The sequence below is a fragment of the Melanerpes formicivorus genome, unplaced genomic scaffold (assembly GCF_026170545.1).
Source record: "Melanerpes formicivorus ecotype bairdi unplaced genomic scaffold, bMelFor1.0.p_v2 SCAF_6, whole genome shotgun sequence".
Lineage (NCBI taxonomy): Eukaryota > Metazoa > Chordata > Aves > Piciformes > Picidae > Melanerpes > Melanerpes formicivorus.
The window spans coordinates 35,721,301-35,788,993 of NW_027142358.1; the positions used below are offsets into that span (position 1 = coordinate 35,721,301).

At 57.2% G+C, this 67,693-nt stretch overlaps 1 protein-coding gene and 4 long non-coding RNA genes across 6 annotated transcripts; all 5 read left to right on the plus strand.

The window, feature by feature from the left end:
- The first annotated feature begins 387 nt into the window (after nucleotides 1-387).
- LOC137442133 (uncharacterized) lies at nucleotides 388-9,782 on the plus strand. The gene is made up of 6 exons (XR_010987584.1): nucleotides 388-756; nucleotides 1,770-1,878; nucleotides 2,508-3,786; nucleotides 3,960-5,786; nucleotides 5,960-7,787; nucleotides 7,961-9,782. It is a non-coding gene; the product is annotated as an uncharacterized lncRNA (long non-coding RNA).
- A 3,024-nt stretch (nucleotides 9,783-12,806) lies between these two features.
- On the plus strand, nucleotides 12,807-19,089 carry LOC137441641 (uncharacterized). The gene is made up of 4 exons (XR_010987462.1): nucleotides 12,807-12,965; nucleotides 14,199-14,277; nucleotides 16,152-16,254; nucleotides 18,474-19,089. It is a non-coding gene; the product is annotated as an uncharacterized lncRNA (long non-coding RNA).
- Nucleotides 19,090-20,277: 1,188 nt separating this feature from the next.
- LOC137441642 (uncharacterized) lies at nucleotides 20,278-22,941 on the plus strand. 2 transcript variants are annotated; one of them, XR_010987463.1, is made up of 3 exons: nucleotides 20,278-20,400; nucleotides 21,005-21,090; nucleotides 21,595-22,345. It is a non-coding gene; the product is annotated as an uncharacterized lncRNA (long non-coding RNA). The 2 variants fall into 2 exon arrangements; XR_010987464.1 differs by lacking the exon at nucleotides 20,278-20,400 and adding an exon at nucleotides 22,354-22,941 and having other exon boundaries at nucleotides 20,845-21,090; nucleotides 21,595-21,907.
- A 4,874-nt stretch (nucleotides 22,942-27,815) lies between these two features.
- On the plus strand, nucleotides 27,816-35,231 carry LOC137441643 (uncharacterized). Its single transcript, XR_010987465.1, has 7 exons — nucleotides 27,816-28,001; nucleotides 29,743-29,904; nucleotides 29,998-30,076; nucleotides 31,082-31,586; nucleotides 32,131-32,304; nucleotides 32,549-32,708; nucleotides 34,168-35,231. It is a non-coding gene; the product is annotated as an uncharacterized lncRNA (long non-coding RNA).
- An 18,188-nt stretch (nucleotides 35,232-53,419) lies between these two features.
- On the plus strand, nucleotides 53,420-57,692 carry LOC137442138 (uncharacterized). The gene is made up of 4 exons (XM_068140486.1): nucleotides 53,420-53,494; nucleotides 53,672-54,627; nucleotides 55,416-56,344; nucleotides 57,354-57,692. The coding sequence occupies exons 1-3, from the start codon at nucleotides 53,420-53,422 to the stop codon at nucleotides 55,432-55,434; spliced, it is 1,050 nt and encodes a 349-aa protein (XP_067996587.1). The 3' UTR covers nucleotides 55,435-56,344; nucleotides 57,354-57,692.
- Nucleotides 57,693-67,693: the final 10,001 nt, after the last annotated feature.

The window sequence follows — 67,693 nt, forward strand, 5'->3', positions numbered from 1 at the left end:
GGGACGGGGAAGAGCGCTGGGGGGGGCGGCTCGGAGCCGGGGCCGCTGTGAGCACCGCGGCGGGGGCGGGGCCGGGGCCGGCGTCTGTGCGCCCCGGGGCTCCCCGCCCCAGCGCTCTGCCGCACCGCAGCGCTCGGCGCCGGCCGCTGCCCCTCCGGCCCGGGCTCGGTGCGAGACCTGCAAGGGGCAGAGGCGCTCGGCTCTGCCGCCAGAGCTCAACCCCAGCCTGCGGCCGCGGAGTGCGGAGGCGGCGCTGGGGCAGAGCTCCGGCGCTGAGCTCTGGCAAGCACCGCGGAGCGCCCTGAGGCAGGGCCCGGGCAGGTGCGGGAGAGGGAGCGGGGGGGGCTCGAGCAGGGGGGGCCTGGGGCGGCCGAGAGGGACGTTTTAAATTCACTTCTGTAACTGTGAGGTCTCTCCTGGGCCGCTCAGAACACTACAGATGTAGATACAGTTCATAGAAGGAGCAGCAGGGGTGCCCGAAGGCTCTCTGGGGGGCGCGCCAGCGCCGGCGGAGGAGACTGAGCGCCCTGGGGCGCGGGGCGGGGCCGGGGGCGGGGCCTGGGCTCCTCCCAGGGCTTCAGCGCGAGAATTCGAGCGGCCAGAGGCGCCCGGCCCGGGCGGGACCGGCCCCGGCCAGAGGCGCCGCTGGACTTGGGAGTCGCGCTTGGAGGGCAGCTGTGGCAGCGCTCCGGCGGATGGAGACCTGGCAGGCGCCTCAGGGGGGCTCTGGCGGATCCGCGAGGGACAGGAGCCCAGGTGCGAGCGGGGACAGGGAGGGCTGGCCCGGGGAGACCTGCGGGAGCTTAGAGCCTGAGGCGCTCGCCGTGCAGCTTCAACCACCCGTCGGTGCAGATGTCCTCAGTGCAATGAACACGAGGGGGGGCTGCCAGGGCGGCCCGGAGGGCATTCCAGCGGCTGGGGGAGTTCCGGCTCTGCGGGGAAGGCTGAGCCGAGGCGCCGCTAGACGGGCTGGGTGCGAGGACGGCTCCCGAAGCGCAGGGGCAGCGCTGGGGCAGCGCGGGGGGTGGCGGAGCCCTGAAGGCAGCGCTGAGGTGCGTGAGAGGGAACGGGGCTGGGCTGGGGCAGAGCTGCAGCAGCTGAAGGGAGGAGTTTGTGTAGGCAGTGTCTGAGGTGCTGTCATCTCCAGCCCGGAACATACACGTGTTTGTATTGGTTTTAATAAAAGGACATTAAGGGTGGCCGGTCTGGGGGGGGCTGTGTCTGTGAGCGCCACAGAAGGCGCCGCGGCGGGGGGGGGGCTGTGGGGTGTTGGGGGCTGTGAGCGCCCTGAGGGTTCCCGCGCGGCGGCTTTCCCGCCCTGCCCGCGCCACAGGCACCAGCGCGCGCTGTTCCCGCGCGGCCGCCGCCTGAGGCAAGGGGAGGCGCCTGGCTGTGGGGACTGTGAGCGCCTGGAGGGTCCCGGCCTCACCTGTGCGCCCTTCCCGCCAGAGGGGCCGGCGCGCGCCGCGCGCCTCAGGAGCTGCCGGGGCGGGAACGGGAAGCGGCCCGGGGCAGGGCCGGGCCGGGCCGCAGCCCGCAGCTGCGCTGGGGTTGGGGTCTGGGAGGATCCGCTCCTGGGGCAGAGCTGCGGATGCCGGAGGGCAGGGCAGGCAGCGCAGGGGCTTGGGCAGGTTCGTGAGGGCGCAGGGTGAGACCGGCCGGGGGCAGGGGAATCAGCTCGGGGACAATTTCTGTTTCGTTAAAACCTGAGGCACTTCCCTCTGTAGCTCAGCACCTCCTGAGTGTGCCTCTGCTGTTTGCTCCTTCAGGCAGAACGAAGCTCTGCAGGGAGCAGACTCAGGGACAGAGCAGTGACATTTGGGCAAAGAGACTGAGAGGATCTGTGGGGCAGAAAATGCAAACAGAGAAAACCCTGAGGTAAGCAAGAGCAGAGGTGACATCCTGGAGGGAAAACATGGAGGCAGTTTATACAGGATAAAAGCCAAAGCTTTCGGAGGGAAAAGCTGAGGCAATGTGCTGGGGGCAGAGCGGGCATGGAGGGAACCTGAGGCAACCCACAGGGAGAAGGTGAAAATTGTCCTGAGAAAACCTGAGCAAAGAAGAGGGGACACAGGAAGCAGCTTGGAGGGAAGACTTAAGGCAAATATCTGTGAGACAAGATACAGAAATGAACAGGAAAGTTAACCTATGGGAGACAAGAATGAGGATTTGAGAGGGAAAATCACAGCTTATTTAGGAGGGAGAGTGAGGGGGAGGAAAGGCATGGGAGGGAAGAGCTGAGGAAAGATGGAGGGAGGAAAGGGGATGTTTGGGAGGGAAACAGAGGCCATTTTGGACAGGAGGAAGGGAAATTATGCCTGGAATTGAGAAGGAAATCTGTAGGGCAGAGGATGAAAATGTTGAAAATAGAAGCTATGATAATGCAAGGAGAGAAAGGACATTTTGAACAGAAAAAGCCTGTAGTGATGGAGGAGCAGTGATACCTTTTCCCCTTGGGCAGGGAGGAATTGGCACTGCTGAGGCCTAACTCTGTTCTCCTTCCTCAGAGGCAGCTGGCACAGAGCCCCACTATGAGGCGGCGAGGCAAGGTGTGGGGGGGCGAGAGGAGCTGAGAAGCGGAGGAGCACCGGGCTGAACAGCTGGACATGGGCAAGGCGCCCTGGGCAATGAGACCTCACTCTCAATTTGGCCGTGGTAACACAAGATCTTTGCCAGCACCGTTAGGGTGCCCTGGTTGACTTTGTGCTGGGCGACCTCCCTGTAAGCAGGGCTCGAGTGGGGTGGGAGCTCGGCTTGCCCCTCCTTTGATTGGATGGACACAGCGAAGCCGCTTAAGTCGTCTTGCGGCAAGGTGACCCCCCTGTAGTTCAGGGCCTGGGTCTCTGCCTTCATGGCAGCCTGTTCCCTTGGCACCCTGTCAGCTTAACAGCCCCGCACTCGGGGCCTGTGTGACGAGTTATGGAGCCTTCTGTGCCGTTCTGTCCCCTTCTGTCCCCAGCAGCCACCCAAGGTCCCTGTAAGCAGGGCTGGGGAGGCTGCTTTTGGCAGCTAACAGGAACAAACCCTTAGAGGGTTGAGGTCAGTCCCTGGGCTCCTGAAGAGGTGGTGTTGTGCTGCAGCCAGGAGGGCCGGCCCGTAAGTGGGCGCAGGCCAGAGCCCGTGGCTCTCCATGGGGCTTTTTGGGAGTGCCGGGCCGAGAGCGACCGCCCTGTAGGCAGGGAAGTGCGTTGCCGGTGTCCGGCGGGAGGTTCAAGGAGGGACCCCCCCTGTAATCAGGGCGGGTAGATCTGGTCCCGGCCTTTCAGAGGCATGGGGCCAGGGAGTGTGTGGGGCTTATCTTAGCGTGTTGTTCCCCCCCGCCCCACCCCGTCTTCGGGGCTGGGGCCACAGCCCCCCGGCCTTTGGCCGTGATGCCCCACTGCCTGGCTGCTGTCTTCCTGTAGCTGCGGGGCCAGGCCAAGCTCTCAGCTCCCTGGGTTTCGACCCGCCCGTAAGAGGGGTCGGGGTCCGAGTGCCTTTGCGCTCAGCTGGCAGCCTGTGTGGGGCACCCCCCCTGGCTAGCGGGGTGTGGGTCAAGATGCCCCTGAAGCGGAGAGAAGGAGCCTCCGTGGGCCTTTTGGGACCAGGGCCGCCCTGTAAGTCAGGGCCCGGTCAGTGCCCTGGCATCCCGGGCGCTTTGAAATGCCAGCGGCGGCTCCAGCCCCCTGTAAGCAGGGTCGTGCAGCCGCTCTGGCCGCTGCGTTGCATGCCCAGCTCCATTGCCCAGGGCGTCCGCTGCGGCGCCCGTCTGCGGTCCCGACCGGAAGTGTGCCGTGCGCCGCTTGGGTGAGTCGAGCGAAAGCGGGAAGACTTTGCAGAGCTGGGGGTGTCTGCGGGCGGGTAGCTGGCCGGGGGGTGCCCATGGGGAGCTGCCTGCGGGGCTGGAGGCTTCCCTCTTTCCCTCGGGCGGGGAGCAACTGGCACTACTGAGGCCTAACTCTGTCCTCCTTCCTTGGCAGTGGCTGGCACAGAAGGAAGAAGAGGCCCGCTGCGGAGCGGCGAGGCGACACACGGCGGAGGCAAGAGGCGGCGAGGCAACACACGGCGGAGGCAAGAGGCGGCGAGGCAAGAGGAGCGGCGTCCGGCTGAAGAGCAGGACAGGAGAAAGGCGCCCTGGGCAATGAGACCTCCCTCTCAATTTGGCTGTGGTAACACAAGATCTTTGCCAGCACCGTTAGGGTGCCCTGGTTGGCTTTGTGCTGGGCGACCTCCCTGTAAGCAGGGCTCGGTCTTTGCTTTTGCTGTTGTAGGCCTTTTGCCACCTAGCTCCTTGGCTGCACGGAGACTGGCAACCCTGTAAGGAGGGTCCGAGCCGGCGTCTCGGCCCGTATGGGGGGAAGTGTAGCTGCCTGGACCCCAGCCCCCCCTGTAAGCAGGGGAGGGCCCTTTAAACAGTTTCTCGGCTGCTGGCGGCCTGGCCAGCGTGACGCCCTGTACTTGGGGCATGTCACAACGATTGGCATCCTGAGGCCCCTCTACCTGCATGCATCCCCGGGGGGGCCAGGTCTGACCCTCTGCTCTCCTGCTCAGGGTTAAGGATGCCTGCCCCACCAGTGGCTGCCCAGAGCTTGCTCCCTCTCTTGGGAAGGGCTGTGTGTGTGGCCCCTCTTGCCTCTGTGTGCCTGAGTCTGCTTGTCCTTTAGGTCCCTTAGAAAAGGCTGTAGCTTAGCTTAGGCTTCCCAGGAGGGAAAGAGGGGCTCTGGGCGGTTCCACGGCAGTCTCCTTGGAGGCCTCGAGTGGGGTGGGAGCTCGGCTTGCCCCTCCTTTGATTGGATGGACACAGCGAAGCCGCTTAAGTCGTCTTGCGGCAAGGTGACCCCCCTGTAGTTCAGGGCCTGGGTCTCTGCCTTCATGGCAGCCTGTTCCCTTGGCACCCTGTCAGCTTAACAGCCCCGCACTCGGGGCCTGTGTGACGAGTTATGGAGCCTTCTGTGCCGTTCTGTCCCCTTCTGTCCCCAGCAGCCACCCAAGGTCCCTGTAAGCAGGGCTGGGGAGGCTGCTTTTGGCAGCTAACAGGAACAAACCCTTAGAGGGTTGAGGTCAGTCCCTGGGCTCCTGAAGAGGTGGTGTTGTGCTGCAGCCAGGAGGGCCGGCCCGTAAGTGGGCGCAGGCCAGAGCCCGTGGCTCTCCATGGGGCTTTTTGGGAGTGCCGGGCCGAGAGCGACCGCCCTGTAGGCAGGGAAGTGCGTTGCCGGTGTCCGGCGGGAGGTTCAAGGAGGGACCCCCCCTGTAATCAGGGCGGGTAGATCTGGTCCCGGCCTTTCAGAGGCATGGGGCCAGGGAGTGTGTGGGGCTTATCTTAGCGTGTTGTTCCCCCCCGCCCCACCCCGTCTTCGGGGCTGGGGCCACAGCCCCCCGGCCTTTGGCCGTGATGCCCCACTGCCTGGCTGCTGTCTTCCTGTAGCTGCGGGGCCAGGCCAAGCTCTCAGCTCCCTGGGTTTCGACCCGCCCGTAAGAGGGGTCGGGGTCCGAGTGCCTTTGCGCTCAGCTGGCAGCCTGTGTGGGGCACCCCCCCTGGCTAGCGGGGTGTGGGTCAAGATGCCCCTGAAGCGGAGAGAAGGAGCCTCCGTGGGCCTTTTGGGACCAGGGCCGCCCTGTAAGTCAGGGCCCGGTCAGTGCCCTGGCATCCCGGGCGCTTTGAAATGCCAGCGGCGGCTCCAGCCCCCTGTAAGCAGGGTCGTGCAGCCGCTCTGGCCGCTGCGTTGCATGCCCAGCTCCATTGCCCAGGGCGTCCGCTGCGGCGCCCGTCTGCGGTCCCGACCGGAAGTGTGCCGTGCGCCGCTTGGGTGAGTCGAGCGAAAGCGGGAAGACTTTGCAGAGCTGGGGGTGTCTGCGGGCGGGTAGCTGGCCGGGGGGTGCCCATGGGGAGCTGCCTGCGGGGCTGGAGGCTTCCCTCTTTCCCTCGGGCGGGGAGCAACTGGCACTACTGAGGCCTAACTCTGTCCTCCTTCCTTGGCAGTGGCTGGCACAGAAGGAAGAAGAGGCCCGCTGCGGAGCGGCGAGGCGACACACGGCGGAGGCAAGAGGCGGCGAGGCAACACACGGCGGAGGCAAGAGGCGGCGAGGCAAGAGGAGCGGCGTCCGGCTGAAGAGCAGGACAGGAGAAAGGCGCCCTGGGCAATGAGACCTCCCTCTCAATTTGGCTGTGGTAACACAAGATCTTTGCCAGCACCGTTAGGGTGCCCTGGTTGGCTTTGTGCTGGGCGACCTCCCTGTAAGCAGGGCTCGGTCTTTGCTTTTGCTGTTGTAGGCCTTTTGCCACCTAGCTCCTTGGCTGCACGGAGACTGGCAACCCTGTAAGGAGGGTCCGAGCCGGCGTCTCGGCCCGTATGGGGGGAAGTGTAGCTGCCTGGACCCCAGCCCCCCCTGTAAGCAGGGGAGGGCCCTTTAAACAGTTTCTCGGCTGCTGGCGGCCTGGCCAGCGTGACGCCCTGTACTTGGGGCATGTCACAACGATTGGCATCCTGAGGCCCCTCTACCTGCATGCATCCCCGGGGGGGCCAGGTCTGACCCTCTGCTCTCCTGCTCAGGGTTAAGGATGCCTGCCCCACCAGTGGCTGCCCAGAGCTTGCTCCCTCTCTTGGGAAGGGCTGTGTGTGTGGCCCCTCTTGCCTCTGTGTGCCTGAGTCTGCTTGTCCTTTAGGTCCCTTAGAAAAGGCTGTAGCTTAGCTTAGGCTTCCCAGGAGGGAAAGAGGGGCTCTGGGCGGTTCCACGGCAGTCTCCTTGGAGGCCTCGAGTGGGGTGGGAGCTCGGCTTGCCCCTCCTTTGATTGGATGGACACAGCGAAGCCGCTTAAGTCGTCTTGCGGCAAGGTGACCCCCCTGTAGTTCAGGGCCTGGGTCTCTGCCTTCATGGCAGCCTGTTCCCTTGGCACCCTGTCAGCTTAACAGCCCCGCACTCGGGGCCTGTGTGACGAGTTATGGAGCCTTCTGTGCCGTTCTGTCCCCTTCTGTCCCCAGCAGCCACCCAAGGTCCCTGTAAGCAGGGCTGGGGAGGCTGCTTTTGGCAGCTAACAGGAACAAACCCTTAGAGGGTTGAGGTCAGTCCCTGGGCTCCTGAAGAGGTGGTGTTGTGCTGCAGCCAGGAGGGCCGGCCCGTAAGTGGGCGCAGGCCAGAGCCCGTGGCTCTCCGTGGGGCTTTTTGGGAGTGCCGGGCCGAGAGCGACCGCCCTGTAGGCAGGGAAGTGCGTTGCCGGTGTCCGGCGGGAGGTTCAAGGAGGGACCCCCCCCTGTAATCAGGGCGGGTAGATCTGGTCCCGGCCTTTCAGAGGCATGGGGCCAGGGAGTGTGTGGGGCTTATCTTAGCGTGTTGTTCCCCCCCGCCCCACCCCGTCTTCGGGGCTGGGGCCACAGCCCCCCGGCCTTTGGCCGTGATGCCCCACTGCCTGGCTGCTGTCTTCCTGTAGCTGCGGGGCCAGGCCAAGCTCTCAGCTCCCTGGGTTTCGACCCGCCCGTAAGAGGGGTCGGGGTCCGAGTGCCTTTGCGCTCAGCTGGCAGCCTGTGTGGGGCACCCCCCCCGGCTAGCGGGGTGTGGGTCAAGATGCCCCTGAAGCGGAGAGAAGGAGCCTCCGTGGGCCTTTTGGGACCAGGGCCGCCCTGTAAGTCAGGGCCCGGTCAGTGCCCTGGCATCCCGGGCGCTTTGAAATGCCAGCGGCGGCTCCAGCCCCCTGTAAGCAGGGTCGTGCAGCCGCTCTGGCCGCTGCGTTGCATGCCCAGCTCCATTGCCCAGGGCGTCCGCTGCGGCGCCCGTCTGCGGTCCCGACCGGAAGTGTGCCGTGCGCCGCTTGGGTGAGTCGAGCGAAAGCGGGAAGACTTTGCAGAGCTGGGGGTGTCTGCGGGCGGGTAGCTGGCCGGGGGGTGCCCATGGGGAGCTGCCTGCGGGGCTGGAGGCTTCCCTCTTTCCCTCGGGCGGGGAGCAACTGGCACTACTGAGGCCTAACTCTGTCCTCCTTCCTTGGCAGTGGCTGGCACAGAAGGAAGAAGAGGCCCGCTGCGGAGCGGCGAGGCGACACACGGCGGAGGCAAGAGGCGGCGAGGCAACACACGGCGGAGGCAAGAGGCGGCGAGGCAAGAGGAGCGGCGTCCGGCTGAAGAGCAGGACAGGAGAAAGGCGCCCTGGGCAATGAGACCTCCCTCTCAATTTGGCTGTGGTAACACAAGATCTTTGCCAGCACCGTTAGGGTGCCCTGGTTGGCTTTGTGCTGGGCGACCTCCCTGTAAGCAGGGCTCGGTCTTTGCTTTTGCTGTTGTAGGCCTTTTGCCACCTAGCTCCTTGGCTGCACGGAGACTGGCAACCCTGTAAGGAGGGTCCGAGCCGGCGTCTCGGCCCGTATGGGGGGAAGTGTAGCTGCCTGGACCCCAGCCCCCCCTGTAAGCAGGGGAGGGCCCTTTAAACAGTTTCTCGGCTGCTGGCGGCCTGGCCAGCGTGACGCCCTGTACTTGGGGCATGTCACAACGATTGGCATCCTGAGGCCCCTCTACCTGCATGCATCCCCGGGGGGGCCAGGTCTGACCCTCTGCTCTCCTGCTCAGGGTTAAGGATGCCTGCCCCACCAGTGGCTGCCCAGAGCTTGCTCCCTCTCTTGGGAAGGGCTGTGTGTGTGGCCCCTCTTGCCTCTGTGTGCCTGAGTCTGCTTGTCCTTTAGGTCCCTTAGAAAAGGCTGTAGCTTAGCTTAGGCTTCCCAGGAGGGAAAGAGGGGCTCTGGGCGGTTCCACGGCAGTCTCCTTGGAGGCCTCGAGTGGGGTGGGAGCTCGGCTTGCCCCTCCTTTGATTGGATGGACACAGCGAAGCCGCTTAAGTCGTCCTGCGGCAAGGTGACCCCCCTGTAGTTCAGGGCCTGGGTCTCTGCCTTCATGGCAGCCTGTTCCCTTGGCACCCTGTCAGATTAACAGCCCCGCACTCGGGGCCTGTGTGACGAGTTATGGAGCCTTCTGTGCCGTTCTGTCCCCTTCTGTCCCCAGCAGCCACCCAAGGTCCCTGTAAGCAGGGCTGGGGAGGCTGCTTTTGGCAGCTAACAGGAACAAACCCTTAGAAGGTTGAGGTCAGTCCCTGGGCTCCTGAAGAGGTGGTGTTGTGCTGCAGCCAGGAGGGCCGGCCCGTGAGTGGGCGCAGGCCAGAGCCCGTGGCTCTCCGTGGGGCTTTTTGGGAGTGCCGGGCCGAGAGCGACCGCCCTGTAGGCAGGGAAGTGCGTTGCCGGTGTCCGGCGGGAGGTTCAAGGAGGGACCCCCCCCTGTAATCAGGGCGGGTAGATCTGGTCCCGGCCTTTCAGAGGCATGGGGCCAGGGAGTGTGTGGGGCTTATCTTAGCGTGTTGTTCCCCCCCGCCCCACCCCGTCTTCGGGGCTGGGGCCACAGCCCCCCGGCCTTTGGCCGTGATGCCCCACTGCCTGGCTGCTGTCTTCCTGTAGCTGCGGGGCCAGGCCAAGCTCTCAGCTCCCTGGGTTTCGACCCGCCCGTAAGAGGGGTCGGGGTCCGAGTGCCTTTGCGCTCAGCTGGCAGCCTGTGTGGGGCACCCCCCCCGGCTAGCGGGGTGTGGGTCAAGATGCCCCTGAAGCGGAGAGAAGGAGCCTCCGTGGGCCTTTTGGGACCAGGGCCGCCCTGTAAGTCAGGGCCCGGTCAGTGCCCTGGCATCCCGGGCGCTTTGAAATGCCAGCGGCGGCTCCAGCCCCCTGTAAGCAGGGTCGTGCAGCCGCTCTGGCCGCTGCGTTGCATGCCCAGCTCCATTGCCCAGGGCGTCCGCTGCGGCGCCCGTCTGCGGTCCCGACCGGAAGTGTGCCGTGCGCCGCTTGGGTGAGTCGAGCGAAAGCGGGAAGACTTTGCAGAGCTGGGGGTGTCTGCGGGCGGGTAGCTGGCCGGGGGGTGCCCATGGGGAGCTGCCTGCGGGGCTGGAGGCTTCCCTCTTTCCCTCGGGCGGGGAGCAACTGGCACTTCTGAGGCCTTGTTTTGTCCTTTTGGCAATCTTTGTCAAGGCAGACAGAACGTGGCACTTCTGTGTACTTCTTGTCCTGCTCCTTCAGATATTCTTCATGTGGAAAGCACTCTCAGACTATCCTTTAGTCGCCACAAGCTGTATCAAAGGCCTGCCTCAGCTGATTTTTTGCCTGTTTATGTCTCCTGGCATTATGAGCTGCAGTCCTGTTGTGCAAGAATCCCATCCTTCTTCCATGTGGATTGTCACTTGCACTAGTGCAAAATGGTTGAGGTACCACGCAGCTCTTACTGTGTCCGTTTGAAGTCCATTTTGCTTCGATTCTGGACAGCTTTTCTGTGCTCAGGGTGAACATGCCACAGGTGTAAGGGTGAATTTGTGTTCCCAGTGATCCTCTTCTTTGGGAGAGAATAATTTTTGTTCTGTTGCTCTTATGTGATGCCTCCGTGCTTTTAATGAGTTGGAAGGAAATTTTAAGTGGTATGGAAGCAGTATTCAGCAGGGACACTAAGGACCAGTTTTCAGTTAGTCCACGTGCCAGGCAATGCAGGTGAGAGGGCAGACTCAAATCAAACTCTCCAAAGCTTCTCATCATGTCTTCACATGGAGCAACTGCTCCTTCCCTTGCAGGCATCCTGGCTTGTTTCTAGGCTTAAGCATCTGTTGTGGACGTTCTTTGCACTTTTTAACCCTCCTAAACACCGGGGGGATTCTTCAGGGAACAGTTTAGCTCAATCACAGCACTTATTTGTCTGTAAAATTTTGCCAGTGCTTCTGTAATAAAAAGGTTTTTATTTCTGCTGTAGCTTGCAAGCTGGTGACCACCGTGGGAGCACCGCTCTGTTGTTCACAGAGTGTTTTTTTGTTGCAAACTTGGGACAAATGTGAGATTTAGGTGAGTTACTTTCTTTAGAAGTGTCTGCTCAGCCATCCTCTTCCTGGATCTCTTGGACAGAAGAAAGGTTTGTCTCTGTTTGCAGTGCCCTGATGAGGACTTGTGCCAACACAGGCTCAGAAAGCTGAAACCACCGAAGGGTTTAGTGGATGAGAGCAAAGCTCAGCCAGTTGCTGAAGGTGGAAACCTTACCCAGAAGGCTGTCCCCAGCTCGGGGTGATAAAAAGAAGAGGAGCGTAGCCGCTCAGCTGTCTTTCCTTCTGTGATGCCACGTGGGGGTGGTAAGGGTGCAGCAGAGGATCAGTGAGGGAGGAGTGGGGGCAGTCTCCCACAAAGGCTGCTTGCAGACCTGAATGTTTGAAATGCCAGAACGTTCTTGGAGGGGAGGGAAAGCCCTGGGAAAGTGTGAGTGTGAGATGTTCCAGCAGAGGGAAAGCGGTGCTGTTTGCAGGACAGTGATTTGTATGCAGCAAGGCTTTGACCTGACTCCCCCTGGATCTCTGTTCTCTTGAAATGCTTCCAGAATAGAAAAGCACAGCCTGAGCAGGCCACAGAGGGTTTGAACTGGAAATAGAAATATCAACTGTGTCTCTATCAATTAAAACTTTGTGTGTGCTTGTGGTGTGTTGTTTTTTCTTGGAATGGAAAAAGCCTGGAAGGGAGCTCAGCAAAGCTGCTCCCCAGGCAGAGGTGGAGGACCTGCCCCAGACCTGCTGTGTTGGGAGCCTGTTACAGGGGTCTGCTGTTATCTAAAGTGGGCCTGGGGGGTATGAAAAGGGAATTTGGGGGTATCTGAATGGTTCTGAGGGCCTCTGCAGGGTCCTGATGGAGACTGGGGGGAGGTGGTGGGGTTTAGGGTCAGGCATCTCTGTGGGGTTCCAGGTTTTGGGGTCTTGCAGGAGCTGGGGAGGTCTCACTCTGGGTTTTAGTGTACCTGCAGCCCTGGGAGGCCCCAGCTTCGGCTCCCCCTGCACCTAAAGGTAAGCTCGGTGCACCTCCAGGGCTTCAGATTGTGACAAAAGGGGTCTGGGGACATGTGAACGGGACTGGGGGTACCAAGGCGGTTCTGACCTCACCAAGGTGCTGGCTGGGCAGTTTGCTTTATTTTCTGACATTTTTGGGGGTGAATCAAAGGGAGTGGGGGGATTGTGGGTGGGCTGGTTCTGCCACGTGGGGCAGGAGGCTGCTGCAGCAGAGGAGCAGGTGAGCGAGGGCTGGGGGCACCCCCCTAAAGTGCTGAAAACTCTCGGAGGGGACCACAAAATCTTCAAAACTGTAAGCACTGGACTGAGGCGAGGCGGAGGCAAACCTCTGGTTTGCAGCTGGAGAGGCAGGGGTTGGAGTGATGGTGCGTAAGAAATCTTTGGAAACGACCCGTCTGCCCTTTTTAAAGGCTTAGAGAATTGAAAAACAGAAGCCACAGAGGGGCTTGAGCTATAAGCAGAGCCTGTGTCATGCAAATTCAAAACAGTGGTGTGTGGGCGTTGTGGTTTGTAATGTAAATAGAAAAGATTCTGAGCAGGGCCGAGCCGAGCTGCTGCCCACGCCCAGGGAAGTGCTCAATCCCGCCCCGCCTGTGTAATGACACTGCTGCAATGGGCACAGCGCCTGCGCCCTAGCCCGGCTCTGCTCGCGCCACAGGGGCAGCGTCCCGGTGGTCGCTATGGATACGGCGCCTGCGCCCTAGCCCGGCTCTGCTCCCGCCAGGGGGGGGGCAGCGTCCCGGTGGTCGCTATGGGTGCGGCGCCTGCGCCCTAGCCTGGCTCTGCTCGCGCCCTGGGGGGGCAGCGTCCCGGTGGTCGCTGTGGATACGGTGCCTGCGCCCTAGCCCGGCTCTGCTCGCGCGGGGGGTGCAGCGTCCCGGTGGTCGCTATGGATACGGCGCCTGCGCCGCAGCGGGTCCGGTCCAGCGCACGCGCCCTCCTCGCGGGCTGCGCCCCGCTTTTCTGGCCGGGGGGGCGGGCGCCGCGCTGAGCAGCTTTGGAGCCGGAGCGGTGGCGGAGAGCCCTGATTCGGCGCCTGACGCCGTTCTGTGCCCCAGGGTGCCTGCGAACCGCCGTCCTTTGGCGGGGCAAGCGGTCCTGGCGCATTCGGGGAGCTCGCAGTGCAGTTTCCGGTGTCGCTGCCGGCCCGGGACTCCCAGGTGTGTTCCTTCCGGCGTCTGAAGGTGGTCTGGGGCCATCGGCAGGGCTTTTGGGGGTGACGGAGGAGGTCTGGGGACACCTAAAAGGGTCTGGGGATACGTAAAGTTCTGGTGGGGCCATCTGAAAGGATCGAGGGTCGTGGAGAGGCAGCTGGGCACCTCCGACGGACCCTTTGGGAGGTCTCTGCAGGCTCCCGTGGGAGCTGGGGGTGTCTCGGGGTGGGTTTGGGTTTGGGTTTGTGCTGCAAACAGCGTTGATAATGACTTAGAGAAAGACACACAAGAGACTCAGTAAGTCTCTTGTATCGTGCTTCTATTCTGGCGCCTGACACAGGTAGGATCATTTCAAAAGAGCTGTGTGTCTTCAGAGAGGTTTGGGCAAACTTTTATACAAAAAGTTATCTGTCTATAATGACAGAGGTCCAGATGCTGCCTATCTATACAAAGCTTATCTATCTAAAAGAGCAGAAGTACACATATCATGCAGGTGTCCTTTGTCTTATCCAAAAGAGCATCTTGTCCAAGACTAACAGAAGTGAATCACTGACAAATCCTGTTATTCCTTCTCTATCCAAAGGCTGTCTGCCAGCCCCTCTCCTCCTCCCTGTGTCCCAGCATTTCAGCTAACAAGCGGAAAATTCTTATCAACTCTGTGGTTCTGTTAATGAGACTTTTCTGTTCGTCAATTCCCCCCTTTCTCACAGCCAACAGTATATTCCTATACTATATTTTCTTAAGGCAAACTTTGGACCCAGGCTTTCTGAGCTATCTTTCCCATGCTGACAATTGTGGAAGGTACTCTCAGATGTAGTCACCCAGTCTGATGCCCCCCAAGTCCAATTCATTGAGGCTTCCCCAAAGAAAGGGGTCCTCATTTGGCCTCGAGGAAGTTCAGTGCATATCCAACAGTTAGAGAGATTAGTTTGCAAAGCCAATTCTTGCCTAACGTGTAAGTACATATTGCCTTCCCATCCCTCAATTTCCTTGCTGTGCTGCAAAGATTTTGATAGGAATTTCTAGGTATTAACTACAGCCAGGGCAATCCTTCAAGTGCCCTAGGAATGCAGTGAAAACCTTTTGGGAATTGTTCCTGCTCTGGTACTCCTCAAGCTATGAGGAGCTCTTCAGGGCAGCTCCAAGGTTAGGTTTGGATTCTCCTGGAGTCTCACACAGAACGAGTCTCACGATTCCAGTGGTCTAATTTCATAGCTGCATTTTCTTCTCTCTGCCTAGGTGACAGGACGACCTCACTAATGAAGAGAGATAGCCTGAGCTCTGCAGGAACCTTGAACCCAAGCAGCCAGTGCCTTCTGTGAGTACAAGCTGTCCTTGCTCAACGTGGAACTAGTTGAGAGCTGAAGCCAGACCACGCCTTAATTCCCTTAGCTTCCTCTTCTGCAGATTAAACAGTCCCAGTTCCTTCAGCCACTCCTCATAAGACTTGTTATCCAGACCCCTCACCATCTTTGTGGCCCTTCTCTGGACTCACTCTCTCACAAGGGGTGTCCTGGGGAACACCACTCGTGCCCGGCCGTCCACCGGCTGGGTTTAACTCTGTTCCCCACCGCTCTTGGGGCCCAGCCATCCATCCTGTTCTGCTGTCCAGCAGTCCCTTTGAAAAACAATCCATCTGAAAAAAGAAGTAGCAGAGAAGGAAAGCTGAAGCTGCAAAGATTGCAGTCCCCTCAGTTCTGGTTGTAGCCAGGTGGGGGTTGGTCTCTTCTCCCAGGCAAGCAGCACCAGAGCAAGAGGACACAGTCTCAAGCTGTGCCAGGGGAGGTTTAGGCTGAGTGTTAGGAAGAGGTTTACAGCTTGGCCAAAGACTCTTCTGATCCCTGTCTTCTGGTCGTGACCAGCAGCGTGCACGGGTGGCCAAGAAGGCCACTGGCAACCTGGCCAATATCGGGAACAGTGTGGCCAGCAGGAGCAGGGAGGTCATTCTGCCCCTGCACTTGGCACTGGTTAGGGCACACCTTGAGTCCCGTGTCCAGTTCTGGGCCCCTCCGTTTAAGCAAGACGTTGAGTTGCTGGAAGGAGTCCGGAGAAGGGCAACAAAGCTGGGGAGGGGTTTGGAGCACAGGCCTGTGAGGAGCGGCTGAGGGAGCTGGGGTTGCTTAGCCTGGAGAAGAGGAGGCTCAGGGGAGACCTTCTTGCTTTCTACGACTCCCTGAAGGGAGGTTGTAGCCAGGTGGGAGTTGGTCTCTTCTTCCAGGCAAGCAGCACCAGAACAAGAGGACACAGTCTCAAGCTGTGCCAGGGGAGGTTTAGGCTAGAGGTTAGGAAGAGGTTCTGCACAGAGAGAGTGATTGCCCATTGGAATGGGCTGCCCTGGGAGGTGGTGGAGTCACCATCTTTGGAGGTGTTCAGGAGGAGACTGGATAGGGTGCTTGGTTGCATGGTTTAGTTGATTAGGTGGTGTTGGATGATAGGTTGGACACGATGATCTTGAAGGTCTCTTCCAACCTGGTCCGGTCCATTCCATTCCAATCAACTAAGCCATGGCACTGAGTGCCTCATCCAGTCTCTTTCTAAACACTTCCAGTGATGGCGACTCCACCACCTCCCTGGGCAGCACATTCCAAAGGCCAATCTCTCTTTCACCCTGCTCTATTCTATTCTATGAAGACCTTCTTCCTAACATCCAGGTTTAATTGGTGAGAGCAACAGACTTGGTTGCTGCCACCCGCTGCTAAGGGTTCTGAGTGGCCCCCAAATGGGGTTTGGAGGCAGGTAAAGGTTTCTTTTGGCAGGTGAAGGGGTTTTGTGGACATCTAGAAGGGGTGTGGAGCCCCGTGAAAGGGTGTGGGATAGTGTCAGGGGGTTCTGAGCTGGTCTACCAGCGGGTCTGGGGACATTAGAAGCGTCTGGGGGTACCTAAAACGGAGCTGGGCGTATCAGATGGGGGGTTTGGGTGCCTCCAAAGGGGTTTTGTGGGCATCTAAGTTGGGGAATCTGGGGGGGTCCTGAAGGAGTTGGGGGGTTCTCAGTGAGGTTTTGGAGTCTCTATGGAGTGCCTGGAGTCTCCTGGAGTGCCTGTGCTTGAAACCCCCCCAGAGGCCGTGCAGAGTGGTGCTACAGTAGCTCTGCAAGTCTGCCATGGGCTCAGGAGGCTGTGCAGCTGTTAAACCTTTTCTTTTGCTCAAGCACAATCTTTCTGAATTCTTTTCTTGGATTTTTTTTTCCCAGGGTGATGTGAAACTGTCTGATTTTGGGCTAAGCACAGCTGTTCAGAAGTCTCAGAGACCTGAGCTCTACAGGAACCTCACACACAAACCCCCAAGTGCCTTCTGTGAGTACAAGCTGTCCTTGTTCAACATGGAGGTAGTTGAGAGCTGAAGCCAGACCACGCCATAATTCCCTCAGCTTCCTCTTCTGCAGATTAAACAGTCCCAGTTCCTTCAGCCACTCCTCGTAAGACTTGTTATCCAGACCCCTCACCAGCTTTGTGGCCCTTCTCTGGACTCACTCTCTCACCTCTGTGTGCTGGGGAACACCACTTGTGCCCGGCCGTCCACCGGCTGGGTTTAACTCTGTTCCCCACCGCTCTTGGGGCCCAGCCATCCATCCTGTTCTGCTGTCCAGCAGTCCCTTTGAAAAAAAATCCATCTGAAAAAAGAACTAGCAGAGAAGGAAAGCTGAAGCTGCAAAGACTGCAGTCCCCTCAGTTCTGGTGGTACCCTCTGTGAGATCATAAGCCACCTGAACTGAGCCGGTCAGGCAGCCAAGCTAGTGCAGCAGTGTCTTCTGGAGAGTTGATAGGAGCCAGTTCTGTGGGGTTTGTTGAAGTGAGTGGCCAGTCGTTCTACATGAACAATTGTCTTAGTGCTAGCAAGTAGGAGGCTCTGAAGTGTGGTACTTTGAGAGCTCCATTCATACTTGCCCTTCAGGAGGAGCCAGCTCTTTCATTGAAGGATCTTCCTGAGGTGTCCAAGTACATTTTCTGTTGACACTTTTTAGCTCTTACATCCAGGTTGCTGACAGAGGATGTTGGGTTTGTGGGCCCTGGCAGCGACAGTTTTCCAAAGAGGAGCTCTAAGGCCAGCTGCAAGGTTAGGTTTGGATTCTCCTGGGGTGCCTGTGCTTGAAAGCCCCCCAGAGGCCGTGCAGAGTGGTGCTCGCAGTAGCTCTGTGCAAGTCTGCCATGGGCTCAGGAGGCCAGTATCTAGAGAGAGGGAAGGACAGAGACACTTCTAAGACAGTTTTAAAGAAATAATTATGAGAAGAGGCAAATTAATTCTGGGGACTCATGTGATATATCTGTTTAAGAGAAAAAAAAATGAAGGAGGTTTCTGACCATAACCAGGCTGACAAAGCACAGTAATGTGGTTTCCTATGGGATTCAACTCCTCCTGCATTGCACAGGACACTTCAACAGCTGTCCTGACGAGCTATAAGTAATGAACTTAATCCACCCTGTGCGAGCAATGGGGCAAAAGATTACAAAATCCATGTATGCAGTTGAGATGTGTTACGTTGGGACGCCCAGGATACACCTGATCAAGCTCTCCTAGTGTTTAGACGCAAGATGGAAGAAGGAAGGGGGAAGACAGAGCAGAAGGTCTATTTAAATATGAAACTCCTAGGCTGAAAGAAAAGAAAAACATTTTAAAGAGCACTCAGTGAGACTCTGTCACCGGCATAGCTAATCACAGAATCACTGAGTGTTAGGGGTTGGAAGGGACCCCAAAATAGCATCCGGTCCAACCCCTGTGCCAGTGCAGGATCACCTGGGGCAGGTTTTGAATGTCTCCAGAGACTCCACTAACTCTCTGGGCAGCCTGCTCCAGGGCTCTGGCACACACAGTGAAAAGGTTTTCCCTTCTGTTCCTGTGGAACTTCCTCCTTTTATTCGTCGGACGCAGCGAAGCCGCTGGGTCGTGTTGCTGCGGCAAGGTGACCACCCTGTAGTTCAGGGCCTGGGTCTGTGCCTTCATGGCAGCCTGTTCCCTTGGCACCCTGTCAGCTTAACAGCCTTGTACTCGGGGTCTGTGTGACGAGTTGTGGAGCCCTCCATCCCCCTTCTGTCCCCAGCAGCAGCCCAAGGTCCCTGTAAGCAGGGCTGGGGAGGCTGCTTTAGGCAGCTGACAGGAACCAACCTTGCCTGGCCCTTAGGGGGCTGAGGTCAGTCCCTGGGCTCCTGAAGAGGTGGTGTTGCGCTGCTGCCAGGAGGGCTGGCCCGTAGGTGGGGCACGGGCCAGAGCCTGTGGCTCTCTGTGGGGCTTTTTGGGAGTGCTGCTGAGGCCTCACTCTGTCCTGTTGGCATCCTTTGTCAGGGTAGCCAGATCCTAGGCCTGATGTCTATCGTTAGCTCAATCGCAGAATTTCCTCGTCTGCTGTTCCTGTCCGTAAATTTTTGCCAGTGCTTCTGTAATAAAAAGGTTTTTATTTCTCCTGTAACTTGCAAGCTGGTGACCTCCTTAGGAGCACCACTGTGTTGTTCACAAAGTTCTTTGCTGTTGCAAAGCTGGGAGAAGTGTGAGGTTCAGCTGATGAAGTTTCTCTCTTTAGGGGTGTCTGCTCAGCCGTCCTCTTCCTGGATCTCGGAGCTTTGTCTCTCCCTGTTTGCGGTGCCCCGACAAGGACTTGTGCCGACACATCCTCGGGAAGCTGAAACCACCAAAGGGTTTAATGGGTGAGAGCAAAGCTCAGCTGTGTGCTGAAGCTGCAAACCTTGCCCAGAAGGCTGTCCCCGGCTCGGGGTGATAAAAAGAACAGGAGCGTAGCCGCTCGGCTGTCTTTCCTTCTGTGATGCCACAGGGGGGTGGGCGAGGATACAGCAGAGGAGCAGCGAGGGAGGGGTGAGGGCAGCCTCCCACAAAGGCTGCTTGCAGACCTGAAATGCCAAATGTTTGAAATGCCAGGACGTTCTTGGAGGGGAGGGAAAGCCCCGGGAAAGTGTAAGAGTGAGTGTGAGGTGTTCCAGCAGAGGAACAGCGGTGCTGCTTATTGAGAGATTGCAGAAGGGCAGTGATTTGTGTGCAGAAAGGCCTTGACGTGACCCCCCTCTGTTCTGTAGAAAGGCTTCTAGAGGAGAAAAGCACATCCTGAGCAGAGCCACGGGGGGGTGTGGGGTGTGGTTTGAAACAGAAATAGCAACTGTCTCTCAATTAAAACATTGGATTGTCTTTCATGTGTGTGTGTGGTGTGCTGTTTTTCATTGACTGGAAAAAGCTCTGCAGGGAGACCAGCTGATCTGCTCCCGAGGCACAGCAGCACCGGACCTGCTGAGCGCTGGGGGCCTGTTAAGGAGGGTCTGCTGTCATCTGAAGTGGGCTTGGGGGTATGAAAGGGGAATTTGGGGGCATGTGAAGGGTTCTGGGAGCATCTAGAGGTGTCTGGAGACCTCTGGAGGGGCTCCTGGGTCATGTCTGGAGGGTCAGGGAGGAGTGGGGGGGTCTGTGCCTCAGTGTGGTTTCGGGGTCTCTGTGTCAGGTCCCCACAGCGTGTGGGTTGCTGTGTGGCATTGCTGGAGTCTCGGTGTCCCTAGCGCCGCTGACTCTTCTGCTCACTGCTCCCACCTTGTGGGCACGGCCAGGTACTGCTTGCTGTCGCCTGCTGCCAAGGGTGTGAGTGGCCTCTGCAGGGAGGCGCAGAGAGGTATTCTGGGGCGTCTAGAGGGGCTTTGTGGGCATCGAGAGGTGTCTGGCGGCCTCTGGAGGGTCTCCGGGGGGGTCTCTGGAGGGTCCTGAAGCAGCTGAGGGGGCGGGGAGTGGTGGTGCTGTGTTAGAGGTCTCTGGGGGGTTCCAGGTTTTGGGGTCCCGCAGGTTTGGGGTGGTCTCACCCCGGTATTGGGTGTCCTGCAGTCCCAGGACCCCCCAGCCACATCTCCCCCGGCATCTCAAGGCGAGCTGCGAGCACCTCAAGGGCCTTAGAGGGTGACAAAGGAGGTCTGGGGGCATGTAGACGGAAGTGAGGGCACCAAGACGGCACCGCTCTCCCCGTGACAGCGCCTGCCCTTCCCAAGATGGCGTCGCCCTCCCCGTGACAGCGCCTGCCCTTCCCAAGATGGCGTCACCCTCGCCCCGTTGGCTCCGACCTAGCCAGCGTAACTATCGTCCCCTCTGCTTTCTCCGCTCCGCATCAGCTCAGTGTAGACTCTGCTGCTCTCTGGAGTTGTTCTGTCCCTGCTGCAGGACTCTGCTATGGGTCTGAGGGTGGGCAGCAGCGGGGGGGGGGTGGGGGGGGCCGAGAAACACCAGCGGCGGGGGGGGGGGGGTGGGGCTGTGTCGATTTGCCACGGTCGGGAGCAGTCTGCTCCCAGTTCACGAGCTGTTCTCCTGTCTCTCCCAGCTCTTGCAGGCTGACCCCAATGCCCCCAGACTCGCCCAGCGATCCCAGGGTGAACCCAGCAGCACCCAGACTCGCCCAGCGATCGTCACGTGATTAGGGGCCGCGCAGAGGAGGGGCAGGGAGCACAGAAAGCGGCGGCGGCGCTGTGAGGGGATAGGAAAGGGAAGGGGTGGGAAGGGAGCTAGAGGGGAGGGGGTGCGGGGAAGAGCGCGCAGGTTACGTCACTGGAGGTGGGGCTTGAGGAGGACAATAGGCTGGCTATGGGGGGCGGGGCTGGAGGACTGGAGGCGGGGCTAGAGGGCGGCAATAGGATGGCTATGGGAGGGGGCGGGAACAAGAGGGCATCTGCGTCACAGGGGGGCGGGGTTTGAGTGAAATAGGATGGCCGTGGAGGGGGCGGGGAAAGGGCTGAGGGAGGTTGCAGGAGGCGGGGCAGGAGGACTGGAGGCGGAGCTGGAGGAGGGCAATAGGATGGCTATGGGAGGGGGCGGGGAAAGGGCTGAGGGTGGTTGCAGGAGGCGGGGCAGGAGGACTGGAGGCGGGGCTGGAGGGCGACAATAGGATGGCCATGGAAGGGGGCGGGGCTCGAGGAGGGCAGCAGGATGGCTATGGGGGGCTACGGAGTCCCTGTTGTGTCGGCACAAGGGCTACGGCTGCTGCGACGGTACAGCCTCGCCCTGCCAGCCTAGCAGGGGATCTCCTGCTTGGCTTGTGTGGGCTCCAGCTAGGGTTTGATCTCTGTCAGTCAGGAAGGAAAGGCTGAAAAGGAAATTGCTGAGTCCACGCTTTTACCGAGGAGCTGAAGCTTCTGCCAGTGTAGACTCCAACCGAGCAGGTAGGTAAGCAAGCAGAAGTCCTCTGATGGGTATAATGGGGGTGGCAAAGAGACTTCCCTTGTTTCCAGTGTGGAAAACCTCTTGTTTGTCCCCTGACCCCAGGAGCTTCTCACAGGGGCTGTGTTCCTCACTAACAGCAAGGCTGCGCTCGGCCCCTGGGGATGCTGCAACCGGAGCAGAGAAGCTGTGCTCCTGGCAGTTCTCTCTCCACCTGGATCAGGATGAAGGTTCAGGCCATTGCTCTGCAGCTGGGCACTGCTGAGAGCTGCAGCTGGTGCCCAGATCAAAGACAGCTTTGTCTCTAAGGCCAGTGCTTCTCTGCAGAGGAACCAAGATTTCTCTGCAGGTGTTGCCCAGGGTTCCTCATCTGCTCAGAATGCCCAGCTCCAGTGCCAGGCTGATGTCACCTCACAGCCGTCACTCTGTCGGTGCTCGCCTAGGAGTGCCGGAAATCTTCCTGGAACTATTGGAGAAAAGGAAGCTTTGTCTGTCTCTGTTTGCAGTGCCCTGAGAAGGACTTGTACCGACACAGGCTCAGAAAGCTGAAACAAAACAATGAGAGCAACAGATGGAAGAGATTGCTTGATTGCCAGCAAGAAATGCACCAACTGCAAGGTGATTTTGGGGTAGTAAATCCCAGAAGGTAAATCAACATTGCCAAATGGCAGTGTTTCCTCTTCACCATGGGTTACCCTATTAGAATATGTATTTCCAGCATAGAGGGGATCTTTGCTGCGTGACTAAGAGTGGGATTGTTCCAGTGGGAAACATCATCTGCTCCTGAGCCATTGGAATCTCTCCCAGAGAGACGCAGAGGTACTGTGCTGACAGGCAGAAGCAACCAGAAGGGTTTCAGGTTAGGGGTAGGTGTTGATTCTGGCCTAGAAACCCCTTAATGAGTTTTGTGCCTTGTTACCTGAGAAACAAAGTTTGTCCTGTTGTGTTTCCACCCCTAGAAAAAGCTGAAGAGCTTTGGTTCACCATGCTAAGTTGGCAGGGCAGGAAGACATCAGCGCCCAGCCTCCAGCCACGCCCGCTGGAACATGCTTTCCAATTAGTGCGCTACCTCTTAGGTTTCCAACCTGGGTATTCAAAGAACGCCGAGGAAAGTGGGGGCAGGTGCTTTTGCCAGGCAGCCTCCAATGAGCAGGCCCGGGGCAACGAGGAGGTGGCAGCAGCCAGCACATGCAGGCATTTCCTGGGGCTCAGTGAATGTTTAGAGCTCAGGGGCTCAGCCTGTGCTTCCGCTTCCTTTTCTTCAGCACAGGAGTTCGGTTTGGCTGTCCAGAGCCTTGCTCTGCACCCGAATGCCGTACCGAGCGTGAGGGAAAGATGAAGCAACACCCACGTAGGCACCCAGGGAAAAAGCGGAGGTTGTCTTAGGAGCCGGATTGAGACAAAATTCACCCAACTCCTTCTGCGGTGGTGTACGGGAAAGAGTCGGTAGGGGAAGCCACAGGACAGCCTGCAGCAAAGCTCAGGACTTGTTCCCTCGCCTCTGCCTTCTGCACGTCTCCTCGTTGGCTGCCTGTAAGCGAGACGCTTCACCAGCTGGCTTGTTTTCATTCAGCAAAGTTATGGCATGGAAGTTATCTGGTAGGAGTCGTTGCTAAACAGATGTAGTTGAAGCTTTGTATCTTCCGTTCTCTCTACTAGTTACTCTAATCTTGCCCTGTTGGTTTAGCCCATCAGTTTTCATGCTCTCTTCATCTATTAATAGCAGAAGAAAGGGCCCCTTGATTCCAGTATTTCTTGCTGTAGTTCAGAGGTAGAGTTGGCTTTCCCTCTGACCTTTTATACTTTGTGTTAAGTGGAACCCAAAACTGAATAGGATACTTTGTGTAAAGCTTGAGCAGCCCATAACTTTCCAATTATTATACTGCATGCACTACTGCTTTGCAACATTTACAGGACTGTGGTGGTGTCAGATAGTTCACTTGCATTTAGCTCCTCAGGGGCCAGGCCTTCCTTTGGGCTGATAGTCTTGGCCAAAGCTGCAATGTTCAGTCCTTGCTGTGAAAGGCAGGAGGTTCATCAGGAGGTTTCCTTTCTGAGGAGGTTCCCCTCAGAAAGGAAACTGGTGACATGGTCACAAGTGATGAGGAAAAGGCTGAGGTGCTTAATAACTTCTTTACCTCAGTCTTCACTGCAAGGGCCTCTAGCCACACTTCTGATGTTATGGAAGTCAAAGCCAGGGACGGGGAGGAAGAACTGCCCATTGTAAGTGCAGATCAGGTTCGTGATCATCTGAAGAACCTGAAAGTGTTCAAGTCCATGGGACCCGACGGGATACACCCACGGGTGCTGAGAGAACTGGCAGAGGAGGTTGCTAAACCCCTCTCTATTATATTTCAAAAGTCATGGCAAGCTGGGGCAGTCCCCACAGACTGGAAAAGGGGAAACATTGCCCCCATCTTCAAAAAGGGCAAGAAGGAGGAACCGGGGAACTCCAGGCCACTCAGTCTCACCTCTGTGCCTGGAAAGATCATGGAGCAGATCCTCCTGGAGTCACTACTCGCTCAAAAGAATAGTGAAGAGGTGATTGGGAACAGTCAGCATGGCTTTGCCAAGGGCAAATCCTGCCTGACCAACCTGGTGGCCTTCTATGAGCAGGTGACAAAATTAATAGCTGAGGGGCGAGCAACTGATGTCATTTACCTGGACCTGAGCAAAGCCTTCGACACTGTCCCGCACCACAGCCTGGTCTCCAGGCTGGTGACACATGGGTGTGATGGGTGACCACTAGATGGATAAGGAACTGGCTTGATGGCCACACCCAAAGAGTGGCTGTCAAGGGCTCCATGTCCCAGTAGAGGCCAGGGACAAGTGGAGTCCCTCAGGGATCAGTCCTGGGACCTGTCTTGTTCAACATCTTTGTGGGTGACATGGACAGTGGCATTGAGTGCACCCTCAGCAAGTTTGCTGATGACACCAAGCTGTGTGGTGCAGCAGACACGCTGGAGGGAAGGGAGGCCATCCAGAGGGACCTTGACAGGCTGGAGAGGTGGGCACAAGCCAACCTCATGAAGTTCAATAAGAGCAAGTGCAGGGTCCTGCATCTGGGTCGAGGCAATCCCAGGCACAAATCCAGGCTGGGCAGTGACTGGCTGGAAAGTAGCCCTGAGGAGAGAGACTTGGGGGTGCTGGTGGACGAAAAGCTCAACATGAGCTCTCAGTGTGCACTTGCAGCCCGCAAAACCAATCAGATCCTGGGCTGCATCAGGAGAAGTGTGGCTAGCAGGTCGAGGGAGGTGATCCTCCCCCTCTGCTCAGCCCTGGTGAGACCCCACCTGGAGTACTGTGTCCAGTTCTGGAGCCCCTATTACAAGAGGGATGTGGAGGTGCTGGAGCGTGTCCAGAGAAGGGCCACAAGGATGATCAGAGGGCTGGAGCACCTCTCCTATGAGGGCAGACTGAAGGAGTTGGGGCTGTTCAGTCTGCAGAAGAGAGGGCTCCGAGGTGACCTAATTGTGGCCTTCCAGTATCTGAAGGGGGCCTACAGGAAGGCTGGGGAAGTTTGCTTTATTTTGTGCCTTTTTGGGGGCGAATCAAAGGGAGTGGGGGGATTGTGGGTGGGCTGGTTCTGCCACGTGGGGCAGGGGGCTGCTGCAGCAGAGGAGCAGGTGAGCGAGGGCTGGGGGCCCCCCCCCTAAAGTGCTGAAAATTCTCCGAGGGGACCACACTATCTTTAAAAGTGTAAGTACTGGGGTGAGGCGAGGCGGAGGCAAACCTCTGGTTTGCAGCTGGAGAGGGAGGGCTTGGAGTGACTGGTGCGTAAGAAAGCTTTGGAAACGACCCCTGTCTGCCCTCTCTGCTTCTAAAAGGCTTTTAGCATTGGAAAATAAAAGCCACGTGGGGGCCCGGCTGCTGCCCACGCCCAGGGAGGTGCTCAGTGCTGCCACCCGGTGTGTAACGGCCGGCAGTGCAGCCGTGCCGCGGCGTGTGCCGCCCCGGGGGAGCTCAATGCTGCCATCCGGTGTGTAACGGCCGGCAGTTCTGGCGGAACGAACGTTTTTCTGACAGCTCTTGGAGGAACGTTTCTGTACAGGTGTTCCCCAGGGCTCCTCAGCTGCTCAGAACTCAACGTGTTGCCTTGGAGGGGAATAAAACCCATGGAACGCTGAGCGTGAGCTCACAACGCAGGCACCGCCCCGCCAGCGTGTCACCGCCCCCCCCAGCGTGTCACCGCCCCCCCCCAGCGTGTCACCGCCCCCCCCCAGCGTGTCACCGCCCCCCCCAGCGTGTCACCGCCCCCCCCAGCGTGTCACCGCCCCCCCCCAGCGTGGCACCGCCCCCCCAGCGTGGCACCGCCCCCCCCAGCGTGGCACCGCCCCCCCAGCGTGGCACCGCCCCCCCCAGCGTGGCACCGCCCCCCCAGCGTGGCACCGCCCCCCCCAGCGTGGCACCGCCCCCCCAGCGTGGCACCGCCCCCCCAGCGTGGCACCGCCCCCCCCAGCGTGGCACCGCCCCCCCCCGCGTGGCACCGCCCCCCCCCGCGTGGCACCGCCCCCCCCGCGTGGCACCGCCCCCCCGCGTGGCACCGCCCCCCCGCGTGGCACCGCCCCCCCGCGTGGCACCGCCCCCCCGCGTGGCACCGCCCCCCCCCCGCGTGGCACCGCCCCCCCCCAGCGTGGCACCGCCCCCCCAGCGTGGCACCGCCCCCCCAGCGTGGCACCGCCCCCCCCAGCGTGGCACCGCCCCCCCAGCGTGGCACCGCCCCCCCCAGCGTGGCACCGCCCCCCTCCAGCGTGGCACCGCCCCCCCAGCGTGGCACCGCCCCCCAGCCTGAACCCCACCCCCCAGCATGGCACCGCCCTCAACAACATGGCGCCAGATGCTTTAAAATGGCTCAGTGCAGGGTCGTGGCTGGTAGAGGTTGGAGCTCTTCTGCTGTGTCCCAGGTCAGTGCCAGTCTCTGCTGCTTTGTGGGGTTTCTCTATAGCAGCCGCTGGAGCTGCGCGGGGCTTGGGGGGGTGGCCACCGGCGGGGCAGCGCGGGGCTTTTGCGGGGGGGAGGGGGGCGTGTCCGGGCTTGGCCGGTGGGGTTCTGCGGGGGGTGGCGGCTGCTGCCTCAACCGTACCCAGAGGCCCCGTGGGAGCTCAATGCTGCCACCCCGTGTGTAATGGCCGGCAGTGCAGCCGTGCCGCGGCGTGTGCCGCCCCGGGGGAGCTCAATGCTGCCACCCGGTGTGTAATGGCCGGCAGTGCAGCCGTGCCGCGGCGTGTGCCGCCCCGGGGGAGCTCAATACTGCCACCCGGTGTGTAATGGCCGGCAGTGCAGGCGTGCCGCGGCGTATACCGCCCCGTGGGAGGTCAGTGCTCAACCCTGTGTATAACGGCCGGCAGTGCAGCCGTCCCGCGGCGTGTGCCGCCCTGGGTGAGCTAATTTCTGCAGCCTAACTGCGCTGAATGCTCGAAAATTCTTAGGGGAAGAGCGGAGGGCTTGACTCGAGCGTCGCTATGGATCCGGCGCCTGCGCCCTAGCCCGGCTCTGCTCGCGCCAGGGGGGCAGCGTCCCGGTGGTCCCTATGGATACGGCGCCTGCGCCGCAGCGGGTCCGGTCCCGGTGTCGCTGCCGGCCCGGGACTCCCAGGTGTGTTCCTTCCGGCGTCTGAAGGTGGTCTGAGGCCATCGGCAGGGCTTTTGGGGGTGACGGAGGAGGTCTGGGGACACCTCAAAGGGTCTGGGGATACGTAAAGTTCTCGTGGAGCCATCTGAAAGGGTCAAGGGTCGTGGAGAGGCAGCTGGGCACCTCCGACGGACCCTTTGGGAGGTCTCTGCAGGCTCCCGTGGGAGCTGGGGGTGTCTCGGGGTGGGTTTGGGTTTGGGTTTGGGTTTGTGCTGCAAACAGCGTTGATAATGACTTAGAGAAAGACACACAAGAGACTCAGTAAGTCTCTTGTATCGTGCTTCTATTCTGGCGCCTGACACAGGTAGGATCATTTCAAAAGAGCTGTGTGTCTTCAGAGAGGTTTGGGCAAACTTTTATACAAAAAGTTATCTGTCTATAATGACAGAGGTCCAGATGCTGCCTATCTATACAAAGCTTATCTATCTAAAAGAGCAGAAGTACACATATCATGTAGGTGTCCTTTATCGTATACAAAAGAGCATCTTGTCCAAGACTAACAGAAGTGAATCACTGACAAATCCTGTTATTCCTTCTCTATCCAAAGGCTGTCTGCCAGCCCCTCTCCCCCTCCCTGCGTCCCAGCATTTCAGCTAACAAGCGGAAAATTCTTATCAACTCTGTGGTTCTGTTAATGAGACTTTTCTGTTCGTCAATTCCCCCCTTTCTCACAGCCAACAGTATATTCCTATACTATATTTTCTTAAGTCAAACTTTGGACCCAGGCTTTCTGAGCTATCTTTCCCATGCTGACACTTGTGGAAGTTACTCTCAGATGTAGTCACCCAGTCTGATGCCCCCCAAGTCCAATTCATTGAGGCTTCCCCAAATAAAGGGGTCCTCATTTGGCCTCGAGGAAGTTCAGTGCATATCCAACAGTTAGAGAGATTAGTTTGCAAAGCCAATTCTTGCCTAACGTGTAAGTACATATTGCCTTCCCATCCCTCAATTTCCTTGCTGTGCTGCAAAGATTTTGATAGGAATTTCTAGGTATTAACTACAGCCAGGGCAATCCTTCAAGTGCCCTAGGAACGCAGTGAAAACCTTTTGGGAATTGTTCCTGCTCTGGTACTCCTCAAGCTATGAGGAGCTCTTCAGGGCAGCTCCAAGGTTAGGTTTGGATTCTCCTGGAGTCTCACACAGAACGAGTCTCACGATTCCAGTGGTCTAATTTCATAGCTGCATTTTCTTCTCTCTGCCTAGGTGACAGGACGACCTCACTAATGAAGAGAGATAGCCTGAGCTCTGCAGGAACCTTGAACCCAAGCAGCCAGTGCCTTCTGTGAGTACAAGCTCTCCTTGTTCAACGTGGAGGTAGTTGAGAGCTGAAGCCAGACCATACCTTAATTCCCTCAGCTTCCTCTTCTGCAGATTAAACAGTCCCAGTTCCTTCAGCCACTCCTCATAAGGCTTGTTATCCAGACCCCTCACCAGCTTTGTGGCCCTTCTCTGGACTCACTCTCTCACAAGGGGTGTCCTGGGGAACACCACTTGTGCCCGGCCGTCCACCGGCTGGGTTTAACTCTGTTCCCCACCGCTCTTGGGGCCCAGCCATCCATCCTGTTCTGCTGTCCAGCAGTCCCTTTGAAAAAAAATCCATCTGAAAAAAGAAGTAGCAGAGAAGGAAAGTTGAAGCTGCAAGGATTGCAGTCCCCTCAGTTCTGGTTGTAGCCGGGTGGGGGTTGGTCTCTTCTCCCAGGCAAGCAGCGCCAGAACAAGAGGACACAGTCTCAAGCTGTGCCAGGGGAGGTTTAGGCTGAATGTTAGGAAGAGGTTTACAGCTTGGCCGAAGACTCTTCTGATCCCTGTCTTCTGGTCGTGACCAGCAGCGTGCATGGGTGGCCAAGAAGGCCACTGGCAACCAGGCCGATATCAGGATCAGAGTGGCCAGCAGGAGCAGGGAGGTCATTCTGCCCCTGCACTTGGCACTGGTTAGGGCACACCTTGAGTCCCGTGTCCAGTTCTGGGCCCCTCCGTTTAAGCAAGACGTTGAGTTGCTGGAAGGTGTCCGGAGAAGGGCAACAAAGCTAGGGAGGGGTTTGGAGCACAGGCCTGTGAGGAGAGGCTGAGGGAGCTGGGGTTGCTTAGCCTGGAGAAGAGGAGGCTCAGGGGAGACCTTCTTGCTTTCTATGACTCCCTGAAGGGAGGTTGTAGCCAGGTGGGGGTTGGTCTCTTCTTCCAGGCAAGCAGCACCAGAACAAGAGGACACAGTATCAAGCTGTGGCAGGGGAGGTTTAGGCTAGAGGTTAGGAAGAGGTTCTGCACAGAGAGAGTGATTGCCCATTGGAATGGGCTGCCCAGGGAGGTGGTGGAGTCACCATCTTTGGAGGTGCTCAGGAGGAGACTGGATAGGGTGCTTGGTTGCATGGTTTAGTTGATTAGGTGGTGTTGGATGATAGGTTGGACACGATGATCTTGAAGGTCTCTTCCAACCTGGTCCGGTCCATTCCATTCCATCACCATCTAATCAACTAAACCACGGCACTGAGTGCCTCATCCAGTCTCTTTCTAAACACTTCCAGTGATGGTGACTCCACCACCTCCCTGGGCAGCACATTCCAAAGGCCAATCTCTCTTTCACCCTGCTCTATTCTATTCTATGAAGACCTTCTTCCTAACATGCAGGTTTAATTGGTGAGAGCAACGGACTTGGTTGCTGCCACCCGCTGCTAAGGGGTCTGAGTGGCCCCCAAATGGGGTTTGGAGGCAGGTAAAGGTTTCTTTTGTCATGTGAAGGGGTTTTGTGGGCATCTAGAAGGGGTGTGGAGCCCCCTGAAAGGGTCTGTGATAGTGTTAGGGGGTTCTGGGCTGGTCCACCAGCGGGTCTGGGGACATTAGAAGCGTCTGGGGGTACCTAAAACGGAGCTGGGCGTATCAGATGGGGGGTTTGGGTGCCTCCAAAGGGGTTTTGTGGGCATCTAAGTTGGGGAATCTGGGGGGGTCCTGAAGGAGTTGGGGGGTTCTCCTCAAGCTATGAGCAGACACACAGACAGTTGTTAACGGACTTTCTTTGATCATTCCAGGTCTGGTGTGCTGGGACTGGCAGGACCTTCCTGAGCTGTCCACGTACAGTTTCTGTCGACACTCTTCAGCTCGTACATCCGGTTTGCTGACAGAGGGTGTGGGGTTTGTGGGGCCCGGCAGCGAGACTTTTCCAAAGAGGAGCTCTTCAGGGCAGCTCCAAGGTTAGGTTTGGATTCTCCTGGAGTCGCACACAGAACGAGTCTCACGATTCCAGTGGTCTAATTTCATAGCTGCATTTTCTTCTCTCTGCCTAGGTGACAGGACGACCTCACTAATGAAGAGAGATAGCCTGAGCTCTGCAGGAACCTTGAACCCAAGCAGCCAGTGCCTTCTGTGAGTACAAGCTGTCCTTGTTCAACGTGGAGGTAGTTGAGAGCTGAAGCCAGACCACACCTTAATTCCCTTAGCTTCCTCTTCTGCAGATTAAACAGTCCCAGTTCCTTCAGCCACTCCTCATAAGACTTGTTATCCAGACCCCTCACCAGCTTTGTGGCCCTTCTCTGGACTCACTCTCTCACAAGGGGTGTCCTGAGGAACACCACTCGTGCCCGGCCGTCCACCGGCTGGGTTTAACTCTGTTCCCCACTGCTCTTGGGGCCCAGCCATCCATCCTGTTCTGCTGTCCAGCAGTCCCTTTGAAAAACAATCCATCTGAAAAAAGAAGTAGCAGAGAAGGAAAGCTGAAGCTGCAAGGACTGCAGTCCCCTCAGTTCTGGTTGTAGCCAGGTGGGGGTTGGTCTCTTCTCCCAGGCAAGCAGCACCAGAACAAGAGGACACAGTCTCAAGCTGTGCCAGGGGAGGTTTAGGCTGGATGTTAGGAAGAAGGTCTTCTTAGAATAGAATAGAGCAGGTTGAAAGAGAGATTGGCCTTTGGAATGTGCTGCTCAGGGAGGTGGTGCCCAGGGAGTCACCATCACTGGAAGTGTCTAGAAAGAGACTGGATGAGGCACTCAGTGCCATGGTTTAGTTGATTAGATGGTGTTGGAATGGAATGGAATGGAATAGAATAGAATAGACCAGACCGAGTAGGAAGAGACCTTCAAGATCATCGTGTCCAACCTATCATCCAACACCACCTAATCAACTAAACCATGCAACCAAGCACCCTATCCAGTCTCCTCCTGAACACCTCCAAAGATGGTGACTCCAGCACCTCCCTGGGCAGCCCATTCCAATGGGCCATCACTCTCTCTGTGCAGAACCTCTTCCTAACCTCTAGCCTAAACCTCCCCTGGTGCAGCCTGAGACTGTGTCCTCTTGCTGGGCCCGGTGATGATCAAAGTTCTTTTCCAAGCTGCTTACTCCTGTTTGGTTTTATTCTCCTGCATGAATTGTCAGTTCAAAGCACTCGAGAGAAATGGTGTGATGGCTGTGCTGCAAAGCATCAGACTGGGGACCGAAAGACAACCTCCTGTGGATCGATGTACCGGGATATTCCAGGAACCTCTGTGCTGCCATAGACCTGGACTTAAACTCGTTCCAGATGCCGCGGTGTGTTCCACATGACAATCGCACTCGGCACGTGAAGAGTGGCCAAGAGACTTCCCTTGTTTCCTTTGTGGAAGGCTTTTGTGTGTCCCCCGGCCCCGGGGGCCGTGTTCCTCTCGGGCAGGCTGCGGACGAGGCTGCCCTCGGCAGCAGGCGTGCCGCAAGCGGAGCGGCGAAGCTGTGTTCCTGGCAGTTCTCTCTCCGCCTGGATCAGCACGAAGGTGCCGGCCGACAAGGACTTGCACTGACACAGGGTCAGAGAGCTGAGAGCACCAAAGGGTTTAATTGGTGAGAGCAACAGACTTGGTTGCTGCCACCCGCTGCTAAGTGGCCCCCACATGGGGTTTGGAGGCAGGTAAAGGTTTCTTTTGGCGTGTGAAGGGGTTTTGTGGGCATCTAGAAGGGGTGTGGAGCCCCCTGAAAGGGTCTGGGATAGTGTCAGGGGGTTCTGGGCTGGTCCACCAGCGGGTCTGGGGACATTGGAAGCATCTGGGGGTACCTAAAGTGGAGCTGGGTGTTTCAGATGGGGGGTTTGGGTGCAACCAAAGGGGTTTTGTGGGCATCTAAGTTGGAGAATCTGTGGGGGTCCTGAAGGAGTTGGGGGGTTCTCAGTGAGGTTTTGGAGTCTCTATGGAGTCCCTGTTGTATCTTGGGTCTGCCGTGGGATTGGTAGTGACTGGGTGCTCCGGTTTTGGTGGCTCCAGGGCAGCAGGTACCCACAGGGCTGTGCCTTGCTTTATGTTCCCCAGCTGTGGGCCAAGCAGGAGCCCCAGGGGAAGGGAATTTCAGCATGTGGCGGGTGATAGTGGAGGCGACTTCCTGACAAAATGGCTTTGGGGGTTTGGTTAGGTCTTGTTTTTATGGTTGACTCACTCTTGCTTTCTTTCCTTTTTTTTCAGGGAGCTTAACTGCTTTGCCTGAGGACCAGTTGCAGATTTGTATTTGGCCTCAGCCACAAGCCCTGACACGGAGCGGGGTGCTTTGGTGTCAGAATGTGGAGCTGTTGGAAACCCAATTGCTCACTGAAAAAAAGAAAAGGAATAATTTGTCATAAAAAAATCCCCACAGTTCCTGTAAGCTTTCGAGTTCCTACTTAATAATATAAAGCAGTTTGTGGTTTGGTTGGTTTGGTTTTTTTCTTGTTGTGCTGCAAAGATTTTGATAGGAATTTCTAGGTATTAACTACAGCCAGAGCAAGCCTCTACTTGCCCTGGGAACGCAGTGAAAACCTTTTGGGAATTGGTTCTGCTCTGTTACTCCTCAAGCTATGAGCAGACACACAGACAGTTGTTAACAGAGTTTCTTTGTGCATTCCAGGTCCGGTGTGTTCAGACCGGCAGGATCTTCCTGGGCCATCCGATTACGGTTTCCGTTGACACTTTTCAGCCCTTACATCCGGTTTGCCGACAGAGGACGTTGGTTTGTGGGCCCTGGCAGCGACAGTTTTCCAAAGAGGAGCTCTAAGGCCAGCTGCAAGGTTAGGTTTGGATTCTCCTGGGGTGCCTGTGCTTGAAAGCCCCCCAGAGGCCGTGCAGAGTGGTGCTCGCAGTAGCTCTGTGCAAGTCTGCCGTGGGCTCAGGAGGCCAGTATCTAGAGAGAGGGAAGGACAGAGACACTTCTAAGACAGTTTTAAAGAAATAATTATGAGAAGAGGCAAATTAATTCTGGGGACTCATGTGATATATCTGTTTAAGAGAAAAAAAAATGAAGGAGGTTTCTGACCATAACCAGGCTGACAAAGCACAGTAATGTGGTTTCCTATGGGATTCAACTCCTCCTGCATTGCACAGGACACTTCAACAGCTGTCCTGACGAGCTATAAGTAATGAACTTAATCCACCCTGTGCGAGCAATGGGGCAAAAGATTACAAAATCCATGTATGCAGTTGAGATGTGTTACGTTGGGACGCCCAGGATACACCTGATCAAGCTCTCCTAGTGTTTAGACGCAAGATGGAAGAAGGAAGGGGGAAGACAGAGCAGAAGGTCTATTTAAATATGAAACTCCTAGGCTGAAAGAAAAGAAAAACATTTTAAAGAGCACTCAGTGAGACTCTGTCACCAGCATAGCTAATCACAGAATCACTGAGTGTTAGGGGTTGGAAGGGACCCCAAAATAGCATCCGGTCCAACCCCTGTGCCAGTGCAGGATCACCTGGGGCAGGTTTTGAATGTCTCCAGAGACTCCACTAACTCTCTGGGCAGCCTGCTCCAGGGCTCTGGCACACACAGTGAAAAGGTTTTCCCTTCTGTTCCTGCGGAACTTCCTCCTTTTATTCGTCGGACGCAGCGGAGCCGCTGGGTCGTGTTGCTGCGGCAAGGTGACCACCCTGTAGTTCAGGGCCTGGGTCTGTGCCTTCATGGCAGCCTGTTCCCTTGGCACCCTGTCAGCTTAACAGCCCTGTACTCGGGGCCTGTGTGACGAGTTGTGGAGCCCTCCATCCCCCTTCTGTCCCCAGCAGCAGCCCAAGGTCCCTGTAAGCAGGGCTGGGGAGGCTGCTTTAGGCAGCTAACAGGAACCAACCTTGCCTGGCCCTTAGGGGGCTGAGGTCAGTCCCTGGGCTCCTGAAGAGGTGGTGTTGCGCTGCTGCCAGGAGGGCCGGCCCGTAGGTGGGGCACGGGCCAGAGCCTGTGGCTCTCTGTGGGGCTTTTTGGGAGTGCTGCTGAGGCCTCACTCTGTCCTGTTGGCATCCTTTGTCAGGGTAGCCAGATCCTAGGCCCGATGTCTATCGTTAGCTCAATCGCAGAATTTCCTCGTCTGCTGTTCCTGTCCGTAAATTTTTGCCAGTGCTTCTGTAATAAAAAGGTTTTTATTTCTCCTGTAACTTGCAAGCTGGTGACCTCCTTTGGAGCACCACTGTGTTGTTCACAAAGTTCTTTGCTGTTGCAAAGCTGGGAGAAGTGTGAGGTTCAGCTGATGAAGTTTCTCTCTTTAGGAGTGTCTGCTCAGCCGTCCTCTTCCTGGATCTCGGTGCTTTGTCTCTCCCTGTTTGCGGTGCCCCGACAAGGACTTGTGCCGACACATCCTCGGGAAGCTGAAACCACCAAAGGGTTTAATGGGTTTGAGACAAAATTCACCCAACTCCTTCTGCGGTGGTGTACGGGAAAGAGTCGGTAGGGGAAGCCGCAGGACAGCCTGCAGCAAAGCTCAGGACTTGTTCCCTCGCCTCTGCCTTCTGCACGTCTCCTCGTCGGCTGCCTGTAAGCGAGACGCTTCACCAGCTGGCTTGTTTGAATTCAGCAAAGTTATGGCATGGAAGTTATCTGGTAGGAGTCGTTGCTAAACAGATGCAGTTGAAGCTTTGTATCTTCCGTTCTCTCTACTAGTTATTCTATTCTTGCCCTGTTGGTTTAGCCCATCAGTTTTCATGTTCTCTTCATGTATTAGTAGCAGAAGAAAGGGCCCCTTGATTCCAGTATTTCTTGCTGTAGTTCAGAGGTAGAGTTGGCTTTCCCTCTGACCTTTTACACTTTTACTTTGTGTTAAGTGGAACCCAAAACTGAATAGGATACTTTGTGTAAAGCTTGAGCAGCCCTTAACTTTCGAATTATTATACTGCATGCACTACTGCTTTGCAACATTCACAGGACTGTGGTGGTGTCAGATAGTTCACTTGCATTTAGCTCCCCAGGGGCCAGGCCTTCCTTTGGGCTGATAGTCTTGGCCAAAGCTGCAATGTTCAGTCCTTGCTGTGAAAGGCAGGAGGTGCTGGCTGGGCAGTTTGCTTTATTTTGTGCCTTTTTGGGGGTGAATCAAAGGGAGTGGGGGGATTGTGGGTGGGCTGGTTCTGCCACGTGGGGCAGGGGGCTGCTGCAGCAGAGGAGCAGGTGAGCGAGGGCTGATGGCCCCCCCCTAAAGTGCTGAAAATTCTCCGAGGGGACCACACTATCTGTAAAAGTGTAAGTACTGGGGTGAGGCGAGGCGGAGGCAAACCTCTGGTTTGCAGCTGGAGAGGGAGGGCTTGGAGTGACTGGTGCGTAAGAAAGCTTTGGAAACGACCCCTGTCTGCCCTCTCTGCTTCTAAAAGGCTTTTAGCGTTGGAAAATAAAACCCACGTGGGGGCCCGGCTGCTGCCCACGCCCAGGGAGGTGCTCAGTGCTGCCACCCGGTGTGTAACGGCCGGCAGTGCAGCCGTGCCGCGGCGTGTGCCGCCCCGGGGGAGCTCAATGCTGCCACCCGGTGTGTAACGGCCGGCAGTGCAGCCGTGCCGCGGCGTGTGCCGCCCCGTGGGAGCTCAATGCTGCCACCCGGTGTGTAACGGCCGGCAGTGCTGGCGGAACGAACGTTTTTCTGACAGCTCTTGGAGGAACATTTCTGTACAGGTGTTCCCCAGGGCTCCTCAGCTGCTCGGAACTCAACGTGTTGTCTTGGAGGGGAATAAAAACCGTGGAAAGCTGAGCGTGAGGTGACAACGCAGGCACCGCCCCCGCCAGCGTGGCGCCGCCCCCGCCAGCGTGGCGCCGCCCCCGCCAGCGTGGCGCCGCCCCCGCCAGCGTGGCGCCGCCCCCGCCAGCGTGGCGCCGCCCCCGCCAGCGTGGCGCCGCCCCCGCCAGCGTGGCGCCGCCCCCCGCCAGCGTGGCGCCGCCCCCGCCAGCGTGGCGCCGCCCCCGCCAGCGTGGCGCCGCCCCCGCCAGCGTGGCGCCGCCCCCGCCAGCGTGGCGCCGCCCCCGCCAGCGTGGCGCCGCCCCCGCCAGCGTGGCGCCGCCCCCGCCAGCGGGGCGCCGCCCCCGCCAGCGGGGCGCCGCCCCCGCCAGCGGGGCGCCGCCCCCGCCAGCGGGGCGCCGCCCCCGCCAGCGGGGCGCCGCCCCCGCCAGCGGGGCGCCGCCCCCGCCAGCGGGGCGCCGCCCCCCCCGCGTGGCGCCGCCCCCCCCCGCGTGGCGCCGCCCCCCCCGCGTGGCGCCGCCCCCCTCCCGCGTGGCGCCGCCCCCCCCAGCGTGTCACCGCCCCCCCCAGCGTGTCACCGCCCCCCAGCCTGCACCCCACCCCCCAGCATGGCACCGCCCTCAACAACATGGCGCCAGATGCTTTAAAATGGCTCAGTGCAGGGTCGTGGCTGGTAGAGGTTGGAGCTCTTCTGCTGTGTCCCAGGTCAGTGCCAGTCTCTGCTGCTTTGTGGGGTTTCTCTATAGCAGCCGCTGGAGCTGCGCGGGGCTTGGGGGGGTGGCCACCGGCGGGGCAGCGCGGGGCTTTTGGGGGGGGGGGCGTGTCCGGGCTTGGCCGGTGGGGCTCTGCGGGGATGGCGGCTGCTGCCTCAACCGTGCCCAGAGGCCCCGGGGGAGCTCAGTGCTGCCACCCTGTGTGTAATGGCCGGCAGTGCAGCCGTGCCGCGGCGTGTGCCGCCCCGGGGGAGCTCAGTGCTCAACCCTGTGTGTAATGGCCGGCAGTGCAGCCGTGCCGCGGCGTGTGCCGCCCCGGGGGAGCTCAGTGCTCAACCCTGTGTGTAATGGCCGGCAGTGCAGCCGTGCCGCAGCGTGTGCCGCCCCGGGGGAGCTCAATGCTGCCACCCGGTGTGTAATGGCCGGCAGTGCAGCCGTGCCGCGGCGTGTGCCGCCCCGGGGGAGCTCAATGCTGCCACCCGGTGTGTAATGGCCGGCAGTGCAGCCGTGCCGCGGCGTGTGCCGCCCCGGGGGAGCTCAATGCTGCCACCCTGTGTGTAATGGCCGGCAGTGCTGCCGTGCCGCGGCGTGTGCCGCCCCGGGGGAGCTAATTTCTGCAGCCTAACTGCGCTGAATGCTCGAAAATTCTTAGGGGAAGAGCGGAGAGCTTGAGTCGAGCGTCGCTATGGGTCCGGCACCTGCGCCCTAGCCCGGCTCTGCTCGCGCCAGGGGGGCAGCGTCCCGGTGGTCGCTATGGATACGGCGCCTGCGCCCTAGCCCGGCTCTGCTCGCGCCAGGGGGGGGCAGCGTCCCGGTGGTCGCTGTGGATACGGCGCCTGCGCCCTAGCCTGGCTCTGCTCGCGCCAGGGGGGGCAGCGTCCCGGTGGTCGCTATGGGTGCGGCGCCTGCGCCCTAGCCTGGCTCTGCTCGCGCCCTGGGGGGGCAGCGTCCCGGTGGTCGCTGTGGATACGGTGCCTGCGCCCTAGCCCGGCTCTGCTCGCGCGGGGGGTGCAGCGTCCCGGTGGTCGCTATGGATACGGCGCCCGCGCCGCAGCGGGTCCGGTCCCGCGCACGCGCCCTCCTCGCGGGCTTCGCCCCGCTTTTCTGGCCGGGGGGGCGGGCGCCGCGCTGAGCAGCTTTGGAGCCGGAGCGGTGGCGGAGAGCCCTGATTCGGCGCCTGACGCCGTTCTGGCCCCAGGGTGCCTGCGAACCGCCGTCCTTTGGCGGGGCAAGGCGTCCTGGCGCATTCGGGGAGCTCGCAGTGCGGTTTCCGGTGTCGCTGCCGGCCCGGGACTCCCAGGTGTGTTCCTTCCGGCGTCTGAAGGTGGTCTGGGGCCATCGGCAGGGCTTTTGGGGGTGACGGAGGAGGTCTGGGGACACCTAAAAGGGTCTGGGGATATGTAAAGTTCTGGTGGGGCCATCTGAAAGGATCAAGGGTCGTGGAGAGGCAGCTGGGCACCTCCGACGGACCCTTTGGGAGGTCTCTGCAGGCTCCCGTGGGAGCTGGGGGTGTCTCGGGGTGGGTTTGGGTTTGGGTTTGTGCTGCAAACAGCGTTGATAATGACTTAGAGAAAGACACACAAGAGACTCAGTAAGTCTCTTGTATCGTGCTTCTATTCTGGCGCCTGACACAGGTAGGATCATTTCAAAAGAGCTGTGTGTCTTCAGAGAGGTTTGGGCAAACTTTTATACAAAAAGTTATCTGTCTATAATGACAGAGGTCCAGATGCTGCCTATCTATACAAAGCTTATCTATCTAAAAGAGCAGAAGTACACATATCATGTAGGTGTCCTTTATCGTATACAAAAGAGCATCTTGTCCAAGACTAACAGAAGTGAATCACTGACAAATCCTGTTATTCCTTCTCTATCCAAAGGCTGTCTGCCAGCCCCTCTCCTCCTCCCTGTGTCCCAGCATTTCAGCTAACAAGCGGAAAATTCTTATCAACTCTGTGGTTCTGTTAATGAGACTTTTCTGTTCGTCAATTCCCCCCTTTCTCACAGACAACAGTATATTCCTATACTATATTTTCTTAAGGCAAACTTTGGACCCAGGCTTTCTGAGCTATCTTTCCCATGCTGACAATTGTGGAAGGTACTCTCAGATGTAGTCACCCAGTCTGATGCCCCCCAAGTCCAATTCATTGAGGCTTCCCCAAAGAAAGGGGTCCTCATTTGGCCTCGAGGAAGTTCAGTGCATATCCAACAGTTTCATAGTTTCATAGTTTCATAGTTTATTCATAGTTTCATAGTTTCATTCAGGGTTGGAAGGGACCACAAGGATCATCTAGTTCCAACCCCCCTGCCATGGGCAGGGACACCCCACACTAGATCAGGCTGGACAGAGCCTCATCCAGCCTGCTCTTAAACACCCCCAGGGACGGGGCCCCGACCACCTCCCTGGACAACCCATTCCAGGGTTTCACCACTCTCATGGTGAAGAACCTCCTCCTCACATCCAGCCTGAATCTCCCCACCTCCAGCTTCATTCCATTCCCCCTAGTCCTATCACTACCTGATATCCTGAGAAGTCCTTCCCCTGCCTTCCTGTAGGCCCCCTTCAGATACTGGAAGGCGACAATTAGGTCACCTCGGAGCCTTCTCTTCTGCAGACTGTACAGCCCCAACTCCTTCAGTCTGTCCTCATAGGAGAGGTGCTCCAGCCCTCTGATCATCCTCGTGGCCCTTCTCTGGACACGTTCCAGCACCTCCACATCCCTCTTGTAATAGGGGCTCCAGAACTGGACACAGTACTCCAGGTGGGGTCTCACCAGGGCTGAGTAGAGGGGGAGGATCACCTCCCTCGACCTGCTAGCCACACTTCTCCTGATGCAGCCCAGGATCTGATTGGCTTTGCGGGCTGCAAGTGCACACTGAGAGCTCATGTTGAGCTTTTTGTCCACCAGCACCCCCAAGTCTCTCTCCTCAGGGCTATCCTCCAGCCAGTCACTGCCTAGCCTGTATTTGTGCCTGGGATTGCCTCGACCCAGATGCAGGACCCTGCACTTGCTCTTATTGAACTTCATGAGGTTGGCTTGTGCCCACCTCTCCAGCCTGTCAAGGTCCCTCTGGATGGCCTCCCTTCCCTCCAGCGTGTCTGCTGCACCACACAGCTTGGTGTCATCAGCAAACTTGCTGAGGGTGCACTCAATGCCACTGTCCATGTCACCCACAAAGATGTTGAACAAGACAGGGCCCAGGACTGATCCCTGAGGGACTCCGCTTGTCCCTGGCCTCCACTGGGACATGGAGCCCTTGACAGCCACTCTTTGGGTGCGGCCATCAAGCCAGTTCCTTATCCATCTAGTGGTCACCCATCACACCCATGTGTCACCAGCCTGGAGACCAGGCTGTGGTGCGGGACAGTGTCGAAGGCTTTGCTCAGGTCCAGGTAAATGACATCAGTTGCTCGCCCCTCATCTATTAATTTTGTCACCTGCTCATAGAAGGCCACCAGGTTGGTCAGGCAGGATTTGCCCTTGGCAAAGCCATGCTGACTGTTCCCAATCACCTCTTCACTATTCTTTTGAGCGAGTAGTGACTCCAGGAGGATCTGTTCCATGATCTTTCCAGGCACAGAGGTGAGACTGACTGGCCTGTAGTTCCCTGGTTCCTCCTTCTTGCCCTTTTTGAAGATGGGGGCAATGTTTCCCCTTTTCCAGTCTGTGGGGACTGCCCCAGACTGCCAGGACTTTTGAAATATAATAGAGAGGGGTTTAGCAACCTCCTCTGCCAGTTCTCTCAGCACCCGTGGGTGTAACCCGTCGGGTCCCATGGACTTGAACACTTTCAGGTTCTTCAGATGATCACGAACCTGATCTGCACTTACAATGGGCAGTTCTTCCTCCCTGTCCCTGGCTTTGACTTCCATAACATCAGGAGTGTGGCTAGAGGCCCTTGCAGTGAAGACTGAGGTAAAGAAGTTATTAAGTACCTCAGCCTTTTCCTCATCACAGGTGACCATGTCACCATTTTCTTTTCTGAGGGGGCCCACACCTTCCCTAGTCTTCTTCTTCCCATTAATATACCTGTAAAAGTTCTTAGTATTCCCTTTAAACTCCCTGGCTAGATTCAACTCAAACTCAAAGTTAGAGAGATTAGTTTGCAAAGCCAATTCTTGCCTAACGTGTAAGTACACATTGCCTTCCCATCCCTCAATTTCCTTGCTGTGCTGCAAAGATTTTGAGGGGAATTTCTAGGTATTAACTACAGCCAGGGCAATCCTTCAAGTGCCCTAGGAATGCAGTGAAAACCTTTTGGGAATTGTTCCTGCTCTGGTACTCCTCAAGCTATGAGGAGCTCTTCAGGGCAGCTCCAAGGTTAGGTTTGGATTCTCCTGGAGTCTCACACAGAACGAGTCTCACGATTCCAGTGGTCTAATTTCATAGCTGCATTTTCTTCTCTCTGCCTAGGTGACAGGACGACCTCACTAATGAAGAGAGATAGCCTGAGCTCTGCAGGAACCTTGAACCCAAGCAGCCAGTGCCTTCTGTGAGTACAAGCTGTCCTTGCTCAACGTGGAACTAGTTGAGAGCTGAAGCCAGACCACGCCTTAATTCCCTTAGCTTCCTCTTCTGCAGATTAAACAGTCCCAGTTCCTTCAGCCACTCCTCATAAGACTTGTTATCCAGACCCCTCACCATCTTTGTGGCCCTTCTCTGGACTCACTCTCTCACAAGGGGTGTCCTGGGGAACACCACTCGTGCCTGGCCGTCCACCGGCTGGGTTTAACTCTGTTCCCCACCGCTCTTGGGGCCCAGCCATCCATCCTGTTCTGCTGTCCAGCAGTCCCTTTGAAAAACAATCCATCTGAAAAAAGAAGTAGCAGAGAAGGAAAGCTGAAGCTGCAAAGATTGCAGTCCCCTCAGTTCTGGTTGTAGCCAGGTGGGGGTTGGTCTCTTCTCCCAGGCAAGCAGCACCAGAGCAAGAGGACACAGTCTCAAGCTGTGCCAGGGGAGGTTTAGGCTGAATGTTAGGAAGAGGTTTACAGCTTGGCCAAAGACTCTTCTGATCCCTGTCTTCTGGTCGTGACCAGCAGCGTGCACGGGTGGCCAAGAAGGCCACTGGCAACCTGGCCAATATCGGGAACAGTGTGGCCAGCAGGAGCAGGGAGGTCATTCTGCCCCTGCACTTGGCACTGGTTAGGGCACACCTTGAGTCCCGTGTCCAGTTCTGGGCCCCTCCGTTTAAGCAAGACGTTGAGTTGCTGGAAGGAGTCCGGAGAAGGGCAACAAAGCTGGGGAGGGGTTTGGAGCACAGGCCTGTGAGGAGCGGCTGAGGGAGCTGGGGTTGCTTAGCCTGGAGAAGAGGAGGCTCAGGGGAGACCTTCTTGCTCTCTGCAACTCCCTGAAGGGAGGTTGTAGCCAGGTGGGGGTTGGTCTCTTCTTCCAGGCAAGCAGCAGCAGAACAAGAGGACACAGTCTCAAGCTGTGGCAGGGGAGGTTTAGGCTAGAGGTTAGGAAGAGGTTCTGCACAGAGAGAGTGATTGCCCATTGGAGTGGGCTGCCCAGGGAGGTGGTGGAGTCACCATCTTTGGAGGTGTTCAGGAGGAGACTGGATAGGGTGCTTGGTTGCATGGTTTAGTTGACTAGGTGGTGTTGGATGATAGGTTGGACACGATGCTCTTGAAGGTCTCTTCCAACCTGGTCCGGTCCGTTCCATTCCAACACCATCTAATCAACTAAACCACGGCACTGAGTGCCTCATCCAGTCTCTTTCTAAACACTTCCAGTGATGGTGACTCCACCACCTCCCTGGGCAGCACATTCCAAAGGCCAATCTCTCTTTCACCCTGCTCTATTCTATTCTATGAAGACCTTCTTCCTAACATCCAGGTTTAATTGGTGAGAGCCACAGACTTGGTTGCTGCCACCCGCTGCTAAGGGGTCTGAGTGGCCCCCAAATGGGGTTTGGAGGCAGGTAAAGGTTTCTTTTGGCATGTGAAGGGGTTTTGTGGGCATCTAGAAGGGGTGTGGAGCCCCCTGAAAGGGTCTGGGATAGTGTCAGGGGGTTCTGGGCTGGTCTACCAGCGGGTCTGGGGACATTAGAAGCGTCTGGGGGTACCTAAAACGGAGCTGGGCGTATCAGATGGGGGGTTTGGGTGCCTCCAAAGGGGTTTTGTGGGCATCTAAGTTGGGGAATCTGGGGGGGTCCTGAAGGAGTTGGGGGGTTCTCCTCAAGCTATGAGCAGACACACAGACAGCTGTTAACGGACTTTCTTTGATCATTCCAGGTCTGGTGTGCTGGGACTGGCAGGACCTTCCTGAGCTGTCCACGTACAGTTTCTGTCGACACCCTTCAGCTCGTACATCCGGTTTGCTGACAGAGGGTGTGGGGTTTGTGGGGCCCGGCAGCGAGACTTTTCCAAAGAGGAGCTCTTCAGGGCAGCTCCAAGGTTAGGTTTGGATTCTCCTGGAGTCGCACACAGAACGAGTCTCACGATTCCAGTGGTCTAATTTCATAGCTGCATTTTCTTCTCTCTGCCTAGGTGACAGGACGACCTCACTAATGAAGAGAGATAGCCTGAGCTCTGCAGGAACCTTGAACCCAAGCAGCCAGTGCCTTCTGTGAGTACAAGCTGTCCTTGCTCAACGTGGAACTAGTTGAGAGCTGAAGCCAGACCATACCTTAATTCCCTCAGCTTCCTCTTCTGCAGATTAAACAGTCCCAGTTCCTTCAGCCACTCCTCGTAAGGCTTGTTATCCAGACCCCTCACCAGCTTTGTGGCCCTTCTCTGGACTCACTCTCTCACAAGGGGTGTCCTGGGGAACACCACTCGTGCCCGGCCGTCCACCGGCTGGGTTTAACTCTGTTCCCCACCGCTCTTGGGGCCCAGCCATCCATCCTGTTCTGCTGTCCAGCAGTCCCTTTGAAAAAAAATCCATCTGAAAAAAGAAGTAGCAGAGAAGGAAAGCTGAAGCTGCAAAGATTGCAGTCCCCTCAGTTCTGGTTGTAGCCAGGTGGGGGTTGGTCCCTTCTCCCAGGCAAGCAGCACCAGAGCAAGAGGACACAGTCTCAAGCTGTGCCAGGGGAGGTTTAGGCTGGATGTTAGGAAGAAGGTCTTCATAGAATAGAATAGAGCAGGTTGAAAGAGAGATTGGCCTTTGGAATGTGCTGCTCAGGGAGGTGGTGCCCAGGGAGTCACCATCACTGGAAGTGTTTAGAAAGAGACTGGATGAGGCACTCAGTGCCATGGTTTAGTTGATTAGATGGTGTTGGAATGGAATGGAATAGAATAGAATAGAATAGACCAGACCGAGTTGGAAGAGACCTTCAAGATCATCGTGTCCAACCTATCATCCAACACCACCTAATTAACTAAACCATGCAACCAAGCACCCTATCCAGTCTCCTCCTGAACACCTCCAAAGATGGTGACTCCAGCACCTCCCTGGGCAGCCCATTCCAATGGGCCATCACTCTCTCTGTGCAGAACCTCTTCCTAACCTCTAGCCAAAACCTCCCCTGGTGCAGCCTGAGACTGTGTCCTCTTGCTGGGCCCGGTGATGATCAAAGTTCTTTTCCAAGCTGCTTACTCCTGTTTGGTTTTATTCTCCTGCATGAATTGTCAGTTCAAAGCACTCGAGAGAAATGGTGTGATGGCTGTGCTGCAAAGCATCAGACTGGGGACCGAAAGACAACCTCCTGTGGATCGATGTACCGGGATATTCCAGGAACCTCTGTGCTGCCATAGACCTGGACTTAAACTCGTTCCAGATGCCGCGGTGTGTTCCACATGACAATCGCACTCGGCACGTGAAGAGTGGCCAAGAGACTTCCCTTGTTTCCTTTGTGGAAGGCTTTTGTGTGTCCCCCGGCCCCGGGGGCCGTGTTCCTCTCGGGCAGGCTGCGGACGAGGCTGCCCTCGGCAGCAGGCGTGCCGCAAGCGGAGCGGCGAAGCTGTGTTCCTGGCAGTTCTCTCTCCGCCTGGATCAGCACGAAGGTGCCGGCCGACAAGGACTTGCACTGACACAGGGTCAGAGAGCTGAGAGCACCAAAGGGTTTAATTGGTGAGAGCAACAGACTTGGTTGCTGCCACCCGCTGCTAAGTGGCCCCCTAATGGGGTTTGGAGGCAGGTAAAGGTTTCTTTTGGCGTGTGAAGGGGTTTTGTGGGCATCTAGAAGGGGTGTGGAGCCCCCTGAAAGGGTCTGGGATAGTGTCAGGGGGTTCTGGGCTGGTCCACCAGCGGGTCTGGGGACATTGGAAGCATCTGGGGGTACCTAAAGTGGAGCTGGGTGTTTCAGATGGGGGGTTTGGGTGCAACCAAAGGGGTTTTGTGGGCATCTAAGTTGGAGAATCTGTGGGGGTCCTGAAGGAGTTGGGGGGTTCTCAGTGAGGTTTTGGAGTCTCTATGGAGTCCCTGTTGTATCTTGGGTCTGCCGTGGGATTGGTAGTGACTGGGTGCTCCGGTTTTGGTGGCTCCAGGGCAGCAGGTACCCACAGGGCTGTGCCTTGCTTTATGTTCCCCAGCTGTGGGCCAAGCAGGAGCCCCAGGGGAAGGGAATTTCAGCATGTGGCGGGTGATAGTGGAGGCGACTTCCTGACAAAATGGCTTTGGGGGTTTGGTTAGGTCTTGTTTTTATGGTTGACTCACTCTTGCTTTCTTTCCTTTTTTTTCAGGGAGCTTAACTGCTTTGCCTGAGGACCAGTTGCAGATTTGTATTCGGCCTCAGCCACAAGCCCTGACACGGAGCGGGGTGCTTTGGTGTCAGAATGTGGAGCTGTTGGGTATAAACTCTTTAGGAAGGATAGGCAGGGAAGGAGAGGAGGAGGTGTTGCCCTCTATGTCAATAGCCAGTTGGAATCAGTGGAGCTCCAACTGGGGAGGGATGATAAGCTAGTTGAGAGTGTATGGGTCAAAATTAAAGGCAGGACAGGGGAAGAAGATATTACTGTGGGGGTCTCCTACAGGCCACCTGACCAGCAGATCCAAGCAGATGAGGCCCTCCATAGGCAAATAGAAGCAGCTTCCAGGTCACAAGCCCTGGTCCTCATGGGTGATTTCAACCACCCGGACATCTGCTGGAGGGACAACACAGCAAGGCACCAGCAATCCAGGATGTTCCTGGACTGCATAGAAGACAACTTCCTCCTCCAAATGGTGGAGGAACCAACAAGAAATGGTGCCATGCTGGACCTTGTTCTCACCAACAGGGAAGGGCTGGTAAGCAATGTGAGGCTCATAGACGGCCTTGGCTGCAGTGACCATGAAGCAGTTGAATTTAACATCCTCAGGGCAATCAGGAGGAAGTATTCCAAGCTCATGACCCTAGACTTTAGGCATGCAGATTTTGATCGCTTCAGGGATCTGCTAGCCAAAGTGTCGTGGTACAAAGCCCTGGAGGGAAGAGGGACCCAGGACAGCTGGTCAGTATTCAAGGACCACCTCCTCTGTGTCCAGGAGCTCTGTGTACCAACAAAGAGAAAAGCAGGTAAGAATGCTAGGAGGCCTGCCTGGATGGGCAAGGAGCTACTGGACACACTATTACTTAAAAGGAAACTCTACAGGAAGTGGAGGGAAGGACAGGTAGAACAGGGGGAATACAAGGAAGCTGCCCGAGCAGCAAGAGTCCTGGTCAGGAAAGCCAAAGCAGAGTTTGAGTTGAATCTAGCCAGGGAGATTAAAGGGAATACTAAGAACTTTTACAGGTATATTAATGGGAAGAAGAAGACTAGGGAAGGTGTGGGCCCCCTCAGAAAGGAAACTGGTGACATGGTCACAAGTGATGAGGAAAAGGCTGAGGTACTTAATAACTTCTTTACCTCAGTCTTCACTGCAAGGGCCTCTAGCCACACTCCTGATGTTATGGAAGTCAAAGCCAGGGACAGGGAGGAAGAACTGCCCATTGTAAGTGCAGATCAGGTTCGTGATCATCTGAAGAACCTGAAAGTGTTCAAGTCCATGGGACCCGACGGGTTACACCCACGGGTGCTGAGAGAACTGGCAGATGAGGTTGCTAAACCCCTCTCTATTATATTTCAAAAGTCCTGGCAGTCTGGTGAAGTCCCCACAGACTGGAAAAGGGGAAACATTGCCCCCATCTTCAAAAAGGGCAAGAAGGAGGAACCAGGGAACTACAGGCCAGTCAGTCTCACCTCTGTGCCTGGAAAGATCATGGAACAGATCCTCCTGGAGTCACTACTCGCTCAAAAGAATAGTGAAGAGGTGATTGGGAACAGTCAGCATGGCTTTGCCAAGGGCAAATCCTGCCTGACCAACCTGGTGGCCTTCTATGAGCAGGTGACAAAATTAATAGATGAGGGGCGAGCAACTGATGTCGTTTACCTGGACCTGAGCAAAGCCTTCGACACTGTCCCGCACCACATCCTGGTCTCCAAACTGGTGACACATGGGTTTGATGGGTGGACCACTAGATGGATAAGGAACTGGCTTGATGGCCGCACCCAAAGAGTGGCTGTCAATGGCTCCATGTCCCAGTGGAGGCCAGTGACAAGTGGAGTCCCTCAGGGATCAGTCCTGGGACCTATCTTATTCAACATCTTTGTGGGGGACATGGACAGTGGCATTGAGTGCACCCTCAGCAAGTTTGCTGATGACACCAAGCTGTGTGGTGCAGCAGACACGCTGGAGGGAAGGGAGGCCATCCAGAGGGACCTTGACAGGCTGGAGAGGTGGGCACAGGCCAACCTCATGAAGTTCAATAAGAGCAAGTGCAGGGTCCTGCATCTGGGTCGAGGCAATCCCAGGCACAAATACAGGCTGGGCAGTGACTGGCTGGAGGATAGCCCTGAGGAGAGAGACTTGGGGGTGCTGGTGGACAAAAAGCTCAACATGAGCTCTCAGTGTGCACTTGCAGCCCGCAAAGCCAATCAGATCCTGGGCTGCATCAGGAGAAGTGTGGCTAGCAGGTCGAGGGAGGTGATCCTCCCCCTCTACTCAGCCCTGGTGAGACCCCACCTGGAGTACTGTGTCCAGTTCTGGAGCCCCTATTACAAGAGGGATGTGGAGGTGCTGGAACGTGTCCAGAGAAGGGCCACGAGGATGATCAGAGGGCTGGAGCACCTCTCCTATGAGGACAGACTGAAGGAGTTGGGGCTGTACAGTCTGCAGAAGAGAAGGCTCCGAGGTGACCTAATTGTCGCCTTCCAGTATCTGAAGGGGGCCTACAGGAAGGCAGGGGAAGGACTTCTCAGGATATCAGGTAGTGATAGGACTAGGGGGAATGGAATGAAGCTGGAGGTGGGGAGATTCAGGCTGGATGTGAGGAGGAGGTTCTTCACCATGAGAGTGGTGAAACCCTGGAATGGGTTGTCCAGGGAGGTGGTCGAGGCCCCGTCCCTGGGGGTGTTTAAGAGCAGGCTGGATGAGGCTCTGTCCAGCCTGATCTAGTGTGGGGTGTCCCTGCCCATGGCAGGGGGGTTGGAACTAGATGATCCTTGTGGTCCCTTCCAACCCTGAATGAAACTATGAAACTATGAAACTATGAAACCCAATTGCTCACTGAAAAAAAGAAAAGGAATAATTTGTCATAAAAAAATCCCCACAGTTCCTGTAAGCTTTCGAGTTCCTACTTAATAATATAAAGCAGTTTGTGGTTTGGTTGGTTTGGTTTTTTTCTTGTTGTGCTGCAAAGATTTTGATAGGAATTTCTAGGTATTAACTACAGCCAGAGCAAGCCTCTACTTGCCCTGGGAACGCAGTGAAAACCTTTTGGGAATTGGTTCTGCTCTGTTACTCCTCAAGCTATGAGCAGACGCACAGACAGTTGTTAACAGAGTTTCTTTGTGCATTCCAGGTCCGGTGTGTTCAGACCGGCAGGATCTTCCTGGGCCATCCGATTACGGTTTCCGTTGACACTTTTCAGCCCTTACATCCGGTTTGCCGACAGAGGACGTTGGTTTGTGGGCCCTGGCAGCGACAGTTTTCCAAAGAGGAGCTCTAAGGCCAGCTGCAAGGTTAGGTTTGGATTCTCCTGGGGTGCCTGTGCTTGAAAGCCCCCCAGAGGCCGTGCAGAGTGGTGCTCGCAGTAGCTCTGTGCAAGTCTGCCGTGGGCTCAGGAGGCCAGTATCTAGAGAGAGGGAAGGACAGAGACACTTCTAAGACAGTTTTAAAGAAATAATTATGAGAAGAGGCAAATTAATTCTGGGGACTCATGTGATATATCTGTTTAAGAGAAAAAAAAATGAAGGCGGTTTCTGACCATAACCAGGCTGACAAAGCACAGTAATGTGGTTTCCTATGGGATTCAACTCCTCCTGCATTGCACAGGACACTTCAACAGCTGTCCTGACGAGCTATAAGTAATGAACTTAATCCACCCTGTGCGAGCAATGGGGCAAAAGATTACAAAATCCATGTATGCAGTTGAGATGTGTTACGTTGGGACGCCCAGGATACACCTGATCAAGCTCTCCTAGTGTTTAGACGCAAGATGGAAGAAGGAAGGGGGAAGACAGAGCAGAAGGTCTATTTAAATATGAAACTCCTAGGCTGAAAGAAAAGAAAAACATTTTAAAGAGCACTCAGTGAGACTCTGTCACCAGCATAGCTAATCACAGAATCACTGAGTGTTAGGGGTTGGAAGGGACCCCAAAATAGCATCCGGTCCAACCCCTGTGCCAGTGCAGGATCACCTGGGGCAGGTTTTGAATGTCTCCAGAGACTCCACTAACTCTCTGGGCAGCCTGCTCCAGGGCTCTGGCACACACAGTGAAAAGGTTTTCCCTTCTGTTCCTGCGGAACTTCCTCCTTTTATTCGTCGGACGCAGCGAAGCCGCTGGGTCGTGTTGCTGCGGCAAGGTGACCCACCCTGTAGTTCAGGGCCTGGGTCTGTGCCTTCATGGCAGCCTGTTCCCTTGGCACCCTGTCAGCTTAACAGCCCTGTACTCGGGGCCTGTGTGACGAGTTGTGGAGCCCTCCATCCCCCTTCTGTCCCCAGCAGCAGCCCAAGGTCCCTGTAAGCAGGGCTGGGGAGGCTGCTTTAGGCAGCTGACAGGAACCAACCTTGCCTGGCCCTTAGGGGGCTGAGGTCAGTCCCTGGGCTCCTGAAGAGGTGGTGTTGCGCTGCTGCCAGGAGGGCCGGCCCGTAGGTGGGGCACGGGCCAGAGCCTGTGGCTCTCTGTGGGGCTTTTTGGGGGTGCTGCTGAGGCCTCACTCTGTCCTGTTGGCATCCTTTGTCAGGGTAGCCAGATCCTAGGCCCGATGTCTATCGTTAGCTCAATCGCAGAATTTCCTCGTCTGCTGTTCCTGTCCGTAAATTTTTGCCAGTGCTTCTGTAATAAAAAGGTTTTTATTTCTCCTGTAACTTGCAAGCTGGTGACCTCCTTAGGAGCACCACTGTGTTGTTCACAAAGTTCTTTGCTGTTGCAAAGCTGGGAGAAGTGTGAGGTTCAGCTGATGAAGTTTCTCTCTTTAGGAGTGTCTGCTCAGCCGTCCTCTTCCTGGATCTCGGAGCTTTGTCTCTCCCTGTTTGCGGTGCCCCGACAAGGACTTGTGCCGACACATCCTCGGGAAGCTGAAACCACCAAAGGGTTTAATGGGTGAGAGCAAAGCTCAGCTGTGTGCTGAAGCTGCAAACCTTGCCCAGAAGGCTGTCCCCGGCTCGGGGTGATAAAAAGAACAGGAGCGTAGCCGCTCGGCTGTCTTTCCTTCTGTGATGCCACAGGGGGGTGGGCGAGGATACAGCAGAGGAGCAGTGAGGGAGGGGTGAGGGCAGCCTCCCACAAAGGCTGCTTGCAGACCTGAAATGCCAAATGTTTGAAATGCCAGGACGTTCTTGGAGGGGAGGGAAAGCCCCGGGAAAGTGTAAGAGTGATTGTGAGGTGTTCCAGCAGAGGAACAGCGGTGCTGCTTATTGAGAGATTGCAGAAGGGCAGTGATTTGTGTGCAGAAAGGCCTTGACGTGACCCCCCTCTGTTCTGTAGAAAGGCTTCTAGAGGAGAAAAGCACATCCTGAGCAGAGCCACGGGGGGGTGTGGGGTGTGGTTTGAAACAGAAATAGCAACTGTCTCTCAATTAAAACAGTGGATTGTCTTTCATGTGTGTGTGGTGTGCTGTTTTTTCATTGACTGGAAAAAGCTCTGCAGGGAGACCAGCTGATCTGCTCCCGAGGCACAGCAGCACCGGACCTGCTGAGCGTTGGGGGCCTGTTAAGGAGGGTCTGCTGTCATCTGAAGTGGGCTTGGGGGTATGAAAGGGGAATTTGGGGGCATGTGAAGGGTTCTGGGAGCATCTAGAGGTGTCTGGGGACCTCTGGAGGGGCTCCTGGGTCATGTCTGGAGGGTCAGGGAGGAGTGGGGGGGTCTGTGCCTCAGTGTGGTTTCGGGGTCTCTGTGTCAGGTCCCCACAGCGTGTGGGTTGCTGTGTGGCACTGCTGGAGTCTCGGTGTCCCTAGCGCCGCTGACTCTTCTGCTCACTGCTCCCACCTTGTGGGCACGGCCAGGTACTGCTTGCTGTTGCCTGCTGCCAAGGGTGTGAGTGGCCTCTGAAGGGAGGCGCAGAGAGGTATTCTGGGGCGTCTAGAGGGGCTTTGTGGGCATCGAGAGGTGTCTGGCGGCCTCTGGAGGGTCTCCGGGGGGGTCTCTGGAGGGTCCTGAAGCAGCTGAGGGGGCGGGGAGTGGTGGTGCTGTGTTAGAGGTCTCTGGGGGGTTCCAGGTTTTGGGGTCCCCCAGGATTGGGGTGGTCTCACTCCGGTATTGGGTGTCCTGCAGTCCCAGGACCCCCCAGCCACATCTCCCCCGACATCTCAAGGCGAGCTGCGAGCACCTCAAGGGCCTTAGAGGGTGACAAAGGAGGTCTGGGGGCATGTAGACGGAAGTGAGGGCACCAAGACGGCACCGCTCTCCCCGTGACAGCGCCTGCCCTTCCCAAGACGGCGCCGCCCTCCCCGTGACAGCGCCTGCCCTTCCCAAGATGGCGTCGCCCTCCCCGTGACAGCGCTTGCCCTTCCCATGATGGCGTCGCCCTCCCCGTGACAGCGCTTGCCCTTCCCAAGATGGCGTCGCCCTCCCCGTGACAGCGCCTGCCCTTCCCAAGATGGCGTCGCCCTCCCCGTGACAGCGCCTGCCCTTCCCAAGATGGCGTCGCCCTCCCCGTGACAGCGCCTGCCCTTCCCAAGATGGCGTCGCCCTCCCCGTGACAGCGCTTGCCCTTCCCAAGATGGCGCCGCCCTCGCCCCGTTGGCTCCGACCTAGCCAGCGTAACTATCGTCCCCTCTGCTTTCTCCGCTCCGCATCAGCTCAGTGTAGACTCTGCTGCTCTCTGGAGTTGTTCTGTCCCTGCTGCAGGACTCTGCTATGGGTCTGAGGGTGGGCAGCAGCGAGGGGGGGGGGGGCGAGAAACATCAGCGGCGAGGGGGGGGGGTGGGTGTCGATTTGCCGCGGTCGGGAGCAGTCTGCTCACGAGCTGTTCTCCTGTCTCTCCCAGCTCTTGCAGGCTGACCCCAATGCCCCCAGACTCGCCCAGCGATCCCAGGGTGAACCCCGCAGCACCCAGACTCGCCCAGCGATCGTCACGTGATTAGGGGCCGCGCAAAGGAGGGGTGGGGAGCAGAGAAAGCGGCGGCGGCGCTGTGAGGGGATAGGAAAGGGAAAGGGTGGGAAGGGAGCTAGAGGGGAGGGGGAGCGGGGAAGAGTGCGCAGGTTACGTCACTGGAGGCGGGGCTAGCGGGCGGCAATAGAATGGCTAAGGGAGGGGGCGGGAACGAGAGGACAGCTGCGTCACAAGGGGGCGGGGTTTGAGTGAAATAGGATGGTTATGGAGGGGGTGGGGAAAGGGCTGAGGGAGGTTGCAGGAGGTGGGACTGGAGGACTGGAGGCAGGGCTGGAGAGCGACAATTGGATGGCTATAGGAGGGGGCGGGGCTGGAGGAGGGCAGCAGGATGGCTATGGGGGGGCGGGGAATAGCGCAGACTATGTCACGGGGGGCGTGGCCTGAGCAGCTGGGGCAGAGAGGCGATGGCTGCTGATTACGTCAGAGCAAGGGGGCGGAGCACCCAGGCGGGAGTTGGGAGGAGGGCACCAGGGCTGCCCCGCGCGGTGACATCAGAGAGTGGAGTGGGGCCGCGGGGAGCGCGGAAAAGGGAGAATGGGAGGGGAGAGGAGGAGGAGGGGTGGGAGGGAGAGGCTGGGGGGGGTCATTAGTGGCCACCCAAGCTCGATACTGATCCAGACCGGTCCAAGCCGGTCCAGACCGGTCCAAACTGGTCCAGACCGGTCCAAACCGGTCCAAGCCGGTCCAGACTGGTCCAAACCGGTCCAGACCGGGCCAGACCGGTCCAGACCGGTCCAAGCCGGTCCAGACCGGTCCAAGCCGGTCCAGACCGGTCCAGACCAGTCCAAGCCGGTCCAGACCGGTCCAGACCGGTCCGGACCGGTCCAAACCGGTCCAGACCGGTCCAAACCGGTCCAGACCGGCCCAGACCGGTCCAAGCCGGTCCAGACCGGTCCAGACCGGTCCGGACCGGTCAAAACCGGTCCAGACCGGTCCAAACCGGTCCAGACCGGTCCAGACCGGTCCAAGCCGGTCCAGACCGGTCCAGACCGGTCCGGACCGGTCAAAACCGGTCCAAACCGGTCCAGACCGGTCCAAACCGGTCCAGACCGGCCCAGACCGGTCCAAACTGGTCCAGACCGGTCCAAACCGGTCAAAACCGGTCCAGACCGGTCCGGACTGGTCCGGACCGGTCCGGACCGGTCCAAGCCGGTCCGGACCGGTCCAAACTGGTGCAGACCGGTCCAAACCGGTCCAGACCGGCCCAGACCGGTCCAAACTGGTCCAGACCGGTCCAAACCGGTCCAAACCGGTCCAGACCGGTCCAAACCGGTCCAGACCGGTCCAAACCGGTCCAGACCGGCCCAGACCGGTCCAAACCGGTCCAGACCGGTCCAAACCGGTCCAGACCGGTCCAAACTGGTCCAGACCGGTCCAGACCGGTCCAGACCGGTCCAAACCGGCCCAGACCGGTCCAAACCGGTCCAGACCGGTCCAGACCGGTCCAAACCGGTCCAAACCGGTCCAGACCGGTCCAGACCGGTCCAGACTGGTCCAAACCGGTCCAAAACACTCCAGACTGGTCCAAACCGGTCCAAACCAGTCTACACTGGTCCAAACTGATCCATACTGTTCCAAAATGGTCCAGACTGGTCCAGACTGGTCCAAACTGGTCCAGACCGGTCCAGACTGGTCTAGCCCTGGCTCCATACTGGTACATACTGGTACATACTGGTCCCCCCTCTCTTCCTCTCTCCTCCCTTCCCCTTCCTTATTCCTTTCCCACCCTCCCCTTCCCTTTTGCCGCCCACCCCTAACCCCTTTCCCGCCTTTGCGCTTTCCCCTCCCTCCTATTGGCCGCACCGCGCCAGAAGCTCCCTCCCCCTTTTAGCTTGGTGGGGGGAGGGGGCATGGCCAGCCACCCGCCTCCGCTTCACTTTCTCCCTCCCTTATTTGGGGGGGTGGCGTGGCCAGCCCCCCACCTCGCTTCTTCACTGCCCTCCCTTTGTGGGTGTGGCCAGCCGTCCTCCTCCGTTTCACTCTCCCTCCCTTATTTGGGAGGGGGCGTGGCCAGCCAGTCCCATCGCAGTGCACTCCCAGTCCTTCGCATTCTCTCCCAGTTCCCTCCCATTCCCATTCCACTACACCCAGTTCCTCCCTGTCCTTTCCCACTCCCTTTCCAAAACCCTTCCAGTGCCCTCCCAGTCCCTTCACTGTTCCCTACCAATTCCCTCCCAGTTTCCTCCCGCTCCCTCCCAGTCCCCTCCAATTTCACTCAGGTCCTCCCAGTTCCCTCCAAGTCCCCTTCCAGTTTGACCCAGGCCCTTCCCAGTTCCTTCCCAGTCCCCTCCCATCCCTCCCATTCCCTACCACTGCCCTCCCTGTCAATCCCAGTCCACCCAAGCCCCTAACAGTCCATCCCAGTCCCTTTCATTCCCTTCCCAGTTCACTCAGTCCCATCCCAATCCCCTCCCTGTCCCTTCCCTGTCCCTTCCCAATCCCCTTACTGTCCCATCCCACTCCATCCCAGTCCCTGCCAGTCCCTCCCAGTCCATTCACACTATGTCCCCTCCCTGTCCCTCCAAGTCCCCTACCATACTGTCCCACTCCCTTCCCATCCCCTCCCAGTCCCTCCCTGTTTATTCCTGTCCCTTACAGTACCTCCCAATCCCTTCTAGTCCTATCCCAGTATGGGAGGAGACCAGTAGGGACCAGGAGGCACTGGGAGACATGCCTGGACCAGCTGGAGGCATTGCTGGAGCCCTGGGAGACAACTGGAAGCAGCAGGAACTCAACTGGGAGCACTGGGAACAACTGGGAGACAACTGGGAGAGCACTGGGAGCACTGTGAGTATCTCCACATAACCCCCAGTGCCCCCCTCAGCCCCTCCAGACCTCCTCAAAGTCTTTCCAGAGTCTCTGAGTTCTTCCCAGTGCCATTCAGAGCCCTTCCCAGTACCTCCCAGTTAACCCTTATAGTTCTCCAGCGCCCCCTCACTCCCCCCAGTAACCCTCCCCCCCCAGATCTTTTCACAGCCTCCCAGTACCTCCCAGTGCCCCCCCAGAGCCCTTAACAGCCTCCCTGTCCTTCACAGTACTGTCCTGAGCCCTTTCCAATTCCCTCCCTGATCCATCCCACTCCATCCCAGTCCCTTCCAACTCTTTTCCCTTCCCATTCCCTTCTTAGTTCCCTCCCAATCCCCTCCCACTGGCTCCCCACTCCCCTCCCAGTCCCATCGCAGTGCACTCCCAGTCCTTCCCAGTCTCTCCCAGTTCCCTCCCATTCCAGTACACCCAGTTCCTCCCTGTCCTTTCCCACTCCCATCCCAGTCTCTTCCCAGTGCCCCCCCAGTCCATCCCCGCCCCTCCCAGTTCCTCCCATTCCATCCCAGTCCCTTCACAGTCCCCAACCAGTCCCTTCCCCATCCCTTTCCAGTACCCTCCCAGTTCTACCTGCACTACCTGGCAAGAGCCCTGGTGGACAATTGGAAGCAGTAGCATCCCCACTGGGAGACAACTGGAAGCACTGGGAGCATGACCCAGGAATTCCCAGTACCCCCCTCAGTCCCCCATTTCCCTCCCACAGCCCTTTACAGCCTCCCAGTCCATCCCATTTTCTCCTACACCTTTCCCAGTCTGGGAGGAGACTGGTAGGGACTGGAAGTTTCTGGGAGAGTCTGGGAGCCGTACCTGCAGCACCTGGAGTCAGACCTGGAGCCCTGGGAGACAACTGGAAGCAGCAGGAACCCAACTGGGACAAAACTGGGAGACAGCTGTGAAAGTGCCCTCTCAGTCCCTGCCAGTCCCTCCCAGTCCATTCCCACTATGTCCCCTCCCTGTCCCTCCATGTCCCCTCCCATACTGTCCCACTCCCTTCCCAGTCCCTCCCTGTTTATTCCTGTCCCTCCCAGTACCTCCCAATCCCTTCTAGTCCTATCCCAGTATGGGAGGAGACCAGTAGGGACCAGGAGGCACTGGGAGACATACCTGGACCAGCTGGAGGCATTGCTGGAGCCCTGGGACACAACTGGACCGCCCCAAAGTCTTTCCACAGTCTCTGAGTTCTTCCCAGTGCCATTCAGAGCCCTTCCCAGTACCTCCCAGTTAACCCTTAGACTTCCCCAGTGCCCCCTCACTCCCCCCACAGTAACCCTCCCCTCCCAGAGTCCTTTCACAGCCTCCCAGTACTCCCCACTACCTCCCAGTACCTTCCAGTAACCCCCAGTGCCCCCCTGAGCCCTCCCAGTTCCACCGAGGAAGTCCTTCCACAGCCTCCCAGTGACCCTCTGTACCCCACTGAGCATCCCCAATTCCTCCCCAGAGTCCTTCCACAGTCTCCCAGTACCTCCCCACTACTGTCCTGAGCCCCTCCCAGTGCCTCCCAGTCCTTTCCCAGTCTGGGAGGAGGCTGGCAGGGGCTGAGAGGCACTGGGAGGGACTGGGAGCCATACCTGCAGCACCTGGAGTCAGTTCTGGAGCCCTGGGATACAACTGGAAGCATCAGGAACTCAACTGGGAGCACTGGGAGGAACTGGGAGACAACTGGGAGAGCACTGGGAGCACTGTGAGTATCTCCCTATAACCCCCAGTGACCCCTTCACCCCCTGCAGACCGCCCCAAAGTCTCTCCACAGTCTCTGAGTTTTTCCCAGTGCCATTCAGAGCCCTTCCCAGTACCTCCCAGTTAACCCTTATAGTTCTCCAGTGCCCCTCACTCCCCCCCAGAGTCCTTCCACAGCCTCCCAGTATCTTCTAGTACTTCCCAGTAACCCCCAGTTCCTCCTAGTACCTCCCAGTCTCACATAATCAACCAGGTTTGAAGAGACCTCAGATCTCATCAATTCCCTCCTATGTCTGCATCCCTATCCCCTCCTCACAATTAAACCATGGCTCCAGCTGCCACATCCAGTTCTTTTTTGGAACACCTCCAGGGATGGGGACTCCACCACCTCCCTGGGCAGCACATTCCAATGGCCAGTTCCTCTTTCTGGGATGAACTTTGTCCTCACCTCTAGCTTAAACCTTCCCTGGCACAGCCTGAGACTGCGTCCTTTTGTTCTGGTACTGGGTGCCTGGGTGAACAGACCAAACCCCACCTGGCTACAATCTGCCCTCAGGTAGTTGTAGAGAGCAAGAAGGTCTCCCCTGAGCCTCCTCTTCTCCAGGCTAAGCAACCCCAGCTCCCTCAGCCTTGCCTCACAGGGCTGTGCTCCAGACCCCTCCCCAGCTTTGTTGCCCTTCTCTGGACACCTTCCAGCATCTCAACATCTTTCCTAAACTGAGGGGCCCAGGAACTGGACACAGAACTCAAGGTGTGGCCTGACCAGTGCTGAGCACAGGGCAGAATGACCTCCCTGCTCCTGCTGGCCACACTGTTCCTGATGCAGGCCAGGATGTATTTGGCCTTCTTGGCCACCTGGGCACACTGCTGGCTCATGTTCAGCTGGTGTCAACCAGCACCCTCAGGTCCCTTTCCAGCCTGGTTCCTATCCAGCTAGTCTGACCCCAGCCTGTAGCAATGCCTGGGGTTGTTGTGGTAATGTGTAGAACCTGGCACTTGCATGTGTTCAATAGCATGCCCTTGGACTCTGCCTGGAGGAAAGCAGAAAGTATCTATGGAAGGTTTCACGACAGGAAAGAACAACAGGCTGCTGACGACGGAAGAACGGTCTGATGATAAAGAAGAGCTGACTGCAGTAAACAGCCTGAAGCGCGAGACAGAAGGACGCTCGCCTCCGTGCTGGAGAAGCTCAACCTGCTATGGGATGAAGATAATAATGGAGAGCTGCATATCAAAGGAGAAAACTCAATTAGCAGCAGTGGTGCAAGAATGCCAGGGAATTGCTTAGCCTGCTTGATTTTTCCTACATACACTGCTTGTTCTGTACCACTAAACAATTCCTGCTTCACCAACCAGGGAGTCCGTGCATGCTTTCCAAACTCTGCCCATCTGTCCAGCCTGTCAGGGTCCCTCTGCTGAGCTCTCCTACCTTCCAGCAGATCAACTCCTGCCCCCAGCTTGGTGTCATCTGCAAAGTTATTGATGATGGACTTGCTCCCCTCATCCAGATCATCAATACAGATATTGAACAGGATGGGACCCAGCACTGATCCCTGGGGGACACCACTAGTGCCCGGCTGCCAGCTGCATGTGGCACCATTCACCACCACTCTCTGGGCCCAGGACTCCAGCCAGTTCCTAACCCAGCACAGAGTGCTCCTGTCCAGGATGTGGGCTGTTCTGCTTGGCCAGGTGGTTGTTGTGGCAGACAGTGTCAAAGGCCTTGCTGAAGTCCAGGCAGACTACATCCACAGCCTTCCCCACACCTACCAGGCAGTCACCTGGGCATAGAAGGAGATCAGGTTGGTGAGGCAGGACCTGCCCCTCCCACCAAATCTTTGCTGGCTGGGCCTGAGCCCTTGCCCGTCCTGCAGGTTTGCTGTGATTGCCCCCAGGACGATCTGCTCCATAGTCTTGCCAGGCACTGAGGTCAGGCTTACAGGCCTGGAGTTCCCAGGTTCTTCCCTCCAGCCCTTCTCGTGAATGGCATCACACTGGCAGCTTCCAGCCACCTGGGACCTCTGTGGTCATGCAGGACTGGTGGCAAATGTTGGGCAGTGGCTTGGAGCTCATCTGCCAGAGCTCTCTGCCCTGGGATGGATCCCATCTGGTGCCATAGACTTGTGAGGGTCCCAGTGGTATCCCAGTCCCTCCCAGTTCTTTCCCAGTCCTTCTCAGTCACATTTTTCTGACAGCTCTTGGAAGAACATTTCTGTACAGGTGTTCCCCAGGGCTCCTCAGCTGCTCATACCTCAACAATCTTGGAGGGGAATAAAACCCATGGAAAGCTGAGCGTGAAGTGACACAGCAGGCACCGCCCCCCCCCCAGAGTGGCACCGCCCCCCCCAGGGTTGCACCGCCCCCCCCCAGGGTGGCACCGCCCCCCCCAGGGTGGCACCGCCCCTTCCCAGGGTGGCACCGCCCTTCCCAGGGTGGCACCGCCCTTCCCAGCGCGGCACCGCCCCCCAGCGCGGCACCGCCTCCACCCATGTGGCACCGCCCCCCAGCGTGGCACCGCCCCCTCAGCGTAGCATCGCCCCCCCAGCCTGAACCCCACCCCCCAGCGTGGCACCGCCCTCAACAACATGGCGCCGGATGCTTTAAAACGGCTCAGTGCAGGGTCGTGGCTGGTAGAGGTTGGAGCTCTTCTGCTGTGTCCCGGGTCAGTGCCAGTCTCTGCTGCTTTGTGGGGTTTCTCTATAGCAGCCGCTGGAGCTGCGCGGGGCTTGGGGGTGTGGCCGCCCGCGGTGCTGCGCGGGGCTTTGGGGGGGGTGGCCGCCCGCGGTGCTGCGCGAGGCTTTGGGGGGGTGGCCGCCGGCGGTGCTGCGCGGGGCTTTGGGGGGGTGGCGGCTGCTGCCTCAACTGTACCCAGAGATACCTGTAACTCTGTGCTTCTAATGCATGCAATAATGACGGAAGTGTGGAGCTGTAAGTGATAACAGAATTGGCCCTTTATCTCTTTTTCTTTTCTAGTACGCCCAGTGTTTCCCCACTCCTGTTAGGAGTCTTGTCTGCAGGACTCTTGCTGTTCTCCACATGTGGGGTGTGTGTGTATGTCTACATCAGGAGCAGTCTATACGTTGTGCTTTGGAGAACAAGACCACAAGTAAGTCTGCTTTGTGTTGCACTCATGAGGAATGAGCTGCCCTGGGAGGTGATGGAGTCACCATCACTGCAAGTGTTTAAAGTAAGACTGGATGAGGCACTGAGTACCATGGTTTAGTTGATTAGATGGTGGTGGGTGATAGGTTGGACTCAGTGTTCTGGAAGGTCTTTTGCAACCTGGTTAAGTCTGTATTGTATTCTGCTTTCCTGATTGCTCCCAGCATGGCCCCTGTGTTCTCCCTCTTCTTCCCAGTAACTCCAAAATCCTTTTCTAGTGCTCCCAGTGCCTTCCCAAGTCTCCCAGTGGGGCCCCAGATCTTCCCTCAGTGGGGAAGTGTTCTCCCAGCATGCCAAACTCTCTTCTTGGTGCTCCAAGTACCACCAGATGCTGAGTGTGTGTTTTGGGACAGCATCAGTTCACAGCTCTGTGAGTTAAATGAACGCTGAAGGGAGAACAAATGATTTTGTGGTATTTTTATTGAATGCATGCTAACCTCCTCAGAGCTTTACAATGTGAGTAACTGAGATCTGTTCTTTGCTTTTTGCTTTATTCTTTACAGATTGACTCTTTGCTTTCCACTTCATTAACTGAGCAAGCAAGACGTGCAGCAGCGACACGGTCGGCACAAGGGCTACGGCTGCTGCGACGGTACAGCCTCGCCCTGCCAGCCTAGCAGGGGATCTCCTGCTTGGCTTGTGTGGGCTCCAGGTAGGGTTTGATCTGTCAGTCAGGAAGGAAAGGCTGAAAAAGAAACTGCTCAGTCCACGCTTTTACCGAGGAGCTGAAACTTCTTCCAGTGTAGACTCCAACCGAGCAGGTAGGTAAGCAAGCAGAAGTCCTCTGATGGGTATAATGGGAGTGGCAAAGAGACTTCCCTTGTTTCCAGTGTGGACAACCTCTTGTTTGTCCCCTGACCCCAGGAGCTTTTCACAGGGGCTGTGTTCCTCACTAACAGCAAGGCTGCGCTCGGCCCCTGGGGATGCTGCAACCGTAGCAGAGAAGTTGTGCTCCTGGCAGTTCTCTCTCCACCTGGATCAGGATGAAGGTGCAGGCCATTGCTCTGCAGCTAGGCACCGCTGGGAGCTGCAGCTGGTGCCCAGATCAAAGACAGCTTTGTCTCTAAGGCCAGTGCTTCTCTGCAGAGAAACCAAGATTTCTCTGTAGGTGTTGCCCAGGGTTCCTCATCTGCTCAGAATGCCCAGCTCCAGTGCCAGGCTGATGTCCCCTCACAGCCGTCACTCTGTCGGTGCTTGCCTAGAAGTGCCGGAAATCTTCCTGGAACTATTGGAGAAAAGGAAGCTTTGTCTGTCTCTGTTTGCAGTGCCCTGAGAAGGACTTGTACCGACACAGGCTCAGAAAGCTGAAACAAAACAATGAGAGCAACAGATGGAAGAGATGGGTTGATTGCCAGCAAGAAATGCACCAACTGCAAGGTGATTATGGGGTAGTAAATCCCAGAAGGTGTGACACGCTTGGAGATGCAGACCTGCGCAGCAGCTGTCACAGAGGAGGGAAGCGCAGCAAAAACTCAGCTGCGTGCTGAAGGTGCAAATCCTACTGAGAAGGGCATCCGTGGGTCGGGGTGATAAAAAGCGGGGCAGCCCCTCAGCTGTCTCTCTTTCCTCCCATGATACCACATGGGGGTGGGTGCTGATGCAGGAGAGGAGCAGGTGAGTGAGGGGCGGGGGATGCTGCCCAAAAAAGCTGCCTGAATGCTCTCAGAGGGGATGAAAACCCATGAAAAAAATTTAAGTGTTAGTGTGAGGTATTCCAGCAGAGAAAAAGCTGTGCTCTTAATCGAGAGATTGCAGAACAGTAGTAATGTGGATGCAAAAAGGCTTTGAAATGACTCTTATTTGCAAACTAAAAAACCCCACAAGACACACAAAAGAAACATCACTGGTTTTATTTTTAGTTTCTTAATTTGAATGGGAAGTCAAGGGGAATATAGAGGCATGTGGGGACTAATGGAAGGTCTCCTGTGGGTATTTTAGTCGGATGGTTAGGGTTAGTTGTGGTGGTGGGGGGAAAGCTTTGCAGTAGTGGCCTTTGTGGCGGGGGTCCAAATAACCCTAAATATCCAACTAATCCTTTGGGAGACTCTCCAGAGGCCCTCCTCATCCCTCTATGTGCCCCCAAATTCCCCTTTGATACCCCCAGGTGCACCTTAGGTGCCAACCGATCCCCTTAAGAGGGGTGGCAACACTGACCAGTTAGGGGCTTCTCTTGCCCCTGTGTGTGGGGAGCAGCTGAGTGCGGCCCTCTTTGAAGGTTTTTCCATTTGTATTGAAAACTAAGAAACAAAAAGAAAAAAACCCCAAAGGAACAAAGAAGGGCAACCCCCCCCTCCCATGACAGACAAAAAGGAAGGTCTACTGTTTTTATGTGATACACATGTTATATTTATGCTTTGAAACCCTGTTTTGCTCTCCCTAGAATTTGCTTTTACATTCCAGAAGCTCTCCTGTTTAAGTGGATGTAGAAGAATAGTATGATGTGGGAAGGTGTTTTGGGATAGCTTTGGAAGACTACGGGGAAGATTTGCCTTTGCTCGAGTCAGAGAAAGCTATGTTTTGCCTTTGACTCTGAGAGTAATGTAAACACTTTGGAACCGAAGGAGAGAAACTGGGCAGAGTTTGGTTGGACGTGTTAAAATAGTTTTGTTGTTACGACCTACTGTATGCCTTAATTACACGTATGCCAGTAGAAAATGCCCAACTGAGATGTGCCACGTGTGCCTTCTGATTAGACTATATAACTTTGCTGTATAATGTAATAAATGTCTTCAGCTGCTTACATCTGGCCCAGAAAGCACTGCTCGAAGTAATTAAAACATCAATACTACAACAAATGGTCACCCCGGACAGAGGTAAGTGACTGGGGAAACTGAGCGTCGGTGCCTCCTGTTGAGGAGCACGTATGGGTAATGAAAGAACAAAAGAAGATAACTTGATACTCAGAGTCATTTACTTACATCTTGGAGGGAAAAAAAAGGGCAACAATGTAGAATGAAAAGACATGGGAGCGGGGAGGGATGGCGGCAACAAAAGTAAACAAAATTGTTACATCTTCCCTTACAACACAGGGACTAATTAAAGATTCTTTAGATCAATTAGCAGAGCATTATAAAGCTGTTAGAATAGTAATGCCATTTCACCAGAACAAAGCTCTTCTTTGACATCTACGCCCCCCAGCCCTTCTCCCCCACCATGGCCACTAAGCTCACCTGCACCCCTGGAGCTGCAGTCACTGGCACCTGGCCAATAGCAACAGCAGCCCACTCCCCCACTGCTGCTGGACACCCTCCCACTAACCCTTAAAAGTTTTTCCATGTGTTTTAATTGTGGACAGAAGGGACACTTTAGGCAAAAAGCATGACTTGGGAGAAGATGACTGTCCTAGAAGCCTGTAAGAAACACTGATTGCCAGATACTTTTGTGTACTTTAGGAACTGCTGCTGTAAGTTGTATGCACTGACATCCAGCAATATGGAGTGGAGAAGAGACAGTGGCATCTGCTACAAGCACCTTGAGTTTTAGGCTCAAAAACATCAATGTAGCTCAAAATTGCTGCTATCGCCTCCTATGGAAGTCTCCATGCCTTCAGGGAATCCTACATTTGACCTCGAGGCTGCCTGGAAGGGCAGCTGGTGTGAATTCGGTGGCTTTCTCCCCACCCACCTTTCCCCCCCCTCTCTTTGTCCCTATGGTGCCTTTGCTAGCCGGCCGCCTCCCCCCCCCCCCATTTCTCCCCCCCTTTCTGATAACCTCTCTAGTCTATGAAAGTTGTGTTCTGATTTAAAGCAACAATGATTATTTCATTATTTCTGATTGTGATGTGTTTTAGAGATTTTTTTTTTGGTTTTTAATAGTTGTTTTACCTGTAAGCATAATGAATAGTAAGTATTTAGTGTTTATAAGTATTAAGTAATTAGTGATTGTACTAAGGTACTAAGGTGTTAGGATAAGAGTTTGATATAGGGATATTATAGAATGAGATTTTTGTTTCTTTGTATTCAAAATCGTTTTAAGAGAAGGATTATATATATTAAAAAAAAAAAGGATGCATATTTTATAACAGGTTGGATGTGTTAAAATAGTTTCATTGCAACCTATTGTATGCCAGCAGAAAATGCCCGACTGAGATGTGCCACGTGTGCCTTCTGATTAGACTATATGACTTTGCTGTATAATGTAATAAATGTCTTCAGCTGCTTACATCTGGCCCAGAAAGCACTGCTCGAAGTAAAACCTCTATACTACAGTGTTAATTCGTAAGAAGGGAGGCTTTGAAATGGGGTACGTGGGGTTCTCAAATATATAAATGTGCAGTGTGTATCTATCATATGCAAAGAGTGGCTTTTTAAAAGTATCGATTTTGTTGTCGATTGGTTGTTTTTTATGTGAATGGAAAACCCTCTGAACAGAGGCTGGCTGAGCCTGATAGGAAAAATTAACCGTTCTGTATAAAATAAGAATTAACATGGGAAAAGATTAACCTTTAATATAACCCCCGGCTGGGCTCGGCTCCCTTCGGCGCCTCGGCTGGGCTCGGCTCCCTTCGGCGCCTCGGCTGGGCTCGGCTCCCTTCGGCGCCTCGGCTGGGCTCGGCTCCCTTCGGCGCCTCGGCTGGGCTCGGCTCCCTTCGGCGCCTCGGCTGGGCTCGGCTCCCTTCGGCTCCTCGGCTGGGCTCGGCTCCCTTCGGCGCCTCGGCTGGGCTCGGCTCCCTTCGGCGCCTCGGCTGGGCTCGGCTCCCTTCGGCTCCTCGGCTCGGCTCGGCTCCCTTCGGCTCCTCGGCTCGGCTCGGCTCCCTTCGGCGCCTCGGCTCGGCTCGGCTCCCTTCGGCTCCTCGGCTCGGCTCGGCTCCCTTCGGCGCCTCGGCTCGGCTCGGCTCCCTTCGGCGGCTCGGCTCGGCTCCCTTCGGCTCCTCGGCTCGGCTCGGCTCGGCTCCCTTCGGCTCCTCGGCTCGGCTCGGCTCCCTTCGGCTCCTCGGCTCGGCTCGGCTCCCTTCGGCTCCTCGGCTCGGCTCGGCTCCCTTCGGCTCCTCGGCTCGGCTCGGCTCCCTTCGGCTCCTCGGCTCGGCTCGGCTCCCTTCGGCGCCGTCCTCCCCGTGACAGCGCCTGCGCTTCCCAAGATGGCGCCGTCCTCCCCGTGACAGCGCCTGCCCTTCCCAAGATGGCGCCGTCCTCCCCGTGACAGCGCCTGCCCTTCCCAAGATGGCGCCGCCCTCGCCCCCTCGGCTCTGACCTAGCCAGCGTAACCCTCGTCCCCTCTGCTTTCTCTGCTCCGCATCAGCTCAGTGTCGACTCTGCTGCTCTCTGGAGTTGTTTTGTCCCTGCTGCAGGACTCTGCCACGGGTCTGGGGGTGGGCAGCAGCGAGGGGGCGGGGGTGGGTGTCGATTTGCCGCGGTCAGGAGCAGTCTGCTCCCAGTTCACGAGCTGTTCTCCTGTCTCTCCCAGCTCTTGCAGGCTGACCCCAATGCCCCCAGACTCGCCCAGCGATCCCAGGGTGAACCCAGCGCCTCCCAGTCTCTGCCAGTGCTCCCGGGAACTGCAAAATCCCTCTCCAGTGCTCCCAGGAACGCAGTGAGTGACCTCCTGTCCCACGCGGTGCTGCCAGTATAACCTCTCCGATCCTATTCTCGGTGACCTCGCAGCAACAACAGTGCTCCCAGGAACTCCAAGATCTCCCTCAAAGGCTCCCAGTACTGCAATGTGTTCTCCCAGTCCCCCCCAGTATTTCCCAGTCCCTTCCCTGTTTGTCCCTGTCCCTCCCAGCTTGTCCCAGTCTGTAACAATCGCTTTGCTATCCCTACCAAGTCCCTTCCCACACTGTCCCAGTCCCTTCCCAGTCCCTTCCCAGTTTCATTCCCAGTCCTTTCCCACTGCATCCCAGTCCCTTCGCAGTACTCTCCCATTCCCAGCCAAGTCCCTTCCCAGTTTCCTTCCAGTCCCTCCCAATTTCTCCCACTACCTCCCAGTTCTTCTTAGTCCCTTGCCAGTTCCCTCCAGGTCCTTTCCAGTCCATCCCATTCCCACCCAGTCCCTTCCCCGTCCTATCCCAGTCCATCCCACTCCATCCCGGGCCCTCCCAGTCCCTTCCCATTCCCTTCCCAGTTCCCTCCCATTCCGTCCCAGTCCTTCCCAGTCTCTCCCCCCCCATTCCTGTCCATCCCAGCCCCTCCCATTCCCTCCCCGTCCCCTCCCAGTCTGCCCAGTGCCCTCCCAGTCATTCCCAGTTCCTCCCATTCCCTCTCAGTCCCCTCCTGGTCCATTCCCAGTGCCCTCCCATTCCCTCCCCGTCCCCTCCCATTTCACTCTGGTCCTGTCAGTGCACTCCCAGTCCCCTCCCACTTTGTCCCAGTTCCCTCCCTGTCCCTTCCCAGCCCCTTCCCAGTCCCTCCCACTCCATCCCAGTCCCTCCCATTCCCTCCTGTTCCACCCAGTCCCTCCCACTCCCTCACTGTCCCTTCCCAGTTCCCTCCCAGTCCGTCCCAGTGCCCTCCCCATACCTTCCCAGTCTCTTCACAGTTCCCTCCCAGTTTCGCCCAGGCCCTTTCCAGTCCCTCCCAGCAAGCTCCCAGTCCTGCCCTGTCCCTCCCAATTCCCTCCCAGTCCACCCAGTCCCTCCCACTCCCCTCCCAGTTCCCTCCCAGTTTGTCCCAGGCCCTTACCAGTCCATTCTCACTTTCCTCCCTGTCCCCTCCCAGTCCCTTCCCAGTGCACTCCCAGTCCCTTCCCAGTGCACTCCCAGTCCCCTCCCATTCTCTTCCAGACCCCTCCCATTCTCTCCCAGTCCCTCCAAGCCCCTCCCTGTCCATCCCAGCCCATCCCTGTCCATCCCAGTCCCCTCCCACTTAGTTCCAGGCCCCTCCCTGTCCCTTCCCACTCCCCTCCCTGTCCCTTCCCACTCCCCTCCCTGTCCCTTCCCTGTCACCTCCGTGTCGCTTCCCTGTCGCCTCTGTGTTGCTTCCTTGTCCCTTTCTTGTCGCCTCCTTGTCTCCTTCGTGTTGCTTCCTTGTCCCTTCCTTGTTCCATCCCAGTCCCCTCCCATTTTGTCCCAGGACCTTCCCAGTCCCCTTCCAGTCCCCTCCCAGTCCACCCAGTTTCTCCCAGTCCCTTTCCAGTCCCTTCCCAGGCCTTCCAAGTTTCCTCCCATTCCTTCCCGGTCCTTCCCAGTGCCCTCCTAGGTCCTCCCAGTTCCCTCCAAGTCCCCTCCCACTTAGTTCCAGGCCCTTCCCAGTTTGTCCCAGTCCCTTCTCAGGTCCCTCCCAGTCCCATCCCAATCCCCTCGCAGTCCCTTCCCACTGCCCTTCCTTGTGCATTCCCAGTTCCCTCCCAGTTTGTCCCAGGACCTACCCAGTCCCTTCTCAGTCCCTCCCAGGCCCTTTCCAGTTCCTTCCCAGGCCCTCCCATTCCCTCCCAGTTCCCTCCAAGTCCCCTCCCACTTAGTTCCAGGCCCTTCCCAGTTTGTCCCAGTCCCTTCTCACTCCCCTCCCAGTCCCTTCTCACTCCCCTCCTTGTCCCCTCCCTGTCCCTTCCTTTTCCCTTCCCAGTTCCATCCCAGTCCCCTCCCAGTTTGTCCCAGGCCCTTTCCAGTCCCTTCCCAGGCCCTCCAAGTTTCCTCCCACTCCCTCCCGGTCCCCTCCCATTCCTTCCAAGTGCCCTCCCAGGTCCTCCAAGTCCCCTCCCACTTCGTTCCAGGCCCTTCCTAGTTTGTCCCTGTCCCTTCTCAGTACCCTCCTTGTCCTCCCACTCCCCTCCCAGTCCCCTCCTTGTCTCCTCCTTCTACCCTTCTTGTCCCTTCCTTTTCCCTTCCCAGTTCCATCCCAGTCCCCTCCAATTTGTCCCAGGCCCTTTCCAGTCCCTTCCCAGGCACTCCCAGTTTCCTCCCACTCCCTCCCGGTGCCCTCCCAGTCCTTCCAAGTGCCCTCCCAGGTCCTCCAAGTCCCCTCCCAGTTAGTTCCAGGCCCGTCCCATTCCCTTCTCAGTTCCCTCCCACTCCCTCCCACTCCCTCTCACTCCCCTCCCTGTCCCTTCCTTGTCTCGTCCCTGTCCCTTCCCACTCCCCTCCCTGTCCCTTCCTGGGTCCTCCCAGTTCCCTCCAAGTCCCCTCCCAATTTGTCCCAGGCCCTTCCCAGTCCCGTCCCAGTCCCTTCCTGTCCCTTCCCAGTCCCTTTGCACTGCCCTCCTTTTCCCTTCCCAGTTCCCTCCCAGTCCCCTCCCAGTTTGTGCCAATCTCTTCCCA

Coding starts and splice junctions, on each gene's coding strand:
- LOC137442138 (XM_068140486.1), top strand. CDS start 53,420: ATGGTCCAGACTGGTCCAGACTGGTCCAAACTGGTCCAGACCGGTCCA. Junction 53,495..53,671: donor CTAGCCCTGGCTCCATACTG/GTACATACTGGT, acceptor TCCCCCTTTTAG/CTTGGTGGGGGGAGGGGGCA.